We start from the raw sequence: 72,089 nt of genomic DNA, 5'->3' as shown, positions 1-72,089 counted from the left end.
TGTTTTGAAAGTAGTCTTCTACCAAGACCTAACTGTTTTGAAAGTAGTCATCTACCAAGACCCTACTGTTTTGAAAGTAGTCTTGTACCAAGACCCTACTCTTTTGAAAGTAGCCTTCTACCAAGACCCTATTGTTTTGAAAGTAGCCTTCTACCAAGACCCAACTGATTTGAAAGTAGCCTTCTACCAAGACCCGACTGTACTTACTATTATTATTAATATAAGAAATTGTATCCTTAGGTACTAGGATACTCAAATATAATCCACCTCATCGGTTATGTGAATGTGTCACAAGATAAAGGTAATAACATAAATAACATAAGTATTATCCTTTTGTACTAGGATAACTAACAGTGTTAACTGAAGACATCTGTAGATGTACATTTACCTCATTTGCTAACAGCTGGGTATAGGAATAGTTAGTCCCTTAAAGTATACCTGTAATGGTATCAACTGTAGACATCCGAGGATGTGCATTTACCTCTGTAGATAACTGAGATTCTAGGAATGGTTAGTCCCGCAAAGTATCCTATGGTACTAGGATATTATGTCCAGTCTATCTCGTCGATTATGTGATTGTATCACAAAATAAAGATAAGAAGTGGAATTATATAACATTATCTATACATATGATATGTAACAGTAACCCATCATATAATATCTACGTAACGGACTCCATGTAAAAGTATCCAACTAAGGATATATGAACGTATACCTTTGCTACCCAAAGGTACTGAACTGACTGAAAGGAACTATTATGTCCATATATGTATACATGATATATAACTAAGTATCTAGACGACCTTCGGACGGATACCCGACACCCACCAGACCACATCCCAACGGGGAAAAGGAAATAGAGTGGGTTAGCCTTCCTAAGTCCTTTAAACATTACTTATATAACTATACATATATAGGCATGCTTTTAACAGGGTATCTATGTAAACGTATCTATGTAAATGTACTCATGTAAATGTATCCATGTAAATGTACTCATGTAAATGTACTCATGCAAATGTACTCATGAAAATGTATCCATGTAAATGTACTCATGTAAGCGTATCTATGTAAACGTACTCATGTAATCGTATCTATGTAAACGTACTCATGTAACATGTAATGTATTAGTATAGACTCATGAATGAACTGACTCTTGTGCGATTCCTTGTACTTGGAATGGTAAGTAGTATCTCCTAACTATACCTATAATAGTTACTAATGGTGTACATGTATAAGTGAAGTATGTCTTTGCTACACAAAGGTATTGAACTGACTGAGGAAAACTTTTATGTCTCTATATGTATACATGATATATATAACTGATAGTTAAACGACCTTCGGACGGATACCCGATACCCACCAGACCACATCCCAACGGGGAAAAGGAAATAGAGCGGGTTAGCCTTCCTAAGTCCTTTAAACATTACTTATATAACTATACATATACAGGCATGCATTTGATAATATAAAAGCATAAAAGAAATTTTGTAAAACCTTTGAAAAAGATTAATATCTAAGAAAAGATCGACTTGATGTTAGTTTATAAAACGGTTTGAAAGTATTTGTTTGATAAAACAGTTTAAGTATAAAGAAACCTTTGTTTGAAACACAATTGTAAAAGAGTTTGAAATGAAACATACAGTGTATAATGAACAGTTTAATAAAGAGTTTTAAACATATAAAACGTTTATGAAAATCATTTGAAGAAATCCGTTTGGTAAAACGGTTAACGTATAGTAAATCCATTTGCATGTTAGTTATTAATCACATGTGATTGATATAATAACTAACATGATTCAACTTGTATTCCCCCCACCCATAAAGCATTTAAAAACATGTAGAAACATTTAAAAGGTTAATTCAAGGGGTATGAACTCACCTGCAGTGAGCGGATCGGAAGGACGTGTCGGATAAGTGCTTGGTGTCAAGTGAAGACTTAGACACACACAATGATCCTAATTACATATGAAGACATATGTATATAAACAATTAGTGATTTTAACACTAATTAATCATGTAAAAACATCCTATTGCGAGGAAAACACTTTGGTCAAGCGCTAGGAGGCTATCGGGTTGCAACAAATGAGTGCAAAGCCTCATACGGGAGTTTATGGTCCAAAGACCATGTGTGTTGGAGTTTACGGCCTAGGGGAGTAAACTCCTGGCTGTAAACTCTCAATTGGTCACCAAAAGTGGCTTAAAACTCTAAGGGCTTAAGTGGTTAAGTGTTCTAAAGCTTTAACCAAGTGTTTGGGTGGGTTTAAGGTCCTAAAATGACCTAGTATGGTGTTCACGGTCCTGGGATGTCACACCCCAAAACCAAGAACGACGGAAACGTTCTGGGGCAGAGGACGTCATGTAAAGTATCACAACACAGTATAACAGTAAATAAGCAAACAACATCATCCATTACATTAAATATACAATTTTAATACAAGTGTTCTATACAGTTATAGACACCAAGGCGAGAAACTTGGTCTTATAAAGCCCTTGCTGAGCAGTTCGTTAAGTTGACAGGATAGTTCCTGCATCTCTGCTGGAGCTAATCGGTAGGGCGACTTGGCTATTGGGGTAGCTCCTGGGACTAAGTCGATTCTAAACTCGACCTGTCGTTGCGGAGGTAATCCTGGTAGCTCTTCTGGGAAGATGTTGGGAAAGTCGCTCACTACTGGAATGTTCTTTACTTCTTTCGTTTTGAGGCTCGTATCGACGACGTGAGCAAGAAATGCATGGTATTCTTTACGTAGATACTTCTGTTCTTGAATACTTTATATAATACGAAGGCTCGCACCGGGTTTGTCGCCGTAGACAATAAGAGTTTCGTTAGACGGAGGTTTAGACGGACTGCTTTCTCGTAGCACATGATGTCGGCGCGATGACGACTTAACCAATCCATACCGACGATAACGTCGAAGCTTTTAATTGAGACCGGCATAAGGTCGATTTGAAATGAATGGTTATCTAGAGTTAGGGTACAACCTAAGTATATGCTATTCGTGCTTTCTGTTTTTCCATTAGCCATTTCTACTGTGAATTGTTCTTTAAGTGTGTGAGGTTGTTGTTTAAGCATGCGAGCAAATTTATGGTTCACGAAGCTTCGCTCCGCTCCATTATCGAACAAAATGCATGCATAAGAGTTATCAAGGAGGAACATACCAGTCACCACTGTCGGGTCAGCAACTGCTTCCCCATGGCCTATTGCTAGTACCCTCCCTGCTCCGCCAGCATTCTTCTCTTTAGGGCAGTCCCTCTTAAAGTGGCCTGCTTCACCACATCTATAGCAGGTCGGGCTCGCGCCAGAGCCGGGGACTTGAGTGATTGGCCTCGTCGGGGATTTACAAAAACGGACGGTGTGTCCTTTCCTTTTGCAGTTAGAGCACTACATTTCACGGCAGGGGTCGTTGTGGTAGTAATTGCATTTGCCGCACTTAGGCAAATTTCCAGCATACTGCCCCACCGGAGCAGTAGCAGCAGCAGGGGTTATTGCGGCATGGACTGCCACAATTTGCTGCTTTTTGGCAGCTCGCTGCTTCTTCTTCTTTTCGTCCCAGAGCTTCCACTTAGCATCATCGGGTTTGGAGGGTTTCGGGATGGATAGGGTGGTTGTTGTTGTAGGGGTTTTGACTCCATGGTCAATGAGTCGCTGTGCCAGTCGCTTGGCACTATCGAAGGTAACGGGGTTTGATGATAGGACATTCCCCTAATACGAAGGCACTAGCCCTCATATGTACCTTTCGATCTTTTTCTCTTCAGTGGGAACCATATTGGGGCAGAGGGCCACCAGTTCGCTGAATCTGGCGGTATAAGCGACTACGTTGGTGCCTTTCATGGTTAGGCTCCAAAGTTCCTGTTCCAATTTCTGGATTTCTCCCCTCGGGCAGTATTCCTCAATCATGAGGTCCTTTAGGGTTTCCCAACTCATGTCATTCGCCACTACTAGAGTTAGCGCTTTAACGTGGTCGTTCCACCACGTCAGAGCTTTTCCTTCAAAGGTGCATGCGACATATTTGACTTTGCTCACAGCAGGGCATGAACAAATTTTGAAGACTGATTCAGTCTTCTCGAACCATTGCGAGAGGGCAATGACTCCGCCGGTTCCATGGAAGGACTTCGGCTTACAGTTAGTGAAATCCTTGTAGGAGCACTCCCTCGATCGCACAGGGGTTTCAACAGGAATCGAGTTAACAGGGGTTCCGCCTTTGCTGGCATCAGTAGAGTGATACTGTGCCATGGCAGTTGCCACTACTGCAGCTACGGCAGCATTCAGGGCTGCAGTATCGATAACCGGAGGAGGAGGTGGTGGAGGTGTAGGGTTTCGCCTTGTTGACTTACGCAGAGGCATCTTTCAGCTATTAGGTTATAAAGATAAACAAAGTGGTAAGAATCGATTGTAAGTGAGGTGAGAGTGACACATGGACTAACTAACCATAGCCTAACAGTTGAATGAGTGTACGAATTGAGATCACAATAGGAAAAAATATTAGGAAAACACAAGTGTATAGATTTTTCCCACAGATTAGGTAGTTGTCATTAATACTGGTATTACTGATGCAATCAGTTCAGAGAAAATCGACCTAACAGTAGGTCTTACATCATACCATACGGAAAAGTTTGACAATTCCTAGATTCCTAATTAGAGTACTGAAAGTTAGGAATATTTTACAAACAAGTGCTACTTAGAGCACAGATATTAAAGGCTATTCCTTAACCAAAAGACAAAGATGTACTAGGCATCTTCTATCGGCGATGGGAATTCCTCAGGCAAACTCTGAGGTTTGCCACTTGACGAACCACCTCTTGAAGGTGTCGCTCATGAGCCCTCTGACGGGCTCGAAGTTCCATGACTTCAGCTCGGGAGGCAGCCAGCTGTTGCTGTAGGGTTTCATTGGTTCTCCTGGTCCGTTCCATGTCTTCTTCAAGACGGCGGATGCGGACTGTGTTGACACCAGAGTTGGCATCAATCTCCATGACCCGGTCGATGGCTGCTCGACCTTGCTCAACATTACGAGTTATCCTGCGGATAATGACGGGCAGAGCTTGGTCAACAGAACCACCTTTGCTGACGTTGTAAAAGCTTCGGTCCCCAAAGTATGGTAAGGGTTGACCATGTTCAACGCTCCAGCGATTCAAGTTGGTTGCCCACAAGGGAGTGGGACCTGGGAAAGCTAGTCGAGGGTTGTTGTTCGGGGCTTGACCTACTGGCGGTAGGTTGTTGACTTCAGGCTCAGAGTCAGATCCATCAGAAAAGCCTTCTGCGAGGTGATCATCCAAAGGGATTGGATGCTCATCTTCGGGCTCTTCTTCGATCCACCCAGCATTGCCTTCGTTGGGAAAGTACGGGTCGCCATGATGGAATCCAGCCATTTAGTCTACGCAAGAAGAGAGGTATAAGAATCTAGTGTATAAATAGCTTGTAGTAGCACAAAATACTCCTATATTATTTTAAGTTTAAGATCTACGGTTCTCCTTGTGGTATTGTTGGTAAGTTTTTAGACTTGTTAACATATCACAACCATTCTAGGGCATATGCTAATCACTCCTTGGACCAGCATAGTTGATCAGGCTATGCCATTCCCAGGACTGACCATACATCCCCGAGCTCACTTGTGATATTTAACAATCGCAATACTTTTGTTCTTGTCATTGTGACACTGATTTTAGTATGAATGCAGACTAGTATACTTAACTAAATATTTTAATATTTAAAGTATAGACTCTTGGTCAGAGTGTTTTAATCCCAAATGGGTTTATAGTTAGTATATCTTTTATGGATTGATATACTCCATTCACTATAAACAATGCTCTGATACCAATCTGTCACACCCCAAAACCAAGAACGGCGGAAACGTTCTGGGGCGGAGGACGTCATGTAAAGTATCACAACACAGTATAACAGTAAATAAGCAAACAACATCATCCATTGCATTAAATATATAATTTTAATACAAGTGTTCTGTACAGTTATAGAAACCAAAAAGTAAATCAAAATAATTAGATGAGTCTTGTATGCGCTCCATCTTCTCAAAAGCTGGCCTCGGTACCTGTCTACTGTCGACCTGAGAATACAAGTTATTTTGAAAGAGTTTATCAGCATTAAGCTGGTGAGTTCATAAGTATTTTAGTGTCAGTGTTTGTTATCAAAATGTTTGAACATGGTTTTAAGTATGAGGTTGTAAAAGGTATGTAAATGTTTGTAAGTGTTTGTAAAAGTTTGAATCTCCTAGAAAAACCTATATTTTCTATTAAAGTAGCCTTCTACCAAGGTTTAACTGTTCAGAATGTTTGTTTGTTGTAAAAGTGTGTAATTTCCCAGGTGTAACTATCATTAACAAAATATAGTTTGTACATTAATGTTAAGTGAAATAATCACTAAATATATGTAAATGGTAAATTACTGTAGTACTGTAGTGTTGTATTATAGGAACTATTGTTGTACTAACTACCTTAAACCGGATTTATATTAAGGTATCATGTGATTTATTGCACCATACTATTGACTGGTAACAATGACATATGAATGGTCGTAAAAAGAAATGACGTTTGGCACCCGCAAACCTGCAGGTCCGGCTGTAGCTAGCAGCAAGGTGTAGGATACTCAATCCAGTATAGATCTATACGCAAACTCACGCTCTCCCTTCAAGAGACTCTGACTACAACACGGGCCATGACATTGAAGTCATGCTCCGATTCAGATCACAATGGTTAACGTATTCATGTATATGTAATGTAATATTACTCGTTCTAGTATAGTTGTATATGTTCTTTTTCTAGTATAGTTGTATATGTTCTCTTTCTAGTATAGTTGTATATGTTCTCTTTCTAGTATAGTTGTATATGTTCTCTTTCTAGTATAGTTGTATATGTTCTTCCTCTAGTATAGTTGTATATGTTCTCATAGTAATGTAATGTATATGTTCTCATAGTAATATAATGTATATGTTCTCATAGTAATAAGTATTGACTCATGAATGAACTGACTCATTGATCTAGCAATAGTATAAGTATGATCCTATGCTACCCCGATGGTAGCCTACTAATGATGTAACTAGTACGCATGAATATGGAAGCACTTTTATGTCTATATATGTACACATGATATATAATCAATATTTAAATGACCTTCGGACGAGTACCCGATATCCTATCAGACCACATCCAAATCGAGGAAAAGGAAACAAGGTGTATAGCCTTCCTAAGTCTTTTAAACATTACTTATATAACTATACATATACGGGCATGCAATTTATAATAAGTGTAACAAAGTTTAAGTAAAAGTATTTGATAAGTAAAAGAGTTTGTAAAACAGTTTGAAGTAAAATAGTTTGATGAACAGTTTGAAGAGTAATAAAATCATTGGTTTTGTAGTTATTAATCACATGTGATTGATGTAATAACCATAAATATTCAACTTGTATTCCCCCCCCCCCCCCCATAAAAGCATATAAAACATTTAAAAGTATTTCAAAGGTTAATTAAAGGGGTATGAACTCACTTGTGGTGAGTGGATTGGATCGAAGTGTCAGGTACGGTGCTAGGTGACAAATAAAGACTTATACACACGCACAAGCCTAGTTATCATGTAATGAACATATATATAACTAATTAGTCAATTTATAACTAGAAAATTAAGTTGGGACACTCTAGAACATGAAAACACTTTGTTTCAAGTGTTAAAGATCACAAGGATTGCATCCAAGTGTTAGCAAAGCAAGGCTAGGGTGTTTAGGGTTCAAGGGTAAACTCCTTTGGAATTTACGGTTTTGGTGGTCAAGACCTAGGGAGTTTATGGAAGTAAACTCTAGAGTTTACGATCGTAAACTCTAGTCTTAATGTCCAAGTGGTGTTTTGTGGTTTAGCAAGCCTTTTGAAGCAATTCTACTAAGTGGTTTGGCCTTTGGAAGGGACTAGGGCAACAAAACACCTCCTTTGAGGAGTTTACGGCCTAATGGCATTTTCCCTTTAGGTTTACTACCGTAAACCCTTATGGAGGAGTGCATAGCCATGTTTTCAAGTCCCTAACATAATTAAACAAGTGTATGTGCTAGTTTCTAAGCCTAAGGAAGGAAAATGACCAACTTGTACATACTTTAGGGTGTTTACGGTTTTGGGAGATCCCCAAACCGTAAACACCTATATTTGTTGGTTTTTGATGTTTTTCAAAGCTTATACACATCCAAGGAAGGTTTAATCAATTCAAGGAATGCTTAAACATCAAACTAGAGCTTAGATAAAGACTTAGGCACACTTTGGTGCACTTTATGGTGTTTACGGCCCAAGCATCACCTTGGACCGTGAACACCTCTAGCCTTGTGTTCTTGACATATTTTCTTGATGTTTAAATGTAATACTAGCTTACAATCACTCAAGGATGGAAGTACTTACTATAATGAAGCTTGATTTGAGCTAAAAATGCCAAGAACACTTAGTATGTGTTCTTGGTATTTTGGAAATCTAGTCAAAATACAAATATGGTTGGATGATTAGATGTATAAACACTAGATTAAGTGTTTTACTAACTTGAAATGGTTAGAACACTTACAAGATTGAAGATTCGGAATTAAATCTTGGATGATACTTGAAAGCGTTTTTAGAGTTTACTATTTTTAACTTTTGGGGAGTAAACACAAATGGCTAGACTATTGGGGAGTAAACTCATACATAGGTATGAGTTTACGGTTTTGGGTGAATTTTCAACCCAAACATAAAAGTTTGGTCGGGAATTTCTAAGACGCGAGGTGTTTGCGGTTTTTGAAATTTAAAACCCGAGACGGCACTTTCTTTCACCCGTTCGTTTAAAAATAATATTAAAATAATCAAACGAACTTTATATTTCTTAAAAATAAGAAATAATTACATTAACTTATGATACGAAGTGGTTGACTTTTAGGGTTTGACTGAATGGAAATTTCGGGTTGTCACATGGGACCACTCCCCCATGAGTTTACGGCTATAAACTCATGGTAAGGAGTACCATTTCGTGTATTGAAGTCCCTAGTTCAATGGTGTAAGGTTCTATGCTAATATCCAAGGCTTACTAGGGTGTTAAGGTGTCATTTGCACCCTTAAAAGGGGTTTACGGCCCAAGAACATGCATTGGCCGTAAACTCCTTGAATCCCTTGATTTCTTATGTTTTCTAAGCTCTAAACATGATAAACCTAGTGTATAATGAGTTAGATCAAGAGTACTTACAATCTCAGAGCTTGAATGGTCGGTTTTGGCCAAGAACACTAGTGTGTGTTCTTGGTGTTCTTGGTGGATCTTGAAAATCTACAAAATGGAATGATTTCACAGATGAAATCATGTAAGATTACTAGATCATCTAAGATATCAACTAGTTAGGGCAAGAAACTTACGAGTTTTGAAGATCGGGGACGAAGATCGGGATGGTACTTGAGAGGATTTGGGCCAAGGAAATGAAAGAAATGGACAAATGGCCTTCATCTTCACCATATAAGGTGAGTTTACGGCCCACATGGAGTTTACGGCCGTAAACTCCCATGTGGTGGCCGTGAACTCATGGTTAATGTGCTTAAGGCTCGGTCTTTGTGCTATAAATTCAGCAGATAAACCCCGACACTTCTTCCTTAAGTATACAAGGCTCATAACTCTCAAACGGACTCTAAATTGTGTTGAATGATAGCAGGAATGAGTTTGACTTTCTATTGACTTGGTATGTTGTACAGAATGGAAATTTTGGGTTGTCACACTAGAATCCAAAGGTCCCTGCTTTATTCAGCGTTAATAGAGCTCTTGAGTGAAAAACCCTTATTGGAGCATGTTCTTGGCATTTCAAGCCCAAAGTGCCATGCATAGACGTAAAGCTCGTGACTTTACGTGATTAACGAGCCTTAAGAGTCCAGATCTAGAGTTTGGGAAGGTTCTCTGCCTTGAAATCATCTGAATGAGAATTGAGTCTGAATGGACTCGCCGAGTCGATGAGCCGGCTCGACGAGTAAATTAGGGTTTGTCCCGATGAGCTGGCCATGCTATAGCTCGGTGAGTTAGGGGTTAAATCGACAAGCTGTACCTTCACGCGACATCTGAGGAACGAGTGGAATCGACGAGTCACACGAGTGCACTCGGCGAGTCAGGTCAAATTTGGACTGTTGACTCGAATTTGAATTCTGTTGACTTTAGGGTTTGGTCAGCATGAGTCAAGGTGACCATTGAGGGGTAAAAAGGTCTTTTAACCATTCCAAGAGTTAGAGAGAAAGAAAGAACAACCTGTGGTGTATATGAGTATGAGTAGAGTATTAATTAGAGATAATTATCCTGTGTGTTAGGCGGAGGATAGTTCGAGATTTCCGAGTACGATACTTTTACTTTCCAGCTTATGAGGTGAGTCTTCTCACTATACTTACCATGAGTGGTACCTTTGTGTGATTAAGATGTTTATTGTGCTTACCTGTGTGTTTTAATATTCTGCATTATGTCTTTGTGATTTATGCTGAATATTGTTATTCTAAGTTCACTGAGTTGGGACCGGAGGGTCCCACTGAGACATATTGACCGGAGGGTCTTGTTGAGTTTTGGCCTAGAGTGGCTAATGAGCTATGTGTGGTATTTTGGGGAACTTACTAAGCTTTGTGCTTACCGTGCTATATGTTATGTGTTTCCAGGTACTTCTAAGGATCATGGGAAGGCGCCGACTTGATTGTACACACATATCAGCGCTTGAGTTATGATTTGGCGGATCCTGGAGTTTTGATATATGAACAACTTTTGATATGAGATTTGATAATTCGACATCGTGACATTTTGTGATTTTATTATTGAGATAAATGTGTTTTTAAATTGAAAACTTTGGTTTGAAAATTTACGTTGTTACACCAACAACCCCTTATAACCCATTAAGACCTTTCCAAGGGTCTTAGCTCATGCATGAGGTCAAAACACCCATCAAGATTGCATTTTTATGGTATGAATGAACCAAGAGACCTCATATATACTCTCCCTAAGCTCTGGAGTTGCTCCAACTCTCAAGAGATGATCCATTAACACAAAAAGGGACTATATGGAAAACCCTAGCTCTAGAAATGACAATGATGGCCAAGAAGAAAGCTTTTTACCTCCTCAAGCTTCCTAAGTTGCTCTAAATGCAAGATCCAAAAGCCCTTCTTTGTTTAAGATTGTTTCCTCCTCTTCTTTGTAGCTAACACACCGAGAAGATGGTGTTAAAGCACTCACGAGCTCAAGAACACACACACACACACTAATGATTTTAGGGTTTTAGGGATATTTGAGGGTGAAGGAAGCTGATTAGGGTGATGCTCAAATGAGATAAGGATGCTTATATAGGTCTTAAGTCCAAAAATTAGGATTTGAACATTCGTCACGTACGGCCCTCGTACCCTTTGGTACGCCCAATGTACGTGCTGACCCTCCGCGATCATCTATGCATGGTACGCTAAGTGTACTCCTAAAGTACTGTCACACCCCGAAACCGATGGCAGAAACGTTCCGGGGCGGAGGACGTCATGTAAAGTATCACAACCAATGTACATAGCAAGCATAGTAAACACAACCATTACATTACATAAGAACATTTACATTTGTTTGAAAGCGAAGTAATACATGTTTATATATACATCAGTATAGCAAAAGTAAAGACGAGACTTCTATATGCTCCATCTTCTCCAAAAGGAAGCGGGATACCTGTCTAACGTGAACCTGAGAATACAAGCAGTTTTAGAAATATCAGCATAAAGTTGGTGAGTTCATAAGCGGGTTATTTCTGGTGAAAGAAAATGTTCCTTTATGTTTACGAAAAGTTGTTTCCCAAGAAAAGCCCATATTTTCTTATAAAAGAAGTTTGGTTATCCATGTGTTAAACAGCCTGTTTATGAAAAGTTATGTTATCCCAGGAAAAACCCTTATTTTCCTTAAAAGTTGGTGTTTGGTTATCGATCCGGAATGAAGTGTACAAGTATTTACCATACTTGTTTCGTTAAGTAAAGTTTCCCTGAAAGTTTGGTTGTCCTTAAAAGGTACATTAGTTTTAACACGTATATAAAACTAATCAGTAGGTTGTGAACTAATACCTAAGGGTGTTACTAATACCCTCTAGTAATCAAAACAGTTATTACTTTGAGGTTAATTCACTAGGTTCATGTGACAACCCGAAATTTCCAATTGTATGAACATCATCTATTCATTAGAAGCTAGTTCAGTTTCTGTGATTTTCAAGCTTTTCCAAACAAGTTTGTGTACATTAGGGTTTATGTTTTAGATGATATCAGGAGAGTGGATACTCCTGGTTTTGTGAAACTTGGGCATTTCAAGTTTCATACTGTTACAGTCCAACATCAGGAATGAAAATATTTTCTGCCAAAATATTCCAGGACTATAAATAGTTTTCTGAATTAAATTAATTCATTATTCACAATTCCAAATAGAGAAAAGCCATATTCTCTCTGACGGATCTTCGGGTTTTCATCCCAGATTGTGAGTCTACTTTTCTATATGTGTTTCAATACTTGTTTAATGCATATTAGCAACAATAACATGTTTAGATTTCAAGATCCGGGAGTTTACCGCCCAAGATCGTTCTTGGGGAGTAAACTCCAAAATGGAACATTATGGCTTCCTAGTCCCAATTCCTTGTTATAAGACTTGTTTAGGAGATAGGCTATTACATTTATGGATCAAAAAGCAACCAAGAACCATAAGTTCTAGGAGTTTACGGCCAAGGAACTCCCTTGGGCCGTAAACCCCTTTTCAAGGGCTTAAATGCCCTAAAACTCTCCCCAAATGCTTAAGGACCTTAACCACTTGTACTTGTGCTTGTTTAGAACACCAAAAGCCCATAAAAACCATAAGTTTTTAGGAGTTTACGGCCAAGAACCCTTCTTGGGCCGTAAACCCCATTTAGTGGGACAAAAATCATTCCAAGCACACCTAAGGCCTTTAGACAATTTACCTTGCACCTTTGGGACTAGAATGGAGAGAAGAACACATAGAAACAACTCCTTGGAAGGAGTTTACGGCCAAGGAACATGACTTGGGCCGTAAACTCCAAGTGAAGGCACCAAAGTGTGCCTCTTGCCCCCATTAGCCTTAGATAAAATCATGGATGCCATTCTTGATGTTTAAGTGCCTCAAATCAATTAATTTCCTAGAGTTTACGGCCGTAAACTCCCTTATGGAGTGTTCTAAAGCCTTAAAACTACTTCATGCATTATTCCAATAAAGATAGGAGTGTTCTAGATGCAAGATAACACCACAAAACACCCAAAAACACCATTTGAGGAGTTCACGGCCATAAACCTATGAGTTTACGGCCGTAAACTCCAAGGTGAGGGGTTTGTTGGTTGGTGAACTCCTATACAAGGCTATTTGATGTTTCAAACCCTTTTGCCTTGTCCCGTAGCAACTTAGATGCAACCATTTGAACCCTAAACACTCATAAAAGTGTTTAAATGTCTGCTAAGTGTCTTAACTGATTTATTTAAGTTATTATATGTCTAATTAGTTATATATATGTTTATTATATGATAACTAGGCTCGTGCGTGTAAACCAGTCTCCGTTTGTCACCTAGCACGGTAGCCGACACTGCAATTCAAACGACTCACCACAAGTGAGTTCATACCCCTTGAATCAACCTTTGAAATGATTTTAAGTGTTTTAAATACTTTATGGGGGGGAATACAAGTCAAATACTTATAGTTATTGCTTCAATCACATGTGATTGCATTTAATCACATGTGATTAATAACTAGGAAAACAACGATTTTCACCACTGTTCAAACTGTTTTTCAAACTGCTTTACTATTGAAATGTTTTACAAACTGTTTTACTATCCAAACTTATTTATAGACTGTGATTCAACAAATGCTTCTTATACTTAAACTGTTTTATCAATTTATGCCTTCAAAATGTTTTATAGATCGACATCAAGTCGATCTTCTCTTGAAATTATATTACTGCTTCAAATGTTTTATGAAAACTTATTTATGCTTTTATATATCCAATTGCATGCCCATATATGTATAGATATATAAATAATGTTTAAAGGACTTAGGAAGGCCATCCGCCCTATTTCCTTTTCGCGCCTTGAGATGTGGTCTGGTGGGATTTCGGGTGACCATCCGAAGGTCGTTTCAATATTACTTATATATCATATATACATATATAGACATAAAAGTACTTCCATATTCATACTCTTCAGTACATCATTAGCTGGTTACCATCGGGGTAACGCAGGAACAATACATATACAGATATACTAGAAACAATACATATACAGATATACTAGAAACAATACATATACAGATATACTAGAAACAATACATATACAGATATACTAGAAACAATACATATACAGATATACTAGAAACAATACATATACAGATATACTAGAAACAATACATATACAGAGATACGAGAAACAATACATATACAGATATACGAGAAATAATACATATACATAAATACATAATAATTGTGATCCACTGTATCGGGCATGCCTTAAATGTCATGGCCCGAGTTGTAGCCAGAATTCTCTTGGAGGGAGAGCGTGAGTTTGCGTATAGATCTATACTGGATTGACTATCCTACACCTTGCTGCTAGCTACAGCCGGACCTGCAGGTCTGCGGGTGCCAAACGTCATTTCTTATTACGACCGTTCATTATGTCGTTGATTTTCAGTCGATAGCATGGTGCAATTTATCACATTATGCCTTAATATAAATCCGGTTTAAGGTAGTAGTATTTAGTACAGCAGTAGTCTTATTATACAAAGCTACAGTACTACAATGATTTACCCATTACATATTTTAGTGATAATCTCACTTAAGCATTAGTGTACAAACTATATTTTTGACAAATGATAGTTATACTTGGGTAATTACACACTTTTACAACAGAAAAGTTTACAAAACAGCCTAGCCTTGGTAGAAGGTTACTTTTATAGAAAATATAGGATTTTCTGAGTGATTCAAACTTTTACAAACACTTTCAAACATTTACCTACATTTTTACAAACTTATACATTGAGACAGGTTCAAACGTTTTTACAAGAAACATTGACACTAAAATACTTATGAACTCACCAGCTTAATGCTGATAAACTCTTTCAAAATAACTTGTATTCTCAGGTCATCAGTAGACAGGTACCGAGGCCAGCTTTTGAGAAGATGGAGTGCATTCAAGACTCATCTCATATTATTTTGTGTTTCATTATTTTTGGTGTCTATAACTGTACAGAACACACTTGTATTAAAATTATATATTTAATGCAATGGATGATGTTGTTTGCTTATTTACACTTACTGTGTTGTGATACTATACATGACGTCCTCCGCCCCAGAACGTTTCCGCCGTTCTTGGTTTTGGGGTGTGACAGTTCATTATTACTTAAAAGTAAATCTCCATTATCTAAGTTGCGAGGTCTATAACCATACGATAAACTAGATATGGCTCGTAACAGGGCCAGTATCATTTTATGACTTTGTCACCCGTAGACCTATCGGTCCCACTGTAGCTAGCAGCAAGGTGCGGGGTAGTCAGCCCTATATAGATCTATACACACAAGTCACGTTCTCCATCCGAGAGATTCTGGTTACAGGGGTAGTCCTACACTCTCGTACCCGTGGAGTGTTACCAAGGACGTGTCTCCAATCTTAAGAATAACGAATTTACAAGTAATAATATGGAAAATACCGTTTTATAAATGGCATGAAATCCTTTGTGAAATATAAACTATATCATTTTATAATGAGTTTCACAAGTTTTCCTTGTTTTAGATTCGAAAACAAACTCTACAAGTTAAACGGTTGGTAATACGGTTTCTTGTGTTAAAAGCATGCTAAACATGTAAACATTTCATATGAAATAATAAGTTTTGAGTACAATTTCCCTTGTACTTGTGCTTGTATTCCCCCCTGAAAACATGAAAAACACGGAAAAAGGTGTAGGGTATGAACTCACCAGACGAGAATGTGCCGGGTAGGATGCTAAGTGTCAATTTAGGGCTTGAACACACACGAGGGTCCTATGTAACATGAAGTGATGCATAATTGTATCTAATTAGCTATTGAACGACTAATTAAGCAAGTAAATACACTCATATGCGCAGAAACACTTTATTTCAAGCGTTAGGAATGATATGGGTTGCATCTAAGGGGTGTATGGCCTCGACAAGGAGTTTACTCTTCAAGAGTAAACCCCTACGGAAGATTACGGCCCAAAGACCATATCCCCATAAGTTTAAGGCCGTAAACTCATGGTTGGGATGTTTTTGGTTGTTTAAAGTGTTGGATTAATGTCTAAGTCCATAACTATATCTGGTATGTACTTGACCCGACCCGGCATGGTCCATTTGGGTTGCACTTCACCGACACAATTTATATGGATAATCTTTTGAGAATAGTATGTTTACGATTAATATTAATATATTATAAGTTCTAATATATTAATATGGAATCGTATTATTTAATTAGTATTGATCAAGAATTAATTTATAATTAATTAAGTGATCAAAAGGAACTAATTAAATATGGACTCTTATATATATGGAATGGGCCAAGTTCATTTAGGTTGGGCTAAGCTTTCATGGATAGTCCATGGAGTGTTTAACTCATGGATCCTAGGAAATGAAAGGTCATGGGTATTAGGGTTTAACCCTAATCCTCCATACTATATAAAGATGTCTTTGGTTGGTGAAATTGGCACTAGTGTGGATACACTAAAGAAGGGCTAGCCAATTTCACTAGAGAGAACCAAGTAATCATATTCTCTAAAGTATTCCAAGGTGTCTTGGTGATTTGTGATTCCACTTGAGGCTTCCACACTATTGGGGCTAAGCTCTTAAAGCTTGAAGACATCAAGCTACATCAAGAGGTATGTATTCTATCTTGTTACATTCATAGTTTTTTGTATGCTAGATTAGGATAATACCTTGGATGTTCTTATTTGCATGTATAATAGAGAAAACATAGATCCAAGGTATTTAGGGTTGCATGTACACTTAGGAAGTGTTAATATGCTCAAAATCCAACAGTGGTATCAGAGCCACGGGTTGTTTTCTGTTATATTGATGCAAATATTTTATTTTCAAAGTTGGAAAAAAAAACATGAAGTTTGTCAAATTTTAAAATAATTACTTGTTCTTGTGAAAAACTAATTATTTGTAAAATTTGAATAATTTGCTTTATGAGTTGAATTAGGTCAAATTTAATAAAAGATAAAATAATATGATTATTTTATTAGTTTTAAAAGTTTGATCTAAAAAGTTTTATTTTTTTTTTTTTTGAAACCTCCATAAGTTATGGATTTGAAAAGGTTTTTAAAAAAAATTGATTCAATGTTTTATGGAGTTACAAAAAATTTGGTGTTAATGTTTTAAAGGATTCCATAACTTAAGAATAAGTTATGGATCACCAAAAGTTTTTTTGTGTTACCTTATTTTATGAGTGAATTTAGATTAATGAATAAAATTATGTGATAGTTGGTTTTAATCCAAATTAATCTAAGAATTGATTCTAAAATGTGTTTTTGTAACTTGTCCTCAAGTTATATGAAAAGTCACATTTAAGAATCATAAAACTCATAAAAATTGGCAAAGGTTACAAAAATGAAGAGTCTAGTTCTAATTAAATGGTTTTATGACTCCATAACTTGTCCTCAAGTTATGGAGGACCAAGAGTCTCTTCATTTAATAAAATATATAAATAAAAGGTGTAACCTTAATTAATTCCATAAGTTATAAAATAAAGAAAAGTTAATTCTTTTATTAGTTTAAAGTCTTCCATAACTTGTCCTCAAGTTATGGAACTTGAAGAGTTTTTGGATTAAAACTACTTTAAACACATAAGTTATGGAATTAATTAGTTTTGAATAGTTTCAAAACTTACCCTCAAGTTTTGGAATTTGTAAAGTTTTCTCTTATGAATACTTTAATTCCAAGTTAGCCCTTAGAATTTTAAAAGTTAAAATTCAACCCTTATACTTTATAATATTATAAGTTAATAATATATATATGTATAAGAGTAAAGTCAGTCTTACCGCTAGTACGCCTCATTCACGAAGCCGGTCTATAAGGTGGGTATAAGGTTGTTGCCTATAAAATGGCAACTTAATGGGTGTCCACTCTCACCCACCGCTTGCTTGACTGGTGGAGGGTCGTTAGCCGAACGGGTTTGACAGGACTAGAATTCTCCCTTCATTAAAAGTATTAATGATAATACTAAGTAACTAAACTCTTAATAATACCCAATCTTAGTTACTTAGGAAAAATGTGAATAAGGTGCTAACCCATGAAATTACACTTTACACTTTGTCTAAGTCGTTAGTGGAGCGTGTGTGGTTAACCGGCACACTAACTTGGACTTAACAAGGTAGGTAAAGGGTGACTTAATATTTATCATAGTATCGATGGAGCGTGTGTGGTTAACCGGCACATCGATTGAGGGGTAATTTATTAAGGATACCAAGTGATTTGCATGGTTACTTCACACCTTGTTTTGTGATCCTCGGCATCCCAGTCACAAAACCTGAAGGGCACACTCGAGATTGAAACATGCCTTTGAAAAGTTCAATGAATCTCAAAGATCTAGGAGTTTCAAAACCAATTAAAACCTAATAATTCATTTCGTTTATCTTGGTGGAAATTGGTGAATCGTCATTCACCTACCTTCAAATATTTTATAGCTTGGATTACGGCATACCTCTTCTAAGTTATAAAATAGTTTGTTGGGTCCTTGCCTTAATATTTCATATTGGGTGTCATATTAAGGACTTTAAATCAACTATCTTGAATATCTCCCAAAAGATGTCTGGTTTAGACACCTATGATCTTCCCAAATCTCTTGAAACAAGGTTTCCTAATGAAGATGATGTCCCATGGATATCATACTTCTTTCTCCTCCTCCAATTATTCTCCCTAACCCACAAGTTCTTGAAAAGTTTAAGGTCACTCAAGCCCTATTAGGCAATGCAAGGTCTAGGTGTGGTCACATCTTGGAGATGTAGTCACATATTGACAAGCCGGGAGAGTTGGGTGTCAAAGTCTTGAGAAAGTTGGTGGTTCAACTACTTTCTAAGTCACATAGTGAGTTCTTTTGGAACACCTATGAAAAAGACTATGACAAGACCCTTAATGATCTTATCTATTTGTTAAGATCAACTTCCTAAAACTTTATGGACATTGACAATGATGACATTGGATATCCAGTAAAGCATTCTCTTCCCAATGGAAAGGGATCGGCTATAGTCAACTCGGTTGACCAAATGGTAAAGAGAAAAGCTAAGTCTGTGATAGTCCTGTGTACCATTATCAAAGGGTCCATATGTTTGTATTGCCAAAGAAAGGGCATTGGTTGCGAAGCTGCCAAATTTACCTAAGGATGTTAAAGTCAATAAGTTTGACTCTACTTCAGGTAAAATCCACTATCTAACTCTGTTAAGTTTCTATTCTGAGATTCTTGATACATGATGTGACCGGGTCGCATGGTGATGGTTTAAGAATCAAAGGAAAGTGAAGAAACTTAAAGGAAGAATATGTTGAATCTGATCGCATAGATGGATTTCTATCGCATAGTTTGAAAAATCGGATTCTTGAGCTACTTCTTAGGAGTTATGAGATATTGCTTAGGAATAGATAACAACAAGTTTTCATATGGATTGTAAGGATAGTTTTTCCGCAAAGTTTTAAAATAAAAGGAAATTTCTGATTTTATTTATTTTAAAATATCCTTACAATGGCATCTGTGGAAATTTTTGTTGCTTATAAGATTCCATTAGTAGCAAGAGTGGAAGTATGAAATTGATTCTTTCATTTATGGTAATGTCTAAATTTACCAAATAAGGAAAGATTCTCATCACCCAAGTTTCAATTGGACCGGAACTTGGAATCATGCAACTTGTATAGCATGATGAATGAGAACTTTCAAGTTTTGGAAAATTAAGACTAATTACTTGTTCACATGGATGTGTGAGTCAAGTAAAGGACTTAGGGATCGAGTACACATTCTTGTGCACTGATTAAGTCCACCACTAAAGATCGATAAAAAGAATCAAATAAGGCAGAAGGATAAAAGTTTCTCAAATCTGAAAAGATGGGAGAGTACTTTAGTATCAGTTTTGTGATCATCTTAATGATTAAGAAACCATATCAAAATTAGTTCTCTAAGGAAATCTTAGTGCATTCTTATGACTAAGAAGAGGAACTTGAATTGTTGAAATGGTTAAATCAAGAAGATGAGTCATACTTCGTTCCAATACAAGTCTTAGAGTCATACTCCAAGATTGTCATTTGAGTGACATGTCTTAAAGAAGGTTTAAAACACTTGTCAAATGTAAGAGTAAAAGTTTTCTACTCTTGTACATTTGAAATTGGTAAGTTGTGATGTTTTGGATAAAACAAAGACCAACTTAGGCCAATTGGGTAAAGTGTTTTTCTTGATTAGAATCCGCACTATCTCTTGGATGTTTGACAAGGGAGTCTTATATGTCAAGAGGACAGTGGGAGTCTTAAAGGTCTTGAAAGTCTCAAGAACTAATCAAGAATAAAACCTAAAGTTCTTCTCTAGCACACAATTTGAGGTTTATAATCTATTGTGTTGACATATCTGTGCCCATTCCAGTTAAAGTTGGCTTTGCATATGAGTTCTTAGAGTTCTCAGTTTGTTGCATAACAACTTGGAAGCAATGGCAGGCCCTTGAGCTGCCAGGTGGCAAGAAGTTAAGATTGAGTTCAATCCATATGGTTTTGGATTTGTCAGTATCTTTGTCTTGTGATTATGGTTTGACAAATTCATATGGGTAGGAACTCATACACCATAAAAATCTAAGTGTCATAAGGTTTCTCTCCGATTCATGAAAATGATGGTGAGGAAACACTTTCACTAAGTAGATTTTATCTAGATAGCAATTGTGATATTTGCATTTTCAAAGTCGTTAGTGGAGCGCGTGTGGTTAACCGGCACACTAATATGGACTTGTGAGAAGTCGCAAAAAGGTCTAACCATTATGATTACGGCATACCTCTTCATAATTGTTTAGACACACAAGTGTGTTATCTAAGGAAATGTGTATGTTTTTGATAAAGTTTTATCAAAGCAATCTAGTATCAGAAATCTGAACTTTGGTAAGAAATTCAATGAAGTATTGATTTCTAGAAGTCCAGGTGATTTCTGAGAACATGTCAAAGCTAGTGGGAGCATAAGTGTTATGCTAATAATCATCATGTTAGTGGGATCATGATAATTAAGATAAGTATTGCAAGCTAGCAATGTTAATTATAGAAAACAAAAGTTTCAACTGGGAAAGAGTTGTTTTGCTATAATTAAGGGAGAGGAAATTATACTTCATCTCAAATCTATAAGCTTAGATCGTGAGGTTTTAATCATTTAGTCAAGGATATATATATGAATTTCATGTTGGAATGGCTCAACATAAGGAAATTCTGTATATGGGTCCATTATTTGCGTTCTAAAATTCGATTATGATTACGGCATCCCTTTTCATAATCTGAATTATGAGAACTTGGCAAATTGAAATGGAAATATTATAGCAAAAGACTGGTTTAGTCTTTATGTAAGACATCATGAATCGCGTCCCATATGCTTCGGATATAGGATCGATTACATGTGCTATATTCATCCTTTCTAAAATTTTCCAAATGCCTGGGGCATTAAGAAGGGAAAAGGTTTAGAACTGGATATGACTAAAAGGATTAAACAATTGTCGAGGACAATCTAAGGTTTACCAAAGATTGGTTGCTCAAGGACAATTGGAAGTATAGTGATAATTCTGGAAGGACCATATTGACATAGTCTGTAAGGAGGCAACTCTTGTTCAGAAGTGATAGTCAAAATGGAATCTGGAAATGTTTCAAAGTTAGAATTTTCAATCTGTTTAAGATTAGGAAACTTAATGCAAGAAGGATGTTTCCAAGGAGCTGATCTCCTTTGGAATACTCTGTAATGATTGTTGTCAAGTCTTTCTGACTTTGTGCATAATCATTACAAGAGGATCAATGCATATAAGTTTAGAATCTAACAGATTTCAGTAAATGGCATGAATTTGGAATTCTTGCATTTGCAGTAAGGATTTGGGGGTGTGAAAAGAGAATCATTGAAGTTATGTTCAATTGATCTAGTTCACAAAGTAAAGATCATAGAAAAACATAGTATGCATACTTGGTGTGTGGCATGACTAGTGTTTTGAAAAAAAAAACATAGTGTACATGCTTGGAGCATGGGACAACTATTGTTTTAAATTCAAGAATAAAGTTGATAGCTGAAACAGTGTACAACGAATAATGTGTAATCATATGGTGATAAATAAAAGGTGTTTTATTTATGTTCAAAGGGTTGATACCATATTGGATTCAATTATTATTGTGTTTCACTTTGCATGTTTTGACTTCCCGAATAAACTAGGTTATTCTTCCGGAATGACTAAGTTATTCAAACCATCCACAGTCGGTCATATGTTGGAAGTAGATATGAATTAAGACTGTCATGGGTTGGCTTGTAGAGGTCTAAGGTGTTGGACAAAGGGCTACAACACTCATGAGTGCTCATAAGTTCTGAGTATTGGATTCAACCCGCGCTCATTGGAATCACTTCATGGATTGTATCACGAGTGATCATGAGACGATAATATCTTATATTCTTCAAACCTAGAGATATGAGTTGTTACTATGAGTTGGTTGTACATTGATTGCACGAAAACGCATTTGGTAACTCGGTGCTATAAAACGTGCCTTTGTGTATGATTCAACAAGTAGTAGAACAAGCCATATGAGTCGAAGTTTATCCGTTCCTTTTACCTTCGGGATAAAAGCGATATCTGTGGGCCCCTCGATGATTTGATGATGACAAATGGAAGTGCTCGGCCGGGCCAGGACTGATTTGATTTGTTCAATTAGTCAGTTGTCATAAATCGGAAATCGGGAAACAACAAATGGACAGAGAGAATGATTATAATCCATGTCTCAGTCCATATGATATCTAGAATGGAGGAATATATGATCCCTTATCTGATGGACAAGTTCGTTGACAAGATCAGAGTTCGACAGCAGCTTTAAGAGCTACAATTGCCTGTTAGGTTTGAAGTCATACGCAATAATAGTTTTAGACTTATCCAAGTGGGAGACTGTTGGATTAATGTCTAAGTCCATAACTATATCTGGTATGTACTTGACCCGACCCGGCATGGTCCATTTGGGTTGCACTTCACCGACACAATTTATATGGATAATCTTTTGAGAATAGTATGTTTACGATTAATATTAATATATTATAAGTTCTAATATATTAATATGGAATCGTATTATTTAATTAGTATTGATCAAGAATTAATTTATAATTAATTAAGTGATCAAAAGGAACTAATTAAATATGGACTCTTATATATATGGAATGGGCCAAGTTCATTTAGGTTGGGCTAAGCTTTCATGGATAGTCCATGGAGTGTTTAACCCATGGATCCTAGGAAATGAAAGGTCATGGGTATTAGGGTTTAACCCTAATCCTCCATACTATATAAAGATGTCTTTGGTTGGTGAAATTGGCACTAGTGTGGATACACTAAAGAAGGGCTAGCCAATTTCACTAGAGAGAACCAAGTAATCATATTCTCTAAAGTATTCCAAGGTGTCTTGGTGATTTGTGATTCCACTTGAGGCTTCCACACTATTGGGGCTAAGCTCTTAAAGCTTGAAGACATCAAGCTACATCAAGAGGTATGTATTCTATCTTGTTACATTCATAGTTTTTTGTATGCTAGATTAGGATAATACCTTGGATGTTCTTATTTGCATGTATAATAGAGAAAACATAGATCCAAGGTATTTAGGGTTGCATGTACACTTAGGAAGTGTTAATATGCTCAAAATCCAACATAAAGGTCTTATATCACGTGGGGAAATAAGTTAGGTTCAATTCTAGGGCATAGGAAGTGACTAAGGCTTCAAATGGACTATTTAGGGGAGTTCACGGTTGTAAACATAGAGTTTACGGCCGTAAACTCATACTTTCCTCCTCATTTCGTGCTTTGATGGTTCTAGCTTAAGCATACATGTTTCTAGTCCTTTATACAAGCCATGGAGGGAAGTTAAGGCACCATTTGACCTCCTTAAGGGAGTTTACGGCCAAGGGACCAATTCCTTGGAGGTTTACGGCCATAATCTCTTAAGTTTTGGGTTTCTTTGATGTTTAAGGTCCCTACTTCGATGGTGGTTGATTCTAGACATTAATCCAAGCCATAGGAGGTGTTTAAGGGCAATTTAACACCTTAAAAAGTTGTTTACGGCCTATGAAGAGGTGTTTACGGTCCAAGAATGTTCTAGGGCCGTAAATTCATGTTTACTCAGCTAATGATATGATTTTGGGGTTCTAAGCTCATACATGCAAGTCCCTAAGCCATAGCTAAGCACTAGAAAGGATTTGGAAGGGTTTTGGGGCTTCAATACCCCACTTATGGGTGTTTATGGTTTGAGGGTGTTCCTTGGCCGTAAACACATGACTTTGAGGCCTTTAAATGATTTAAACATGAATTTGCATGAATAACAAGCTAAACAACAAGCTAGGATGGATTACTTACGATTTTGGAGCTCGGAAGGGGCGTTTTTGGATCAAAATCGACTTTTAGAGAGAGAGTAGAGAAAGAGCTATGAGGGGTGTGAAAAACCTTCAAATGGTGACTACTCAATCTCTTATATAGGGTTTGAGTTTGTGGCCAGGTGGGGATCTACCCAATACTGACGTTATACGGAGCTTATGGTTGTACCCGATCAAATGTTCGCAACCCTACTTGGTCGTAACTAAAAACTTTTCAATGGATATCGAGGGTGATTTACGTGTTTCTAATTCGTTTGGACACTCATGAAGTCATAATAAAAGTCTCAATTTAAATATCCTAATCCAAATGCTAAAATAAAATTTTGATAAAGACGAGTTTTATTTAATGGAAATGGGTTACAGTGACAGAATAAATTTTGGGTTGTCACATCATTCCCCCGTTAGAGGAAATTTCATCCCGAAATTTAGAATGAAGGTACAAATCATGAAATTGGAAAGAGATGCAGATATTTCTGTTTCATCGAATCTTCGCGCTCCTAAGTGAATCCGGTCCCCGCTTGGCATTCCAGCGAACCTTCACTATCGGGATGCAGCTCTGCTTCGTACGTTTGATCTCTCGATCCATGATTTCGATTGGTTCTTCCACAAAGTTCAGACTTTCGTTGATCTCGATCTCATCAAGACGGATCACGAGGTTTTCATCGGATAGACACTTTTTAAGATTAGAGACGTGGAATACAGGATGGATTTTGCTAAGCTCTTGAGGTAGTCGGAGTTTGTAGGCTACGGGACCGATCCTAGCAAGGATCTCGAAAGGTCCTATGTACCTCGGGTTAAGTTTTCCGCGCTTTCCAAAACGTATCATGCCTTTCCAAGGCGAGACCTTCAACAGGACACGATCTCCAACCTGGAATTCTAGAGGTTTTCGTCGCTTATCAGCGTAACTCTTTTGTCTATCTCTGGAAGCTTTCAGTCGTTCTCGGATTTGGATGATCTTTTCGGTGGTTTCACGGATGATTTCAGGGCCCGTTAGAGCACTATCGGGGACTCAACCCTTAGCTAGCTGCGTGTCCCCTACTTCGGCCCAGCACAGAGGGGATCTGCACTTTCGACCGTAGAGGGCTTCGAACGGAGCAGCCGTGATACTGGTGTGGTAACTGTTGTTATACGAGAACTCGATCAAGGGTAAATGTGTGTCCCACGACTTTCTGAAATCGATGACACATGCTCTCAACATGTCTTCTAGGATTTGGATAGTTCTCTTACTCTGCCCATCTGTCTGAGGATGATAAGTTGTACTCATATCCAACTTAGTTCCAAGAGCCTTCTGAAGGGACTGCCAAAATCTTGAGGTAAACCTGCTATCTCGATCAGAGATAATGGACACAGGCACACCGTGCAGTCGAACTATCTCTTGAATGTAGATTCGCGCGAGTCTTTCCATCTTGAACGTTTCTTTGATCGGAAGGAAGTGAGCGGATTTTGTCAAACGATCGACAATTACCCAAATGGTATCGTACCCACTCATAGATTTGGGTAATTTGGTGATGAAATACATAGTAATCATCTCCCATTTCCACTTCGGTATCTCGGGTTGCTGGAGCAGACCCGAGGGTTTCTAATATTCGACTTTCACCTTGGCGCAAGTCAGACACTTGCCCACGAAGGTAGCGATTTCGGCCTTCATGTTTGGCCACCAGTATAGCTTCTTTAGATCCAGGTACATCTTATCCGAACCTGGGTGAACGGAGTATTTGGTCTTGTGAGCTTCGTTCATGACAACCTCCCTGTAACTGCCGAACTTTGGGGTCCAGATCCGGTCCATGAAACAATAAACTCCATCACCTCTGATATCAAGACTCTTATCCATTCCCCTCAAGGCTTCGTTCAATATGTTCTTTGGTTTTAGGGCTTCCAACTGAGCATCTCGGATTTGCACGGATAAGTGGGAATGGATGGTCATTGTTAGTGTCTTCACCTTGCGGCTTGAACTTTCCTTTCGGCTAAGGGCATCTGCCACCACATTGGCCTTGCCGGGATGGTAGCGAATTTCGCACTCATAGTCGCTGAGCAGCTCTACCCATCGCCGTTGTCTCATGTTTAAGTCTTTCTGATCGAAGATGTGCTGCAGGCTTTTATGGTCAGTGAAGATTGTACACTTGGTTCTGTAAATATAATGTCTCCAAATCTTCAGTGCGAAGATCATTGTTCCTAACTCCAGGTCGTGACGTATATAGTTGACTTCATGTGTTTTCAGCTGTCTCGAGGCATAAGCTATAACCTTTCCCCGCTGCATAATCACACAGCCTAAGCCCTGGTTGGACGCATCGCAATAGACAACGAAATCCGTTGTCCCTTCGGGCAGGGACAGGATAGGTGCGCTGCACAAGGCTCGCTTCAACGTTTGGAATGCAGTGTCTTACTTTTCACTACAACAAAAGCGTACACCTTTCTGTGTCAGAGTAGTTAGGGGTTTGGCGATTATGGAAAAATTTTGGATGAATCTCCGATAATAGCCAGCGAGACCCAAGAATTGACGGATTTCTATGGGTGTCTTCGGTGCCAACCAATTCTCTATCGCCTTGATTTTGGAAGGGTCCATGTGTATGCCTTCCTCGCTTACCACGTGACCTAGGAAAGCTACCTTTTGAATCCATAATTCACACTTGGAGAATTTCGCGTATAGCTTCTCTGTTCTAAGTGTTTCCAACACTAACCTCAAGTGTTGTTTGTGATCTTCTTCGCTTCTGAAATATACAAGTATGTCGTCAATGAACACGATAACAAACATGTCCAGAAAGGGGCAACACACCCGGTTCATCAGATCCATGAACATTGCCGGTGCGTTGGTTAGACCAAAGGGCATTACTACGAACTCGTAGTGACCATATCGAGTCCTGAATGATGTCTTGGAAACATCACTCTCATGTACTCGAAGCTGATGGTACCCTGATCTAAGGTCTATCTTTGAGAAGCAACTGGCTCCCTGAAATTGATCGAAAAGGTCGTCTATTCGAGGAAGAGGATAACGGTTTTTGACAGTTAGCTTGTTCAATTCGCGGTAATCTATACACATCCGAAAGGATCCATCTTTCTTCTTCACAAATAATACCGGGGATCCCCAGGGTGAGGAACTCAATCTGATGAACCCTTTGCTGAGTAGCTCATTAAGCTGACTGGATAACTCTTGCATTTCTGCTAGCGCCAAGCGATACGGAGACTTGGCTATGGGGGTAGCTCCAGGAATTAGGTCGATACGAAACTCAACTTGACGTTCGGAAGGAATTCCTGGGAGCTCTTCGGGAAAGATATCAGGAAAGTTGCAAATTTTGGGGATGCTCTCGAGGTCTTTAACTTCCTGTTTCTCGTTTATCACATGGGCTAGGAATGCATGGCACTCCTTTCGCAGAAGCTTTTGGGCTTTGATGCATGAAATCATGCGAAGATTAGAACGAAGCTTATCGCCGTAAATCATGAGGATTTGACCAGAAGGAAGATTGAGGCGGATAGCTTTTTCATAACAAAGGATATCAGCATGATTGGGGCTCAACCAATCCATGCCAATGATAACATCGAAACTTTTTATGAAAACTGGCATAAGGTCGATAGGAAAAAGAATGATCGTTCGGTGTAAGGGTGCAACCTATGAATATATTGTTAGCGTTCTCTTTCTCACCGTTAGCCATCTCGACGGTAAATGTTTCAGTTAATGGTTGGGATTTATGTCTAAGAAAACGGTTAAATGCATGACTAACAAAACTTATTTCAGCACCAGAATCGAAAAGGATGCATGCATAGGAGTTGTCGAGAAGGAACGTACATGTGACAACTATGGGGTCGGTGACTGCCTCTTCTTGCCCCATCGTTACAACTCTCCCGATGTTGTTGGTTGTTGTTGCTTTGGGGCAGTTTCGCTTGAAATGCCCGACTTCACCACAACCGTAGTAGGCCTGACCGACACCTGCTCCAGAAACTTGATTGGTTGGTTGGGCTGGTGTTTTGCAAAGTCGAATCGTACGCCTCTTTTTACCACAGTTGGAGCATGACAGTTCACGGCATGGGCCAGAAGTGAGATAATGGTAGTTGCACTTGTCGCACCGAGGAAGGGTACCAACATATCTACTGGTAGGTGCTTGAGTGGCAGGAGTAGCAACCGGGGTAGTAGCAGCGTGGACTGCCACAGTTTGCTGCTTCTTTGAGGGCTCTTGCGAAGACTGACCTTTCTTCTATTTCTAGAATTTTCTTTTCTCACCACTCCTTTTTTCTGGTTCAGGAGCGGTGGTCGCTTCAGCGAGATCGTCTCCATGATCAATCAGAGTTTGCGCCAGGCATTTAGCGTTGTCGAAGGTGTTTGGCTTCGCAGCCAAAACATTTCCCTTAGTTGGCTGGGTCAGCCCCCAGATGAATCTTTCAATCTTTTTGCTCTCCGGGGTAACCATTCCCGGACAGAGGAGCGCTAGGTCTTCAAACCTAGAAGTGTAGGCGACAACATCGGAACCCTTCATCTTTAGGTTCCAAAGTTCGTGCTCCAGTTTTTGTAATTCGCCCCGAGGGCAGTACTCAGCAAGTAGAAGCTCCTTCAAACTCTCCCAACCCATAGCGTTTGCCACTGGTAGGGTTAGAGATTTGACCCGACCATTCCACCAGGTCAATGCCCTGTTGGCGAAAAGCGCAAGCGGCGAATTTACTTTATTGGCTTCGGAACAGGAACAAATTTTGAAAATGGACTCAATTTTCTCAATCCATTTAGTTAGGGCAATAACACCTCTAGTGCCTTCGAAGGATGTGGGTTTTGCGTTCATGAATTCCTTATAGGAACACTCCTTCTGGTGTCCATGACCACCTTACTGGTTTTGGGGCTGAGTACCACCTCCTGGCCCGCCAGGACCACCAGGGTTCATTTGTGACATAGCAGCAGCCACAACAGCAGTAACGACTACTTAGAACATGGCGGGATCAAATGGAGAGGGAGGTGGTGGAGGAGGATTGTTGTTCTTTGAGCTAGGTCTTTTCTTTGGAGGCATCTTGATCTAAAATGATCAGGAGAGAGAGGATGATAAGTCCTCTAGATAGAATCAAGAGATATGAAACAAGAGATATCTCATTATGGCAGTTAGGGTGTTATAGTAAGCGATAGAACAGGAAAAAGTCACTAAAGCAAGTAGACTATCGCTAATGAAAGAAAGAGTAGCAACACTTGGAATGAATTTCTACAACGTATTCGGCTTCGGCTAAAATACTCCTATAGTACTTTAAGGTTTGTTGCAATGAGGATTAGTTGTTTGGATATTTGGTAAGTTTTAGGCTTGTTGTACACCACAGTCACTCCCAAGCACATGTTGGTCGTGTCTCGAATGAATATAGTTGATCAGGCTATATTGACCCTAGACACGACTACATAACTGCCCAGGTTTAACCGCAGTGCCCAACACCCAATTACTTATGTTTTGTTCTACTCATGGTTACGGTTTCTGGCATTTAGGTATTCTTGTATACTTTTAGTTCAGAGCACTTCGGCCCCTTAGTGTTTATAGTTATATACCATGTAAGGTTCGGTATACTTAGTTCACTAAAAACAAGGGCTCTGGTACCAATCTGTCACACCCCGAAACCGATGGCGGAAACGTTCCGGGGCGGAGGACGTCATGCAAAGTATCACAACCAATGTACATAGCAAGCATAGTAAACACAACCATTACATTACATAAGAACATTTACATTTGTTTGAAAGCGAAGTAATACATGTTTATATATACATCAGTATAGCAAAAGTAAAGACGAGACTTCTATACGCTCCATCTTCTCCAAAAGGAAGCGGGATACCTGTCTAACGTGAACCTGAGAATACAAGCAGTTTTAGAAATATCAGCATAAAGCTGGTGAGTTCATAAGCGGGTTATTTCTGGTGAAAGAAAATGTTCCTTTATGCTTACGAAAAGTTGTTTCCCAAGAAAAGCCCATATTTTCTTATAAAAGAAGTTTGGTTATCCATGTGTTAAACAACCTGTTTATGAAAAGTTATGTTATCCCAGGAAAAACCTTTATTTTCCTTACAAGTTGGTGTTTGGTTATCGATCCGGAATGAAGTGTACAAGTATTTACCATACTTGTTTCGTTAAGTAAAGTTTCCCTGAAAGTTTGGTTATCCTTAAAAGGTACATTAGTTTTAACATGTATATAAAACTAATCAGTAGGTTGTGAACTAATACCCTCTAGTAATCAAAACAATTATTACTTTGAGGTTAATTCACTAGGTTCATTATTACATAAAAGTAAATCTCCATTATCTAAGTTGCGAGGTCTATAACCATACGATAAACTAGATATGGCTCGTAACAGGGCCAGTATCATTTTATGACTTTGTCACCCGTAGACCTATCGGTCCCACTGTAGCTAGCAGCAAGGTGCGGGGTAGTCAGCCCTATATAGATCTATACACACAAGTCACGTTCTCCATCCGAGAGATTCTGGTTACAGGGGTAGTCCTACACTCTCGTACCCGTGGAGTGTTACCAAGGACGTGTCTCCAATCTTAAGAATAACGAATTTACAAGTAATAATATGGAAAATACCGTTTTATAAATGGCATGAAATCCTTTGTGAAATATAAACTATATCATTTTATAATGAGTTTCACAAGTTTTCCTTGTTTTAGATTCGAAAACAAACTCTACAAGTTAAACGGTTGGTAATACGGTTTCTTGTGTTAAAAGCATGCTAAACATGTAAACATTTCATATGAAATAATAAGTTTTGAGTACAATTTCCCTTGTACTTGTGCTTGTATTCCCCCCTGAAAACATGAAAAACACGGAAAAAGGTGTAGGGTATGAACTCACCAGACGAGAATGTGCCGGGTAGGATGCTAAGTGTCAATTTAGGGCTTGAACACACACGAGGGTCCTATGTAACATGAAGTGATGCATAATTGTATCTAATTAGCTATTGAACGACTAATTAAGCAAGTAAATACACTCATATGCGCAGAAACACTTTATTTCAAGCGTTAGGAATGATATGGGTTGCATCTAAGGGGTGTATGGCCTCGACAAGGAGTTTACTCTTCAAGAGTAAACCCCTACGGAAGATTACGGCCCAAAGACCATATCCCCATAAGTTTAAGGCCGTAAACTCATGGTTGGGATGTTTTTGGTTGTTTAAAGGTCTTATATCACGTGGGGAAATAAGTTAGGTTCAATTCTAGGGCATAGGAAGTGACTAAGGCTTCAAATGGACTATTTAGGGGAGTTCACGGTTGTAAACATAGAGTTTACGGCCGTAAACTCATACTTTCCTCCTCATTTCGTGCTTTGATGGTTCTAGGTTAAGCATACATGTTTCTAGTCCTTTATACAAGCGATGGAGGGAAGTTAAGGCACCATTTGACCTCCTTAAGGGAGTTTACGGCCAAGGGACCAATTCCTTGGAGGTTTACGGCCATAATCTCTTAAGTTTTGGGTTTCTTTGATGTTTAAGGTCCCTACTTCGATGGTGGTTGATTCTAGACATTAATCCAAGCCATAGGAGGTGTTTAAGGGCAATTTAACACCTTAAAAAGTTGTTTACGGCCTATGAAGAGGTGTTTACGGTCCAAGAATGTTCTAGGGCCGTAAATTCATGTTTACTCACCTAATGATATGATTTTGGGGTTCTAAGCTCATACATGCAAGTCCCTAAGCCATAGCTAAGCACTAGAAAGGATTTGGAAGGGTTTTGGGGCTTCAATACCCCACTTATGGGTGTTTATGGTTTGTGTGACAACCGTCATTTTCGGTCAAGTCAAAGTCAACAAAAGTCAACAAGTCAAACCGGTCAACCCAATTTGCCGTGAGTACTAGAGTTTACGTTAAGTAACTTCTAAACAACTCTCTATTCTAATGAGAGATCATAAATTGAAAAGTGCGTTCACCTAAATCTCCTTAACCTGAAACAGTGGTACGTAGAGAGCCAAACCGATAAAACAATGTTACATACTCATCGGGAGTATGCAAGATCCCTAATCAAGGCTTAACTGGGTTTAAGGACCTTGCAGTGCGTGGCCGGACACTCAAAAAGGTCACCAGTGAAATTCTTAATATATATCAAGTAATTTTAGAAAGGGATTAGGCGAAACAAATCACTAGTTGCATTTGAGTCACCACCACTAAAATTCATTCATGAGGACTTTGTTGCGAAATACATACAAAATACTTTTAAAACAGAACATGATACAGACAAGTCTGGCTTGATAACTTCTGACTTGTCTCTATTATTAAAAACTTATCGTTTGTACGTCTCTACCAACTTATGACAGGACTATGCCGCCAAAGAAAAAGTCCAGACCCTCCGGGAGCACAGCACCGCCCCCTCCGCAGTTTGATCCCATAATGTTTCAAGCTGCCGTAACAGCAGCAGTGGCGGCAGCAATGTCGCAAATGGGTACAAATGGATCCGGCGGATTCGGATCCGGGAATACTAACTCGAATCAGGGGGACAGCACAGGACGCACTAAGGAGTGTTCTTACAAAGACTTCACAAATGGCAAACCCGATTCTTTCGACGGAAGCGGGGGCGTCATCGCGCTGATGCAATGGTTTGAAAGGACCGAAGCAGTCTTTGAAATCTGCGCTTGTCCCGAAGCGAGCAAAGTCAAGTATGCGGCATTCACTTTTACAAGAAAAGCTCTTACTTGGTGGAATAGCCGAGTTAAGTCACTTACTCCTGCAGTGGCTAACTCTATAAGCTAGGAGGATCTAAAAGCTTTAATGCTAAAAGAGTATTGCCCAAGAGGCGAAGTGCAAAAACTAGAAGAGGAACTCTGGAACCTCAAAATGTCGGGAACGGATCTCGAAGCTTATACTGCCCGATTCAATGACCTAGCACTCCTCTGTCCTGCAATGGTCACCCCAGAGGAGAAGAAGATAGAACGATACCTTTGGGGGCTATCATCCCAGATTCATGATAATGTATTGGCCTCAAGACCAACTACCTTCGACAGCGCCAAGGAGTTGGCACAACAACTCATCGACCATCGAGCCAGCCGTGACACTTCGACAACCACGCCAATTGTCGCGATTCATGCTGCCACAACCCTCACCACACCCACTCCCATAAAGCAATATGCTGGAACCCTCCCGAAATGTAACAAGTGTAGCTTCCATCACACTGGGGCTTGTAGAGAATTGCATTGCATGAACTGCAATAGAAAAGGGCACACTACCCGTTTCTGTAAGGCACCGGTACGACCCATCAACCGGTTCCCCGGCTCTAGAGTAAGCCCAGCCTGTTACAAATGTGGAGAAACAGGCCACTTTAAAAGGAACTGCCCAAGAGCAAGGGATGCCAGTGGTGGTGGAAGGGTACTTGCGATCACCGAAGGAGAGACCACCCCGGAACTGCCTGCAAATATTAGTACGTGTTTCTAACACCGACGTTTAAATTCCAAATTTCTTTATTTAATTAAGTCTAACATTGATTTAAGCATGCATAGTAGTAATGCCAAGGATTAAACTGAGAGCATAAACAATAGGAAATTCCAAGGTCGTCATAAGACCATTCTATGAATTTGCTTCGACTCCGCAATGGGACTGCATCATAAGGATGTAGGTCAAACTTTCGAGAACATACTTCTACTTTATAGGTGAGCGGTTAAAACACATCTAGGTTCAATGTTAGCCCTGACTAGGAACTCTAATTCATTAAGGAGAATTACTAAGTTATTTGTTATGATTTCCTCGCTTATACATTCCCCAGTTATATATAACAAATACCTGGTAGATAATAAAATGTGGGAATTCTGACTTAGTTTCTTTTCCTCGTTGGGATGTGAAACTGAAAAAGAATCACACATTTTACTATCCGCCCAGTATTGGTTATATCATAATGTGTATAAGCTAAGTTTCATGTATGATAACTCGTCTCTTAGTCAGAATCAAAATAATGTAGAGCCGACCTTAGTCATTTTCAAACTCCTTGCCTAAATTCGAATTTCGGGACGAAATTCCCTCTAACGGGGGGATGATGTGACAACCGTCAATTTTCGGTCAAGTCAAAGTCAACAAAAGTCAACAAGTCAAACCGGTCAACCCAATTTGCCGTGAGTACTAGAGTTTACGTTAAGTAACTTCTAAACAACTCTCTATTCTAATGAGAGATCATAAATTGAAAAGTGCGTTCACCTAAATCTCCTTAACCTGAAACAGTGGTACGTAGAGAGCCAAACCGATAAAACAATGTTACATACTCATCGGGAGTATGCAAGATCCCTAATCAAGGCTTAACTGGGTTTAAGGACCTTGCAGTGCGTGGCCGGACACTCAAAAAGGTCACCAGTGAAACCTCTCCCACATATCTCTAAGCATGTGAAACCTCTCCCACATGTCTCTAAGTATGTGAAACCTCTCCCACATATCTCTAAGCATGTGAAACCTCTCCCACATGTCTCTAAGTATGTGAAACCTCTCCCACATATCTCTAAGTATGTGAAACCTCTCCCACATATCTCTAAGTATGTGAAATCTCTCCAAGTATGTCAACTCTCTCCCAAATCTCTCTAAGTATGTGAAATCTCTCTCACATATCTCTTTGTATGCGAAATCTCTCCAAGTATGCCAAATCTCTCCCAAATCTCTCCAAGTATGTCAAATCTCTCCCAAATCTCTCTAAGTATGTGAAATCTCTCTCACGTATCTCTTCGTATGCGAAATCTCTCCAAGTACGTCGAATCTCTCCCAAATCTCTCTAAGTATGTGAAATCTCTCTCACATATCTCTTTGTATGTGAAATCTCTCCAAGTATGTCAAATCTCTCCCAAATCTCTCTAAGTATGTGAAATCTCTCTCACATATCTCTTTGTATGCGAAATCTCTCCAAGTATGCCAAATCTCTCCCAAATCTCTCCAAGAATGTCAAATCTCTCCCAAATCTCTCTAAGTATGTGAAATCTCTCTCACATATCTCTTTGTATGCGAAATCTCTCCAAGTATGCCAAATCTCTCCCGAATCTCTCCAAGTATGTCAAATCTCTCCCAAATCTCTCTAAGTATGTGAAATCTCTCTCACGTATCTCTTCGTATGCGAAATCTCTCCAAGTACGTCGAATCTCTCCCAAATCTCTCTAAGTATGTGAAATCTCTCTCACGTATCTCTTCGTATGCGAAATCTCTCCAAGTACGTCAAATCTCTCCCAAATCTCTCTGAGAACGAGGAATCTCTCCCAAATCTCCCTCGAAATCTCTCCCAACTTTCCATAATCACTCGGGGCATCCTGACCCTCGAATTTGGCGAAAATAGCCCAAGAACGGAAGTCTACGCGAAAAACGGACTTAAGGAAACGAACCCTCTGAACCGAAAGTACTATTCATGAACCGAACCGAAAGCACTATTCATGAGGGTCCGAACCGAAAGTACTGTTCATGAGCTGAACCGAAAGTACTGTTCATGAGCTGAACCGAAAGTACTGTTCATCCGAACCGAACCATGCAAGGAAGAAGATCCGAACCGAACCATGCAAGGAAGAAAATCCGAACCGAACCCAACTTGGAAGGAAGGTCCGAACCGAAGCTACTGTTCATTACTGTTCACTACAGTACCTTCGGTTCTGGCCTCCCTTCGGACCGAACCTGCCTTTGTTTCCCACTTCGCTTCGGACTGCATCACATCGGACCGAGCTCGCTTCGCCTTTCGCCTCCCCGCCTCAACCACCCGCGTCCGAGCCGAGCCCCCATCTGACCGAACTTCGGCCCAGAGACCGAGCCTCGGCCGAGATCCGAAGGGTCTCGCTGGGGCAGCTCGGATTTCGCACATTTTTGCGTATTTTTGCGTTTTAAACCCATTTTTAATTGTTTTAACATGGGGTTTTCACCCAAAACTTTATTTTTAATTATAAGACCCCTAAATTAATGATTTAATCACATTTTAAGGGTAAAACCTTATTTAAAAAGGAGTTGGTAAAGTACAAAAAGAAGAAGTGTTGACCTTACCTTAGTTATGACGCAAGCAACCCCCTCACCCACTCCATGACAACCCACACTCCTCCTCACCATACCTTGTACTTTTTACCTCCCTCACAAGCCACCTCCATGCTTGGAGGGCTGGATAATCATCCTCTCTCCTCATTTTCTTTCATTGTTCTCATTTCACAAGAAGATCAAACTCCTTTCTCTCTCACTTTCTCTCTCTAGAAATCCAAGATTCAAGGGCTGATCTTGAGAGTTTCCTCCACCTTTGGTAAGCATAATCCATTTCCTTTATGATTACCTCTATTATTTCCACTCAAATCATGGATATCTTACACAAACTCCATTATATTTGTGTTAGAGCTTCGAATCTTCAAACGGTTCTTCTAGTGTTCTTGGGTTGAACACTTCTCTTCTTCATCACTTATCTACTGAAATCACACAAGGTGAGTTCATACCCCTACATTTTCACGTTTTCTCAAGTTTTTAGGGGGGGAATACAAGTTAAAATGCTTAGAACATAACTACATTCTTCTAACAGCTTTCATCAGAAAAGTTTCACTCCATTCACGGACTGTTTTGGACATCTTAAATATTTTTGTTTTCAAAACTGTTTTAGGTGCATGTAGTTCCACTTCTTAGCTTTAAAATGACTACTTGCACATCTCCATACGATTTTTCTACAATTTATGGTGATTTTTACAAAACCGCCTATCATTTCAAACATCAATCCGGACCAGTCTGTGATTATGGACTTTTTCACCCAAGTTAGAGATCATTAAAAATTATAATAAAAATTATGAACAAACTAGACTCATTTTCCAAACTCTCAGAAGTTACAGAACCTGATTTGGACATTTTATGATTTTTCTACAATTTTTCCAATATCAGTTACAGAAAAGGTTATTAACAGAAAAACACAATAAATTTCATTTCACCTTGTAACATGTCGAGCAAGGTATACATCGTTAGTTGATTATGTGTAGTTGCAATATATGACAAATTTTGTATTCCTACATAGACATACATCAGAAAACACATGGATTTACATCTTCACAAGTATGACAAATATATATATATATATATATATATATATATATATATATATATATATATATATATATATATATACACGATACTACGAGGCTATATCCATTAAAATATAAATATTGATAAATTATGACAAGTAAGGCCTATGCTCATTTCCCACGAAATCAATCGATAAACTATAATAGGTATAGTTTAGGGTCATTCATATAACAAACACAATATTAAAGGTCTTACACTTACATAAGAGTTATTGCCGCTATGGACGATTAAGATAATCTATAATAAGTATAGTTAAGCGATTATACCCCCACAAACGAACTCGTTAGTTATAATTGGTATAGTTATGGTAAATACATATTACAAACAATGTAATAAACTATAATAGGTATAGTTTATGTTTCATCTACTCTAGGAACTTAATTACAAGAAAGGAATTCACCATCACTTTCGATAAGCTATTCATATGCATAGTTCAGGTTCACTAATCTCTATTATTCCCCGGTGAACTATGATATGTATAGGTTATATTCACATTAACACATCATATAGGTTATATTCACATCACTTTCGATAAGCTATTCATATGCATAGTTCAGGTTCACTAATCTCTATTATTCCCCGGTGAACTATGATATGTATAGGTTATATTCACATTAACACATCATATAGGTTATATTCACATCACTTTCGATAAGCTATTCATATGCATAGTTCAGGTTCACTAATCTCTATTATTCCCCGGTGAACTATGATATGTATAGGTTATATTCACATTAACACATTGTATAGGTTACACTCACCATCACCATCACTTTTGATAAGCTATTCATATGCATAGTTCAGGTTCCCTAATCCCTATTACTCCCCGGTGAACTATGATATGTATAGGTTATAATCGCAATAGATTTTCATATGGTTAGACTTCAACTATAATCGTTGAGCGTATATGCTTGAGTCATACAAGAATTTAGTCTGGATTGGCTTGGAATTGGTGGTGCCCGCCTTATCTCCTGTTCCTTGTTTGGTTGTGGACCTAGGGCGGACCCATTACATTCGACGTTTTATCTAACCTAAATCTTATATAACTTATATAGGCTGGACAATTATAGGGGAAATCTACGGGTAAATCTAGAATACATCAACGTATCATTTAGGATTATTCTGTTTACACTTAACTAAGAAAATATTGGATTTTCTGGAAATCAAACTTCATCGATTTTAAGAAGGAAAACAGTTTCTACTCCAAACAAAACTCTTATGAACTCACCAACTTAATTGTTGACACTCTTTTTCAAAACTACTTGTATTCTCAGGAAATCAGTGAAACAGGAAAACTTCAGCGCTTTGAGGATGGGACGTTAAACCGTCAACAATTTATTTTTGTCATCATATTGTAATTGATTTTGAAACATGTAAACATATACTTTGATGTAACTTTTTCAATTATATTTATGATGGTTGTATTTACTTTGAGCACTATTATACACGTTGTTGTGATACTGTACATGAAGTCCTCCACCCCTGGACGTTTCCGCCATCCTTGGTTTGGGGGTGTGACAGATTGGTATCAGAGCATTGTTTATAGTGAACTCAGTATATCGAACCACATAAGATATACAAACTATAAATACATTGGGACCGAAAGTCTCCGATTTAAAAGTTTTCAAAACAACTATACTTTTAGAAACAAATAATTCTTCGGTAAAAGTAAGAGCATGTGCACACACACACTAGGGTCAGTATCACGATGGGATGGGACAAAAGTAGTAATTGTTGAACAATACGAGTAGGCTTGGGGATGTATAGTCAGGACTGGGAATGACATAGCCTGATCAACTATGTCTCACCCAGAAATGATTACCATATGCCCAGGAATGGTCGTAGGAGTTGCAACAAGTCTAAAAACTTACCAACACTACCACAATGAAATACCATAGGGGTATTTGGAATTATTATAATTACTTATTTGAGAACAAAATAGATTTTATCAATAGGTCAATAACTGCCTAGAGGATACAATAAAACTATATGTATCCAGGACGTCATAGGCTTAGAATCTGTGAATCTTTGCTTTACTTCCTGTTCTCGTTGGATTGGGGATTTAGAGTTAGGATCGCTTATTCGAAGGTCTATCCTGTCCCAAATACATGTGACTAGTATACCCTAAATAATATATTGAAGTACCTGATAAAGATCATCTTATAATTATCTAATTAGTACGTCTACTTAGTTATTTCTTATATCCCCATTTCTCGCAAATATATTATGGTTGAATTCCTTCTCCACGACGACTCGTACTACACTAACCACGACAATACTGAATGGCTCGGAGAGGAGCCATAGAGTGAGTACCAAATCCCTTTGGATGATCACCAAGCTGAAGGCTTTGCTGATGGCCCTGACCCCAACCCTGAGGTGGAGAACCTACCCTGATAGCCCTTGTTCCAAATCCTAACCCTCGTCCGGTTATTCAAGGCCCAACGCCTCCTTAGGTAGAGTGCTTGGAAACCTGGAAAGAAGACCACGACCGACCTAGGTTGTTAAGTGGAGACATTCGAATCCTTCAGAATCCGGAGACTACACTATTCAAGGGAATCGTAGCATTGCCCAAAATCTTCCTTACGTTAATGAGATGTAAACCTATTATCCTCGAACCCTATACTACAAACAATATACATATGGTAACTCTAAGAAATTCTTAATATATATCAAGTAATTTTAGAAAGGGATTAGGCGAAACAAATCACTAGTTGCATTTGAGTCACCACCACTAAAATTCATTCATGAGGACTTTGTTGCGAAATACATACAAAATACTTTTAAAACAGAACATGATACAGACAAGTCTGGCTTGATAACTTCTGACTTGTCTCTATTATTAAAAACTTATCGTTTGTACGTCTCTACCAACTTATGACAGGACTATGCCGCCAAAGAAAAAGTCCAGACCCTCCGGGAGCACAGCACCGCCCCCTCCGCAGTTTGATCCCATAATGTTTCAAGCTGCCGTAACAGCAGCAGTGGCGGCAGCAATGTCGCAAATGGGTACAAATGGATCCGGCGGATTCGGATCCGGGAATACTAACTCGAATCAGGGGGACAGCACAGGACGCACTAAGGAGTGTTCTTACAAAGACTTCACAAATGGCAAACCCGATTCTTTCGACGGAAGCGGGGGCGTCATCGCGCTGATGCAATGGTTTGAAAGGACCGAAGCAGTCTTTGAAATCTGCGCTTGTCCCGAAGCGAGCAAAGTCAAGTATGCGGCATTCACTTTTACAAGAAAAGCTCTTACTTGGTGGAATAGCCGAGTTAAGTCACTTACTCCTGCAGTGGCTAACTCTATAAGCTAGGAGGATCTAAAAGCTTTAATGCTAAAAGAGTATTGCCCAAGAGGCGAAGTGCAAAAACTAGAAGAGGAACTCTGGAACCTCAAAATGTCGGGAACGGATCTCGAAGCTTATACTGCCCGATTCAATGACCTAGCACTCCTCTGTCCTGCAATGGTCACCCCAGAGGAGAAGAAGATAGAACGATACCTTTGGGGGCTATCATCCCAGATTCATGATAATGTATTGGCCTCAAGACCAACTACCTTCGACAGCGCCAAGGAGTTGGCACAACAACTCATCGACCATCGAGCCAGCCGTGACACTTCGACAACCACGCCAATTGTCGCGATTCATGCTGCCACAACCCTCACCACACCCACTCCCATAAAGCAATATGCTGGAACCCTCCCGAAATGTAACAAGTGTAGCTTCCATCACACTGGGGCTTGTAGAGAATTGCATTGCATGAACTGCAATAGAAAAGGGCACACTACCCGTTTCTGTAAGGCACCGGTACGACCCATCAACCGGTTCCCCGGCTCTAGAGTAAGCCCAGCCTGTTACAAATGTGGAGAAACAGGCCACTTTAAAAGGAACTGCCCAAGAGCAAGGGATGCCAGTGGTGGTGGAAGGGTACTTGCGATCACCGAAGGAGAGACCACCCCGGAACTGCCTGCAAATATTAGTACGTGTTTCTAACACCGACGTTTAAATTCCAAATTTCTTTATTTAATTAAGTCTAACATTGATTTAAGCATGCATAGTAGTAATGCCAAGGATTAAACTGAGAGCATAAACAATAGGAAATTCCAAGGTCGTCATAAGACCATTCTATGAATTTGCTTCGACTCCGCAATGGGACTGCATCATAAGGATGTAGGTCAAACTTTCGAGAACATACTTCTACTTTATAGGTGAGCGGTTAAAACACATCTAGGTTCAATGTTAGCCCTGACTAGGAACTCTAATTCATTAAGGAGAATTACTAAGTTATTTGTTATGATTTCCTCGCTTATACATTCCCCAGTTATATATAACAAATACCTGGTAGATAATAAAATGTGGGAATTCTGACTTAGTTTCTTTTCCTCGTTGGGATGTGAAACTGAAAAAGAATCACACATTTTACTATCCGCCCAGTATTGGTTATATCATAATGTGTATAAGCTAAGTTTCATGTATGATAACTCGTCTCTTAGTCAGAATCAAAATAATGTAGAGCCGACCTTAGTCATTTTCAAACTCCTTGCCTAAATTCGAATTTCGGGACGAAATTCCCTCTAACGGGGGGATGATGTGACAACCGTCAATTTTCGGTCAAGTCAAAGTCAACAAAAGTCAACAAGTCAAACCGGTCAACCCAATTTGCCGTGAGTACTAGAGTTTACGTTAAGTAACTTCTAAACAACTCTCTATTCTAATGAGAGATCATAAATTGAAAAGTGCGTTCACCTAAATCTCCTTAACCTGAAACAGTGGTACGTAGAGAGCCAAACCGATAAAACAATGTTACATACTCATCGGGAGTATGCAAGATCCCTAATCAAGGCTTAACTGGGTTTAAGGACCTTGCAGTGCGTGGCCGGACACTCAAAAAGGTCACCAGTGAAACCTCTCCCACATATCTCTAAGCATGTGAAACCTCTCCCACATGTCTCTAAGTATGTGAAACCTCTCCCACATATCTCTAAGCATGTGAAACCTCTCCCACATGTCTCTAAGTATGTGAAACCTCTCCCACATATCTCTAAGTATGTGAAACCTCTCCCACATATCTCTAAGTATGTGAAATCTCTCCAAGTATGTCAACTCTCTCCCAAATCTCTCTAAGTATGTGAAATCTCTCTCACATATCTCTTTGTATGCGAAATCTCTCCAAGTATGCCAAATCTCTCCCAAATCTCTCCAAGTATGTCAAATCTCTCCCAAATCTCTCTAAGTATGTGAAATCTCTCTCACGTATCTCTTCGTATGCGAAATCTCTCCAAGTACGTCGAATCTCTCCCAAATCTCTCTAAGTATGTGAAATCTCTCTCACATATCTCTTTGTATGTGAAATCTCTCCAAGTATGTCAAATCTCTCCCAAATCTCTCTAAGTATGTGAAATCTCTCTCACATATCTCTTTGTATGCGAAATCTCTCCAAGTATGCCAAATCTCTCCCAAATCTCTCCAAGAATGTCAAATCTCTCCCAAATCTCTCTAAGTATGTGAAATCTCTCTCACATATCTCTTTGTATGCGAAATCTCTCCAAGTATGCCAAATCTCTCCCGAATCTCTCCAAGTATGTCAAATCTCTCCCAAATCTCTCTAAGTATGTGAAATCTCTCTCACGTATCTCTTCGTATGCGAAATCTCTCCAAGTACGTCGAATCTCTCCCAAATCTCTCTAAATATGTGAAATCTCTCTCACGTATCTCTTCGTATGCGAAATCTCTCCAAGTACGTCAAATCTCTCCCAAATCTCTCTGAGAACGAGGAATCTCTCCCAAATCTCCCTCGAAATCTCTCCCAACTTTCCATAATCACTCGGGGCATCCTGACCCTCGAATTTGGCGAAAATAGCCCAAGAACGGAAGTCTACGCGAAAAACGGACTTAAGGAAACGAACCCTCTGAACCGAAAGTACTATTCATGAACCGAACCGAAAGCACTATTCATGAGGGTCCGAACCGAAAGTACTGTTAATGAGCTGAACCGAAAGTACTGTTCATGAGCTGAACCGAAAGTACTGTTCATCCGAACCGAACCATGCAAGGAAGAAGATCCGAACCGAACCATGCAAGGAAGAAAATCCGAACCGAACCCAACTTGGAAGGAAGGTCCGAACCGAAGCTACTGTTCATTACTGTTCACTACAGTACCTTCGGTTCTGGCCTCCCTTCGGACCGAACCTGCCTTTGTTTCCCACTTCGCTTCGGACTGCATCACATCGGACCGAGCTCGCTTCGCCTTTCGCCTCCCCGCCTCAACCACCCGCGTCCGAGCCGAGCCCCCATCTGACCGAACTTCGGCCCAGAGACCGAGCCTCGGCCGAGATCCGAAGGGTCTCGCTGGGGCAGCTCGGATTTCGCACATTTTTGCGTATTTTTGCGTTTTAAACCCATTTTTAATTGTTTTAACATGGGGTTTTCACCCAAAACTTTATTTTTAATTATAAGACCCCTAAATTAATGATTTAATCACATTTTAAGGGTAAAACCTTATTTAAAAAGGAGTTGGTAAAGTACAAAAAGAAGAAGTGTTGACCTTACCTTAGTTATGACGCAAGCAACCCCCTCACCCACTCCATGACAACCCACACTCCTCCTCACCATACCTTGTACTTTTTACCTCCCTCACAAGCCACCTCCATGCTTGGAGGGCTGGATAATCATCCTCTCTCCTCATTTTCTTTCATTGTTCTCATTTCACAAGAAGATCAAACTCCTTTCTCTCTCACTTTCTCTCTCTAGAAATCCAAGATTCAAGGGCTGATCTTGAGAGTTTCCTCCACCTTTGGTAAGCATAATCCATTTCCTTTATGATTACCTCTATTATTTCCACTCAAATCATGGATATCTTACACAAACTCCATTATATTTGTGTTAGAGCTTCGAATCTTCAAACGGTTCTTCTAGTGTTCTTGGGTTGAACACTTCTCTTCTTCATCACTTATCTACTGAAATCACACAAGGTGAGTTCATACCCCTACATTTTCACGTTTTCTCAAGTTTTTAGGGGGGGAATACAAGTTAAAATGCTTAGAACATAACTACATTCTTCTAACAGCTTTCATCAGAAAAGTTTCACTCCATTCACGGACTGTTTTGGACATCTTAAATATTTTTGTTTTCAAAACTGTTTTAGGTGCATGTAGTTCCACTTCTTAGCTTTAAAATGACTACTTGCACATCTCCATACGATTTTTCTACAATTTATGGTGATTTTTACAAAACCGCCTATCATTTCAAACATCAATCCGGACCAGTCTGTGATTATGGACTTTTTCACCCAAGTTAGAGATCATTAAAAATTATAATAAAAATTATGAACAAACTAGACTCATTTTCCAAACTCTCAGAAGTTACAGAACCTGATTTGGACATTTTATGATTTTTCTACAATTTTTCCAATATCAGTTACAGAAAAGGTTATTAACAGAAAAACACAATAAATTTCATTTCACCTTGTAACATGTCGAGCAAGGTATACATCGTTAGTTGATTATGTGTAGTTGCAATATATGACAAATTTTGTATTCCTACATAGACATACATCAGAAAACACATGGATTTACATCTTCACAAGTATGACAAATATATATATATATATATATATATATATATATATATATATATATATATATATATATATATATATACACGATACTACGAGGCTATATCCATTAAAATATAAATATTGATAAATTATGACAAGTAAGGCCTATGCTCATTTCCCACGAAATCAATCGATAAACTATAATAGGTATAGTTTAGGGTCATTCATATAACAAACACAATATTAAAGGTCTTACACTTACATAAGAGTTATTGCCGCTATGAACGATTAAGATAATCTATAATAAGTATAGTTAAGCGATTATACCCCCACAAACGAACTCGTTAGTTATAATTGGTATAGTTATGGTAAATACATATTACAAACAATGTAATAAACTATAATAGGTATAGTTTATGTTTCATCTACTCTAGGAACTTAATTACAAGAAAGGAATTCACCATCACTTTCGATAAGCTATTCATATGCATAGTTCAGGTTCACTAATCTCTATTATTCCCCGGTGAACTATGATATGTATAGGTTATATTCACATTAACACATCATATAGGTTATATTCACATCACTTTCGATAAGCTATTCATATGCATAGTTCAGGTTCACTAATCTCTATTATTCCCCGGTGAACTATGATATGTATAGGTTATATTCACATTAACACATCATATAGGTTATATTCACATCACTTTCGATAAGCTATTCATATGCATAGTTCAGGTTCACTAATCTCTATTATTCCCCGGTGAACTATGATATGTATAGGTTATATTCACATTAACACATTGTATAGGTTACACTCACCATCACCATCACTTTTGATAAGCTATTCATATGCATAGTTCAGGTTCCCTAATCCCTATTACTCCCCGGTGAACTATGATATGTATAGGTTATAATCGCAATAGATTTTCATATGGTTAGACTTCAACTATAATCGTTGAGCGTATATGCTTGAGTCATACAAGAATTTAGTCTGGATTGGCTTGGAATTGGTGGTGCCCGCCTTATCTCCTGTTCCTTGTTTGGTTGTGGACCTAGGGCGGACCCATTACATTCGACGTTTTATCTAACCTAAATCTTATATAACTTATATAGGCTGGACAATTATAGGGGAAATCTACGGGTAAATCTAGAATACATCAACGTATCATTTAGGATTATTCTGTTTACACTTAACTAAGAAAATATTGGATTTTCTGGAAATCAAACTTCATCGATTTTAAGAAGGAAAACAGTTTCTACTCCAAACAAAACTCTTATGAACTCACCAACTTAATTGTTGACACTCTTTTTCAAAACTACTTGTATTCTCAGGAAATCAGTGAAACAGGAAAACTTCAGCGCTTTGAGGATGGGACGTTAAACCGTCAACAATTTATTTTTGTCATCATATTGTAATTGATTTTGAAACATGTAAACATATACTTTGATGTAACTTTTTCAATTATATTTATGATGGTTGTATTTACTTTGAGCACTATTATACACGTTGTTGTGATACTGTACATGAAGTCCTCCACCCCTGGACGTTTCCGCCATCCTTGGTTTGGGGGTGTGACAGTTTGAGGGTGTTCCTTGGCCGTAAACACATGATTTTGAGGCCTTTGAATGATTTAAACATGAATTTGCATGAATAACAAGCTATACAACAAGCTAGGATGGATTACTTACGATTTTGGAGCTCGAAAGGGGTGTTTTTGGATCAAAATTGACTTGTAGAGAGAGAGATATGAGGGGTGTGAAAAAGCTTCAAATGGTGACTATTCAATCTCTTATATAGGGTTTGAGTTTGTGGCCAGGTGGGGATCTACCCAATACCGACGTTATACGGAGCTTATGGTCGTACCCGATTAAATGTTCGCAACCCTACTTGGTCGTAACTAAAAACTTTTCAATGGATATCGAGGGTGATTCACATGTTTCTAATTCGTTTGGAAACTCATGAAGCCATAATAAAAGTCTCAATTTAAATATCCTAATCCAAATGCTAACGGAAAAGTTTGATAAAGACGAGTTTTATTTAATGGAAATGGGTTACAGTGACGGAATAAATTCTGGGTTGTCACAAGTACACCCAACGTACTTAAGGGAGCATTATGCATTACTTATAATTTCAAGGGTTCCAAGGGTAATACCTGATTTGTAGTGTTACAGAAATGGGTTTTGTGGAACAAGGCGAAACAGGTGGGGATCGGTGGTGTTTGCTCGACGGGAAGAGGAAGAAACTGCGAGAGATGAGGCTACTGTTCTTGTTGGCTCACCGAAATACCACCACAACCGGTCTTTTCAAGACAGAGGACGAAGGAGTAGTCCGAAAATCAAGAAAGAAAGGAGCAGGCCAAAAATCAAGAAAGAAAGGTAAGAACAATTTTTCCAACTTTGATTTTATTTTGGTAGAATCGAATGTGTTTTTGGTTGGATCATTTTACTGGAAATGAAGAAGAATGATATTGATGAGGCTGTGGTTCTTCATGGTTGCAGGTAGACATAATTTTAAGAACCAAGTGTTCTTATTGGAAATAAGATGCAGTAAGAAAAGAATATGGATTGGGTTTGTTTCATTTGATTGAATTCATTAGTTAAATAGATAAGAAAAATCAAATCTCTTGATCTTATTGTACAAGTTGTGTTTGAGTATTAAGTTGTGTGTTGTTTTTGATGTTTGACAGGAGAAGAGAGAAGGAAGAACAAGATGGAAGATGTTATTCTTCTAGTTTGCTGGAAACATAGGAGAACAGGGAAGAACTCTGAAGTGGTTTTCCCCTTCCTTTTGTGTGTGGTTTTGTATAAAATTGGTTTTGTTTGTGCTAAATAGATATATTGGACAATAATTATGTATTTTGTATATGTGGTGTATTTGTGTATGAATGTATGCATTAAAAAATACATGATTAAATTTTTGGGTTAAACTGTATAGATTATGGTACCAAATGGTTAGTGTCACGCATCCTATGCTATAGTTAATTTATGTTTATTAGACACATAAATTAATGTATATATTATAAAATATAAAATAATCTATATATAGCTTACCACATGTTAGTTATGCTTCAATATAAATGGTTATACCCGTAAATGAAAATATAAGGTTACCTCTATCATTAAAACCCACGTTTGTTGGATTGGATAATAATATATTATTTCAAAAATGTATTGTCAATAACTGAAATCAGGTTGAAATCAATAGTTTAAGGTTTCGCGATTAATAAATCTGAAAACATCTGATTTTTCTACTTTTATAAATATTTTTACCAAAAATCTTTCAAATATGAAATCAAATGTTAGGATATAGCCTAAGTCCAAAAATGTTTTCAGAATTTCCATTTGATATGTGTAAGTCCCTCAACAGATATAAGTGGATTTAGTGGTTTTAAAAATATTAGTATTTTACTGGTTTCGAATTCTCAAAACGGTTGTATCTTTTGCATACGACCTCCGTTTTGGACGTTCATTATATTTTCGGAATCAAGGGAACATGTACTATAATATTTCAATGTTTGTTTTGCTCAAAACTACTTAATACAAAATTTTAGTTTTTCGGACGCATTTATTAGCATTGTCGTTTAAGCGGTTTGATTCGATTTACAGTTTACACATTTGGAAGTATGGTATCATCTGACATCATATAATAATTGAAATAAAATTATTTATTTTACTTTAGATACACTAAAACTCAATAAGTCAGATTATCACGAGATTCTTGGTTAAATGGCCGGTTATAATTTTTGCCCTAAATTCCGAGATGTCACAAATGTTACGACCCTAGATTTATGGATGTGTTTTTTTAAAAGTATTAGTTTCTCTATCCAAAAATAGGTTGTGGCCTAGCTTGTTTCTCGTTTATGTGCTATATTGTGACACCCTGTTTTTCATAACATGTGTTATTTTGTGAAATATAGATATTATGAAAGGGGTTGGTGAGATAAAGCCTAGAAAGGGGTTAATTTTTAGAAATGTTAATTATTAAAATATTATTGAAGAATATCGTAGTTCGTGTGATGAGGATTATGTGTATATAAAGTTTGCTGAAAACGGAGGTCGTATGAGAAAGTTATGGCTATTTGAAGTTGAGATGAAAGTAGGATGCTATTATGAGAAAATCAGCGGAAGTCAGGTCAAAGGTCAACCTTTAACCACCATGATGTGAATCATGATTGTCACGACGTGAGATGCGACGAATTGACGAGACACGTGGCGAGAGAGTGGGATGCGTGGCAGGACCATGACTGGACACTGCTCACGGCGTGAGAGCTTGCAGAGTATAAAAACGAGTGTTTTGGTGTCATTTGGAGGATTTTAACACATTTAAGCGGAGATGTTGTCCGCGATTCATATATGTGATATTATACTAGTGGAGTTATACCGATATATGTGTGATACGAGCAGAGTTATGAGACCGTGGATGTATAATTTACCCCGTTATTATGTAATTGTTTTGTAACGACGTAAATTTTCAAACCAAAATTTTCAATTTAAAAACACATTTATCTCAATAATAAATTCACAAAATTTCACAATGTCAAATTATCAAATTTTATATCAAAAATTGTTCATATGTCAAAACTCCAGAATCCTCCAAATCATAACTCAATCGTTGATGTGTGTGTACAATCAAGCCGGTGTCTTCCCGTGATCCTTAGAAGTACCTAAAACACATAACACAGTAAGCACAAAGTTTAGTGAGTTCCCCAGAATACCACACATAGTTCATTAGCCACTCTAAGCTATAACTCAAATAGACCCTCCGGTCAATGCGTCTCAGTGGGACCCTCCGGTCCCAAACTCGGTAAACTCATAATAACAATATTCAACATAATGCATAATATTAAGATACATAGGTAAGCACATTAAACATCTCAATCACACGAAGGTACCACTCATGGTAAGTATAGTGAGAAGACTCACCTCGTAAGCTGGCAAGTAAAAGTATCGTACTCGGAAATCTCGAACTATCCTCCGCCTAACACACAGGATAATTATTTCTAATTAATAACCTACTCATACTCAAATACACCATACATTGTTCTCTCTTTCTCTCTAACTCTTGTAATGGGTGAAAGAACTTTTTACCCCTCCATGGTATCCTTGACTCATGCTGACCAAACCCTAAAGTCAACAGAAGTCAAACTCGAGTCAACAGTCCAAGTTTGACATGACTCGCCGAGTGCACTCTTGTGACTCGTCCATTTATGGCACTTTGGTCTTGAAATGCCAAGATCATGCTCTAATAAGGGTTTTTCACTCAAGAGCTCTATTAGGGCTGAATAAAGCAGGGACTTTTGGATTCTAGGGACCTCACAAGTTCCAGATATGAAGTCCAAACCTCCATATGACTCAATACCCTCAAAGTCCTAATAATATATAGAAAGGAAGCCCTAATATGAGATCTACCCAAACAAATGAGAAAGGTATAAACTTTATACCTTTAACAGGAGCTATTGGATTAATAACAACAGATCTAACAGCCTCCTCTTGCTCCTTGATTGAAATCCTTCTCTTCCCTTCCAAAGTTGCACCAAAATACTCAATATTAGTTCACACACTCTTTCTATTAGCTCAAAGGCGATTAGGGTTTCTCGTCGAGTAGATCATTAATCCCATGTGGAACATCGCGACTCTACTCGACAAGTTGTAACACCGACTCGTCGAGTAGATCAACAGTCCTCAAACTAAATAAATAAACAATATACCTGGAAGTATGGATGTTACATGTTTTATACAACATTATTGTTGGGATTGGATAGATTTAAGTATATGTTATGTACATATACTTGTATCCGTGATATGGTGCTGTTACGGACCTGTTGGTGAGATTTGTAAGTAAATCTCATGGTAAGATAGTTAGTTGAGACTGTCAAGATTATAAACCCTAATCTACTGAAATGTCCCGATATGGTAGATTTGGTTATTGGCTTATGGGGTTAAGCCTAGTGTTGATATATTATTGCATTTCAAGCCCCATATGGTACTTGAATAGTTAAATTGGCTATAATAAAATATTTCTATCATGGTTTATATTTATCTCGGATTAGACATGATATATATATATATATATATATATGGGTTATATTTTTCTCGGATTGGAGATAGTATCATTTGATAGGTTTGGGCTTAGTGTTTTTACTAAGCATGATGGGACTATTATGCAAAAAGGTTTATGTTAGATCTCTTAGGAGATATTGTGAATATATATGCCTGATGGATTATGTGTTTGTGTTATTGTAGTTGTAATTCACTAAACTATGAGGCTTACATTGTTTGTTTGTAAATGTTTTGCAAGTTAAAGATTGTAGCGTCCGACTCGATCCTGCGCTTGCTGCCAACACGATCCTTGTGATAGCTTCTTGTGCTCCAGTGTGCCAGTGTATACCAAAATGTTTTGTAAACATTACCTGGTGTGAAAAAAATCTGGGCGTTACATACATCTATGTATTTTTTTTATTAATCTAATTAATGATAATATCATTTACCATTTAAAAAAAAACCCTCTTTTGATTAAAAAAGGAGTAAATTACTTGAATCGTCCATTGTACAGGTGCCAAAAGACATGTTCAATCCATATTTTAAAAAATTAACTTGGACCATCCTTTATATCGTAAAAAAGTGTATGTTTCGTTCTTACAAACATGAAATGACTATACTACCCTTTTTTATTTATTTTTCATTTAATTTCCAGCTTTATTCTTAGTTGTTATTTATTTTTTATTCTTTTATTAAAATAAATGTAATATATTGCCCTAAAAGAGCACTCCAACAACCCTTTATCTCCTACGAACTTCCCGACCACCCTAAATGTGAAATCCCCATTTTCACGGCCAGAAAAGACCGATTTTGTTTATGCTTTGTTTAAAAATCAGAGTAATATTTTAAATAAAAGTGTTGCGGAATTTGTCCAAAAACAATATATGATAAAGATTTATCAAAAGCATTTCCGTAGAAATGTATTTCATTAAAAAGACTCGGAATGTCATGTTCGATACATATCATAAGCATAAACAATACAATATAGGCCTTACTACATTATTCCGTATTTACAGGCCTAAAATCCATTAATCTCTCATCCCAAGACATCACATCTATGCTCATGCGCCACTACTTGTAATACAAGAAACTGAGTGGGTCAGGCTTAGGAGTCTGGTGAGCACATAGGGTTTTCAACCCACAATAAATAAGTTTATTAACTTTATCAAACCAAACAAACCTGATTACCCCTTCTTGTTATCCTCACTTTATGTCCTTAAAACATCTAACACAAGGGACCTAGTCTAAGGACTATCATCGGGATGGACACTACTACTAAGGGGATTCCTCAGCAATAAATGTCCTTAAAGCAACCATGTGGGGGATGGAGTACATCTGGTGAGCACACAGTTCAAATAAACACATACAGGTTGTGAGCCTGCAAGCGTTCCACTGGACTGTCTAGAATAGTCCGTGGTTGTCATCTATACCCCGCTAGATGACTGGATCATCAATAACATCTATAACGGGGCCTCTCATTATTTTATTTTGTCACACAACAACTATTACATCTACCCATGTTTTACCCAACACATTTTGTAGATATAAAACACATATACAATTTATATCATAAAAAAATTTATAAAATCGTTCATCCAGCATAGATAGCAAGTATACAGATAATATGCACACACAACACGTAATTTATATAAAATACTTCATATCTATGTGTAAGATGAAAATAACTATGCATTCACCTGAAAAAGGTGGTGATTCTGCCTTCGAGCAACGTTTTGTTATCTCAAAACAATTATCCCTCGATAAAACCTAGTATCAATACCACTAGGGTTTAGTCTAATGTTAACCGTGACTAATTAATAGTCTGACTATTATTAATATTATATAAGCGTTAAATAACACTCAACATAACCCATAATAATTATTTTAAGGACCTAATAACATTACTATAATTAATTTGAAAGCTATATTAAAAATTGTGTAAGCGTAGCTCACTTACAACGGATTTTAAAGAAAACCGGGCTTTGCTCGGAGCAGCGTTTCCGAACCAAAAGACTCTTTTCTCGGGACTTCGGGAGCCTCGGGGCTTCTTCGGATGCTAGGGGGTTTACCTAGGCTTCTAGGAGGGGCTTAGGGAGCTGAGAGAGAGAGTGTCGAGAGAGAAAGAGAAGTTGGAAGGTGTGAGAAATGAGGGTGCCCCGACTCCCTTTTTATAGGCTGGAAAAGCCAAAAACTCATCGAGTTCCAGTCCAGGTGTCACCATCTGGTGGCTAGCCTTGGGGAGGAAGTAACGGTCAGGATTGCGCCACGTCACCCGATTTCGCACAACAACCTCTCGACTTAGAAAAATCATAACTCTCGCATACGAGCTTCGTTTTTGACGTTATTTTTTTCCACGCGTAGTTAAAAACAAGATCTACAACTTTCATTTAGACTCCGTCGGCTAATTCTCGACCGATCTTAAACTTAACAGTAGGAGGAGATTAGACTGTTAGATGACTGCGAAAAATTCGTAACTTCTTCATACGAACTCCGTTTTCGTCTGTCTTTTTACCGTTGAGTTCTTATTAATGAGATATTAAACTCTCATTTAGGTCACGTAAGCCAAAAACCGCTCGAACTAAAATTCGAGTTTCGGGCCGTGCACTGCTAAGTCGAATCTTAGAAAAATCATAACTTCTTCATACGAAGTCAGATTTGGGTGTTCTTTTTATGGATTTTCTCGGTTTAACATATTCTACGAATTTCATTTAGATCACTAAGGCTAAAAAGTCCTCCATCGTAAATTCACTATTTACGTCTCCCGGTGCTGTGCCGGTTTTGCCGTAAAACTTCGACGTGCCATAACTTATTCGTTATAACTCGGATTTCGGCGTTCTTTATATGTACGGAAACCTTGAGACATATTATACAACTTGGTTAAGACTATTTATTATAAATAATCTTTTGCCGAAAAGACATTTTCGACACTTATTGTCTCTAAATTGACTAGCCCGGATCTGCGGGCGTTACACTAAACATCTCACCACCACCGAAAACAACCGCCCACCATCGTTGACTACCACTGCCCCCTTTGACTACCACCAAGAAATCACCATTTCTCTCTCCACCAAATTTGTTTAAACCACCAGCTCCACCATCGATATCCCCTTTTACATCCGAAAATCATCTTTGTCTGAATCTATCGACCTGTTTAGGTGTTTGTATACTAACGAATACCGGTTCATGCAGAGAAGAAGAATCCACTTCATATATCCTCTTTCTCAGCTCCAACAAGCACTACTCCAACTCTACCACCGATATCCCCTTTCACTTCTAACAACCACCACCTGTAGTGTAAATCTACGAACGAGTGGTGATATCGACATATTAGTAAGTGGCAATGACAACTCCATCTCCGACAACCCACACAACCTCGAAACCCTAGCTGATAACTAGATCTCAAAACTCTAATCCCGATAAACTGATCTTCGTCTCTCTTGCCATTTTCCCTTGTATGACATCATCATACACATAGGTGTGTGTGTATGTGTGTGTTTCTATATTATGGCTGGTGTTTGTACATGAGGGTTACGATAGTTGAGGAGGTGGTGGTTTGTGGTTATTTTCGAGAAACAAGTGGTTCATTAGTGGCTTAAGGACCATTGAGAAGAAGAACGAGGGAATAAAGGGTCATCGACGATGTTTCTGAGAAAAATAGGTGGTGGTCGACAATGGTAGGAGGTGGTGATGATTTTGCTTTAGGTTTCTCTGTCAAATAATTTAGAGGGAAAGAGGGTTTAAAAAGGAAGGTGTTAGGATAAAATGGGTGAGATGGGATTTTTTTTTCATTTTATTTTGTATATTATAAATAATTGTAAGAAAAATAAAATAAATAAATAAAATAGTCATTTTATTTTATGTCTAGCTAATAATAAACCATGCAAATTTAAGCTAACAAAAGAAATAACATATGCAACTTTTAAAGTAATAAAGACGATCCAAATCAATGTTTTAAAAAACGGTTTTTTTTTGGTTGAACCGATATGGTGACTGATTTTCGAATCGATTTAACCGGCTCGACCATCGGGTTTAACCGGTTTCTATAATTTTCACATTTTTTTTCTATGTTTCTACACATACATACATATATAAATCATGAATTTGACATTTACAAGTTCAAACATTAAAAATATTCATAAAAATAAGTTGTAGATCAATCTAAATACATTAAAATAACACATAACCATAAGTTTTATTGTTTTATATCAACCCATATATATCAAAAAGAAAATAAAGTATAATATTGAAATAAAATATAGTTTCAGATGATTAACAAACACAACAAAAAACTTTATAACATTTACAATATATTTTTATTTAGAGAAAACTAAATAAATTTGAAAAAAAAATCATAAAAATTTATCATGCTAGTTGAACCTTCCTCAGCCGGTTTACGGTCAAACCCGTTTTTATAATATTGGTCCAAATCATTTTTTTGAAAACAAATATTAAACATGACACATATTTTGTTGTTCAGAAAAAGAGTAACTCGAAAATCTTCCCCTCACTGTATGAAAAGTGAAAACCTCCTCCGTTACTCCGCCACATTCAAACCCTATACAACCTGTGCAGTGTGCACCGATTCTATCCTGTATCTACAACCCTCGCTCTCCAAACAACTTCATGACATCGATTGTTGACGATGCAGAGTAATCAGAATATTTTTTTCAAACAGCATCAATTCGATTACCAGTTCTACCCAACCTCACATTCACTGTTTCGATACAAAGCGATCTTCACATCATCATGTATTTCAACAGAATTCAATTCCGTTGAATTCTCAACCAAACACGCCACAAAAAGAATTTTAGTTTTGTGCTCTCAACTCACCCAAAATCACCACCAATGTCGGACCTGAGATCCGGCGGCCGTAAGCTCTCCTTCGACGTTCTCACGACCTCCGACTCCTTTTTCGATGATGAAACTTTCTTACTCAGATCCGTTTCCGCTCCTCCTATTAACCAAGGGGAGGGCGTTGCTATCACCAAGTCTAATCGACGGAAACGCAAACACAAGGGCTCAAAAAAGAAGAAGAAAAAGGATGGCGATGAACTTGATTTGAATAACGATGGTAGGTCTAATGGTTTTCTTATTAATAGTAACTGCCATAGTGGTGAAACGATGACGACGGTGGTGTACGAGGAAGCTTTTTTGCCGGCGGAGGAGAAGAGTGTTTACCCAGTGACTAGTTCAGTTAGGGAAACACCTGAGTTGAGGCAAAGGAGTAGCGTTTGCGGTGTTGGTGTTGGTACTTCCGGGGAGGAGGCAATGTCAATGTATCGGATTGAGGAGAATGTCAAGGAGGTAGATGATAGTAGTAGGACTGGTAGTCTCTCCGGCAAGGAATTCGATACTGAATTAATGATGAAACAAACGGCTGAGATGAACGTGAATGGGCATCATGTAGGTAGGAAACTGGAAAAGGATCAATCATTGGATTGGAAACGACTGATGGCAGAAAAAGATCCAAATCGTAAGCTTCTTTGCAATCTCTCCCCCTTTTTAATGATTTTGAGTTATTTTGCTGATCATTTATATATTTGATATTTCTTGATATTCACGGCCTAAAGGAGCACACCTCACATTAGCAAAGTGAAAATCTATATAATGGATATATCCCTAGAACTTATGAAATGGTGGAGCTCGAGTTTCAGCAGAATACTTGACCTGCTGGGTTATTTATTTATTTATTTAGTCCAGTACACAGAATTTGTTACATAGGAACGTATTGTTTTGTCTTCCGTGGAGTTAGAAATCACCTTAAAAGAACAGATGATGTTGGCCTTATAAGTTAGGATTTAGAACTACTATGCAAAAGGGAACCAGCCGTTTTGACATGATTAGGAAATGGACGAAGCTGTTCAAAAAGTTTCTTCAGCCTTTGAATGGTGTACCAAGTATATGATAAAATAATGGATACATGAAGGAACAGGTAGCTGGATGAACCAAGAGTGTAATTTGCTGCATGGGAGCTCTGTAGTCTGTACTAATTTTATTATAATATTGAGTACTTTCTGCTAGTTCACTGGAGGATCATCGACATTAATTTCTGAAGAGTTGGTATCGGAGTCTGCAACATGTTTGTTCATTTTCCACTTATAAGCTTTTCATAAAATTTGACCTGCTTGTTTGACATTCTAGGATTTTGTTTTGTTAATGATATGTAAACTCAACAGGATTTTTGTTTTTGAATTATCACTATTGTGAAGATGTATATGTTTTGTGCCACTTGAATTGTAAAATGTAGTTTCAAGAATACGAAACAATGGTACCCTTGCTTTCTACATCTCACGAATTGTGTTGCTGCATTTATGTCAGACAAGTTTTTGTTGGAGAGGTCACCAGTTAAATACTTGTTGGAAGAAATGAATGGTGGAAATTCGTTACGGATGACCACAACCCTTGCCAATGAGAAGGATCGGGAAAGAGTATATGACACTATTTTTCGCATGCCATGGCGTTGTGAGTTGGTAATACAGCTTGTTTTTTTTTTTTTGATCATTTTAATCCCCATATGAAGACATGAATATATATATATATATATATATATATATATATATATATATATATATATATATATATATATATATATATATATATATATCATGTCAAGCATTGACCCATGTCGGCTGTGGGGCCGGTTGGTGGGAGTGGCTCTCTGTCTAGATTTCTTTTAGTGGGCCCTCACTGCAACTGCAATTGCAATCGTGGAGATAGGGAACTAGAGGAGTTTAAAACTCTAATGGATCGTTTTGCTTCTAGTTTCCATCAAGACAGCTGCTTCTAACCATGAGGATCACCAAAATAATATTTCCCATAGCATCTTAAAGCTTACATATACACATATATATTGTATGTCAACACATGTAAATACAAATGTGTACGCGTGTATATGAATCTGCCAGGCATAGCTTCTTTCTCTGTGATCCTCTGTTACTGTTATATCACATATGGTCAGGATGCAGCTGATGTTGATCTTGCTACACATTCCTCCTGCAAATGCAATGACTTTATTTCTGGATTTGTGCATGCCATTTGGGATCATTGACATCTTAAACTTGAGTTATATTATTGCAAAATGTATGTTTAGAGTTATACCTAGAACCTAGTTTGTTTCTGAATTTTGTTAATGGACTTTTATTTCAGCTCATAGATGTAGGCTTCTTTGTGTGCTTGGATTCATTCCTGTCACTGTTAACGATCATGCCAATTAGGCTTCTCACAAGCTCTTGGAGGCTTTTGAAAACAAGGTATATTTACTTTACAAACTTGCAGATGCTAAATTTCTAGATAATTCAACTTTGGATTTTTTTGACTTGGGCTTGGTTTGGTTTTCAATGTTATTCATTGCAATGCATGCATGGTAAATAGTTTGATAATCTAGAAAACAACCAACCTTTTATTGTTTTGAATTGACAGGCAGTTGAAGTCGCTTTCAGCAGCGGATCTTTCTGACTTTGGATGTTTTCTTATGCTGGCTTCTGGAATTATTCTATTACAACAAACAGGTTTAGTAAGGGAATCTAGTCCTTAATCAATTGTTTCTGTTTTTAGGTTTGTTTGTGGTTCATTCTCCTAATTTTGTTTTCTGTCTTGTGTAGATATCAGCCTGATCTATCACATGATTAGAGGTCAAGGAACGATCAAACTCTACGTGGTGTATAATGTATTGGAGGTGAGAAGAGAATATGATTAAACACTTTTTTCCAATGGTAACTAGGCAAAAAAGAATTTCCTGGCTAGTAGGGTCGTGATGATTAGAATGTTACAAAAGATGGGATGGGACCCAAGTTGAAGTTGTGATGTCAATGTGAAATTATAAAGGTAGGAATGTGAAGAAAGGGTATGGAATTATGCAGGTAGGAAATAGTGATAATCATTGTTTCTCCTAGAGAGCAGAGTTTCAAGTGATAATCTATCTCATGAAATGTTGAATGTTACATTGCCAGAAGCTGATTATTAGCTTAGTTTAGTTATTATTATTATCAGTAGTTTGTTTATAACCTAAATTTTGTGATTGCCGACAGATATTTGATAAATTATGCCAAAATTTTGGTGGAGATGTGTTGCAAACACTATTCAATACTGCTGATGGTTTTGCAAATTGCTCACCAGAAAACATGAGATACTGGCTTTGGAGATTCATCTCTGATGAAGCTTTAGCTGTGATGTCGTCAAATATCCTTTTTTGATTTATGAATTATTTTTTGTTAATAAAGATAAATAAGTAGTTGTTGCCTTAACGCATTCTGTACTCGTTCATTCTTTCATCCTATTAGCCCAGGCAATCACCCTGTCGACCTGTATAGTTGCACACAACAATGCGTTGTTTGCTTTGCTGGTCTCAAACAATTTTTCAGAGATAAAGAGCAATGTTTTTAAACGTTTCAACAAGGATAACATACAGAGTCTCGTATATTTTGGTAATTCCTTTTCCTTTTCCTTTCCCCCTCCACTTGGCTTATTGTTTTCTTCGCCTTCCTTACCTATGCCTGTACCTCCCATGGGAATTGGGAAATACTATTTTTATAGTCATGGATGATTTATATCCAAAACTATGGCACCATATCAGGTCCTAATTTGGGGGAACTGTTTTTTTTTTTCAAACTTAATATATATATATTCATTCTTTATGCCTTTGTGGATAATTTGGTTGCAGATTCAGTGGAGAGGTTCCATATTGCATCATTTCTCATTTTTGTCTTGGCTCAGAATATTTTGGAAGCTGAAGGTCCTTGGTTTGAGAATTTTCTTTATGTAAGTTCTTTTTCCCTTTAATTACATACCTCATTTCTTCTTGGTCAAACAAGTTCAGCATCTTATCATGTTAACCCATGTTCAGAAAGTTATAAAAACCCATATCACAAATTTATTTAAGAATTAATTAACAAGAATGAGAAATAATGTTAATGGCAAGTTTCACCACCCAAATCCAATATTGTCTCTCTTAAAGTCCATTTTTGTTTTGATGTTGCAGAATGCCTTTGTGGTTTACATATGTGAATTAATGATTGATATAATCAAACATTGTTTTATTGCTAAATTCAATGAAGTAAAGCCCATTGTATATTCTGAATTTCTTGAAGACCTTTGCAAACAGGTACTTTCATTTACTTTTCATTCTTGTACTTGTATTGTATTTACTGTTTAGACCTAGGGAATAATGATGGATGCTTTTAATTCTCAGGCTGTTATGAATGAACATAGTCCATACATGTGTACTCTCTACTGTTTAATCAATCTGATATTCTAATTCTTTTTCCTTTTCCTTTACATTATCATTATCATTATCATTATCCTAAATACTAATAATAATACATCACTTGTGGAACAGACTCTAAATATCCAGCCTGACAATCCAAAGAAAACCCTTACGTTTGTCCCTCTGGCACCGGCTTCTGTGGTAAGCCTGATATATATATATATATATATATATATATATATATATATATATATATATATATATATATATATATATATATATATATATATATTCATTATAAGTTCTTTGAAATAAGTGGTTTAAAAGCAACCTTGTTTTTTTGTTCAAAGCATTATACATTTTTTTTTTCTTTCTGTATTTGTTTGTTAGATGGGGATATGATAGAGATGATTTAGGGGAGATAATATTCAAGGGATTACATGATAGTTCAAAGGAATCATATATATATATATATATATATATATATATATATATATATATATTATAGAGGGTCAAATGCAAGAAATAACAACTTGCTTTCATTGATTTGTTTATCATAGTATTCTACTTCCATTTCTTCCTTTCTCTCTCTCTCTCTCTCTCTCTCTCTCTCTCTATATATATATATATATATATATATATATATATATATATATATATTACTTTGGAAAATCTACCCAATTATAACAATGCCATTGAAATACTGAACAATTTTCACACTAAAGTTGAGTAGTTTTTACAAAGTATAATGTCCTAATAATAATAATAAAAATTTGAAAGTATGTGCTTATATTTCTTGCATTTAATCCTTGTATCTATCTAATCACATGACAGTAAAAGTGAAAAGGAATGAAAGTAGTATAGATTTAAATAAAAGTAGGATTGCTAGTTGTTGCATTTAGTCCTTTTAAGCTGAAAGAGAAAAAGAAAAAAGAAATGATAGTTTGTTTGTTTGAGTTTCAGGTGATACGAGTGTTGAGTCCAGTTTACGCAGCCCATATTCCATGTGGGCCGATGGTATGGAGAGTTGTGTGGATATTTTTGTTGTCAGTGATGACGTTTGTGATGCTGACAAGCCTCAAACTCATCATAGGAATGGGTCTTCGTAAACATGCTACTTGGTATATTAAAAGGTGCCAAGGGAGGAAACTCCACTCCGATTAAATAATCTTAATAATAATAATCATATATAGATGGGTACATATTTTTTTTCTAGAGGAAAAGTATAATTATTATCGACATCATCAGTTTTGATTATTTAAGGCAAAGGAATTGGTAGATTTTGTGAAATGTTTGGACCATCAACTATTTTGTTTAAAAAAGACAACGTTACAGACGTGAATAACACTAGGATTTTAAAACTCGGAACAAATCAAGAAACATACTGGCACTACAAATTGTCTTCTTTTGGATTATCTTTGCTAACAACATATAGTATACAAATACAGATAAGGTTACCCCTCAAGTTTGTTTTATGCTTTTAACTATATGATGCAACCCATGTTTAGAAAGTAAAAAAGAAAGTCACTGGAATTCATTTTTATTTAATTGTAAATTCAAATTTAGATATTCCTAACTGTAGTGAAATACATAACTCATGGATATTGTTCTAAAACCTAAATATTAGTAAAGCTCATTTTCGGGTAAACTACTAAGTATCGAATTCATTCGATCAAACCATCATCATTGAACTTTTTTTTAGGACTTTTAACTATTGAAGTTACAGAAACATAACCATATAGCGGTCTGTGTTTAAATCTTGCCTTCTGAGTAAATAAAATGGATGGTCATTTCTCTCTCTCTCTCTCTCTCTCTCTCTCTCTCTCTCTCTCTATATATATATATATATATATATATATATATATATATATATATATATATATATATATATATATATATATATATATATATATATACTAGTTTATAACTCGTGGAAACCACGGGTATAAAAATTAATTAATTTTTTATAATAAAACTTCAAAATTATTAATTACTTATTTTAAATAAATTATTAATTATGAGATATTTTTATTAGTTATGTAAAATTATAATCGTTGATTCAATTAATATATAAAATTAATTTTTAATATATATTAGATATTTTTTATTTGTGAATTAATGAAAACAATAATATAAAATTTAAAATTGAAAATGAAGAATAAATACATTAATAAATAACATCACATTAATTAGGAGGTCTAATAAATTTAAAAAGGAGAACTAATAGATTGACAAATGTCATCATATTAATTAAGATGTCTAATATAGTGACACATGGCAAAAAGACTACTTTTTATTAATATAAGGATACGAATATATATATATATATATATATATATATATATATATATATATATATATATATATATATATATATATATAGAGAGAGAGAGAGAGAGAGAGAGAGAGAGAGAGAGACTTAGGTTATTTTGTTTTACTGTTTTTACTAACTATTGTGTGCCAGAATGTACAGATCTGGACAGCGGATAAAATTAATTAATGAACATGATTTAGGGGTATACTGAGGGTATATCATATATGATATCACAATAGGATAACATATACCATATAATCACACAAATTTTAGCAAAAATGTATTTTGGACAATTAACTACATTTATAAAAGGAAATTTTTGGATTTTTAGGGATAATTAATTATCTTAATTTTAAAAATCTGATTTTTTTTTAATTAATTTAATTTTAATTCTAACGTAATTTGTATACATAACCGATTATATTCTGTCAGAATAATTTTTTTGTTAGAATAATGTTCTTTCAGAATTTTATTCTATTAGAATATTATTGAAAAATTACAACATTATTGAATCTGGGGTTGAAAAATAACAACATTCTAATATATTCTTATATATCCGAACTTAAATATAAATTCATACATATTCTCAAGCCTTATACATTTTAATATAATTATACATATTCTAAAATAATATCAACAAAATTGAATAAAATTTTTAAAAAATAACAACATTCTAAAAATTGTAAGTATGATCAAACTTTATTCATTCTTTAATTTATTCTTATTAGGTCTTCAACGCATTCTTCCAGTTATTCTTATCACAAATACAACAAAAACTAATAATGGGTAAAAACATGTTACTTGCAATTAACTATCACTTTATATATTCCGAGAGAATACATAGAATACATTATGACAGAATACATAGATTTTATTCTGGCAAAATAATAGGCAATTCAAGATAAATATTTATTACAAAAAAAAAAAAAAAAAGATTAACAGGTAAACAAAGATTCTAAAACAATCATTAAATATAAATTGTAGTTACCACTTAATTTTGATAGAATATATATGCAATTACCATTTATAGCATCATACAATTACCCATTACTATTGTGTAACCAAAATATATTATAAATTTTTTAACATCCTTAAAAAATCATTAAACCTAAAGTGTAATTATCATTTTAAATTCTAACCAAGTGTATTCTAACATAATACACTATACAAACCATAATGTATTCTTACAAAATCTACTATATTGTGTATTTGATTTTCCTAAAACAATCAGTATTCTGTTAGAATACATTGTATAATAGTTTCTTTTTATTAGTATATGTATGAAACCATGAAAACTTATCATCTATAATCAAGTTGCAGCATAAATTAATAAAATAAATAAAATTACCTAGATGAGTATATTTATGTGTGAAGGTCCAGGAGCAATTCGAGTATTTCTCACAAGTTCGGATGAAATATCAATGTTTTAATCACCCTCTTCTTGATTTTAGTTATATAAACATTATCATCAACCTGGAAGGTGTTAAGAACACATAAAAAAATATTCTAAGCATGAAAAGATCTTCAGGCATAAGGTATTCATGACGTCATTTAAAAACCTTTTGAATTTGCTATTTTATATTGCATTTCTGTATTACCACTAAAAATGCATCACGTAATAAAAAAGGAAAAAGGATGTATTTCCTAAGAAAAAATATTAACCAACCATTTGTATCAATATTTCTATGTCATTACATCTTTTTATACCAAAAATATTATGATAAAAAATAAAATCCACTCACATCTTTTCTACTAGACATTTCATCAAACACCTTTAGGGCACACACAGATCATCACGCTTTGTATAATATTACTAATGAAATGAACAACTAAATGCACCAACATCAAATATATTTAAAAACAAAGACGCCTTGAACACCATTACCTAATTACATATCAAAATTTCACTAAAAAGGATATAAGAATATGATTACCTCTTATTAGAAGTAGAGAGGATGAGTGTATGAGTGTATAAAAATAAACACGCAAAGCTACTGCCTTTACATCCATGCATGGCCCTTTTTGCTCGAAAGGCCATAAAAACCTCTTAAACTTTGCATGGGGAGTTCTAATGGCATAAAGCTTCCACCTTTATGCCTTAACCTCCCTGAATACTCCCAGATCTGAAAGGATCTTTCTTGGGGACGTCCAAACCCCACAAGCAACCATTCTTAGACCAAAATCTTCATAAAACGGGGAAAGAATAGATCTAATGAACTAATGATCAAGTTAGAGACTTGATTACCAGAAAGTGATGAGATTAGGAAGCTACTTATGGATCCACAAGCCTTTCCTTGAGCCTTCAAGTCCCCTCTTCTACTTTGGGATATGTGATTTCTTCTCGACTACAATTAAAGGCAATATATTTATCTTTTTTGTAGTATTTGTCTAAGTTGCATAAATTTAATAAACATTATCTTGTCTGTTTTATGATGGTTGATTTGTTTTGCTTATGTTGTTTATGTCCAATTATGTTTTGTTATAAACATCATAATCCAACAATTATACAAGAGACATATTTTTTCTTTTTGCACATGGAATTGGATGGTCATACAGAAATTTGGATGAGATATGATTTTGTACACATAAAATGCAAATTATGTGTTTAAAATATACCCATTAAGTTTCTTTTTAGGAAAAGAGTCTTACCTTTTAAACATAGGCGGTTGATTGCTGATCTTTGGAGCCGACAGATGAAGGAGGAACAAAAAGTACTTGTTGTATAGGTGTTGGACAAAATACCTTAGTCTCACCCTCATCCTATTTGTGGTCCTTCATTATCGTTTTGTTATGATAATGTAACTTCCCAAATTTCGAGTCCAAAAATTTCTTTTAAAAACCATTACTAATTCATAACGTTAAGTCATTCAAACATACAAAAAGGGTTTATATAACAAATCATAGTTTCATTTCCAAAACACTTGTTTAATTATCAAAGTAAACATCCCAGGCTAACTTGCTATGGTGTGTGCACTGCAACCCTCCCGAGCTCCTCTTCTGAAAACTAAATACCTAAAACCAAAACTGAAAACCGTAAGCACGAAGCTTAGTGAGTTCCCCAACCTACCGCATACCATACATATCTATTGATCCATACATGCCATACATAACACTGAGCACATAACCACATACTCGGCTCCTGCCCGCTGCATTGGGCCTCGCCCGCTATCGGACCCCGTCTGTCACCAGGCTCCGCCTGGCTTCGAGCCCCGCTCGGCATACATATCTGTTTTCCTTAGGCCCCGCCTGTCTCCGGGCCCTGCCCGTTACCATATACTAGCGTACAATCATATCACAACACATAACTAACATACTCTACTGGATTACTATACTAAGGCCTCGCCTATCTTAGCCCTCGCCCCTGTCCTACTATTGATGAATCATGGAACCCCGTCCATGCTCCTACTGACTGTGAGATACGGGCCCAACCCACACTCACTCTTTTCCTAACTTGGGACTCGCCCCTGCTTTACTGCTAATGAGGTATGGAACACCGTCCACACTCTGTTATTAGTGAGATACAGGACCTCGCCCACCCTCACCTCCCTACCAGGAACATACATGTATCACACAGACAACAAGTATAATTATCATACAAACCATTCCTTGGGCACCCACCCGCTAACATTGAACCTTAGTCCCAAATCATACTAGCATATTGTGCCTAGGGCTAACCCCCGGGTCTTCCTACTCATAACTACATGGGCCGACATTGTGGTCGTAGACCCATTCACACAAAGGGAAACTCACATGCACTACTGAACTTTGCTGATAACTCTCTGGCTGCTGTCCGACAACTCTCCGAACCGCTGCTCCACTAGCTCCCCGAGCTACTAATGTCAATATAACAGCTAGTTGCAAACTGAACTCTAGAAGTCAAACTAAGTCAACTTTGGTCAAATTCAAAGTCCTGGTCAAAGTCAACCTTCCAGTTGACTCGACTCGTCGAGTCAACTCATAGACTCGCCGAGTTCCTAAACTCAGAAACTCTCCAAATACGACTCAACTCGTCGAGTTCAACGATCTCTGAGTCCCATCCTGTCCAACTCACTGAGTCACCACTCAACTCAATGATCTGCGTCTTAACCAGAAAAGGTTGAGGTTCTGCGACCAGACTCGCCGAGTCCAAGAACAGACTCGCCAAGTCCAAGGCAATCTTCAACAAACTCGCCGAGTCCATGCTCATGTTCATAAAACTCGCCGAGTACACCCATGTGACTCGCCGAGTCTCTTCATATCTCAATCCATACAGTGGCTTTTCCAGCCATGCAGGGGCTCCAATCCATAGATCCACTCTTCTACAGTCTAACCCCCACATAAAGTTGCAAACTTTACGTGAAACCAAGGAGCTAAAGGCCCAAAACACTCTAGGGCTAGGATTTAAGACAAAGGGGCTTCACCAATAACTCATTGACTGCTGCTTTAAGACATTCTAGACCATCACAACCCTAGATCTGAAGTAGCAATCTCAGATCTAAGCCCCAAACCCGAAATAGATCTCAATCTTACCAAAATAGCCCCAAAATCTCATTCAAGAATAGATCTCATTGCAATAAAGCCAAAGCAACAACTTATTACCTCAAGGATGACCTCCCACTGAAGAATAATCCAACTCACTGCAAAGCCCCTTGCTCCAAGCTTCTTGATCTTCAATATCTCTTCACAAAACCCCCCCTTATCTAAGCTCCAAATTGCTTCCAAGTGTTGGGTTATGAGCATTCTAACACTCCTAAGTGCACATGCAACCCTAAATACCTTGGATCTATGTTTTCTCTATTATACATGCAATTATGAACATCCAAGGTATTATTCTAATCTAGCATACAAAATAATGAATATAACAAGATAGAATACATACCTCTTTGATGTAGAATGTCTTCATGAAGCTTGAGTGCCTAGTGCCTCAAGTGTGACACCTCAAATGGTTCACACAACACCAAATACACTTGGAATAACTTGAGAGAAACTTGAACACTCCTAAAATCGGCTAGCCCTTTCTTATTATTCATAGTGGCCGATTTTTCCCAAAGAATATGATCTTATATAGTTGTTACAATTAAGGTAAACCCTAATTGTCATGACCTTCCATTTCCTTGGATCCATGGGTTCAAATACACCATGGAGCATCCATGGACCATCCTATGGGTTTTAGCCCAACTTGATTATCCATGGAGCATTAGCCCACTATGCAAGTATGGATGATTTACACAATCAACCCATATATTTAATTAGTCTTCTTTTGATCACTTAATTAATTTCTAGATTAATTGTTGATCAATACTAATTAAATAACCCTATTAATATATTAGAACTTATAATATATTAATCAACCTTAAGTGTTATTTCTCTCATTATAGTCTATCCAAGTGCATGATGCCATGCAACCCAAATGGACCATGCCGGGTCGGGTCAAGTCTTACCAATTATAGTTATGGACTTAGACATTAATCCAACAGTCTCCCACTTGGATAAGTCTAAAACTATTATTGCAAGTATGACTTCAAGAACCGACTGGCAATGATTACACATTATGGTATCAAAACCTATGAACATAAATAAAACACCTTTTATTTATCACCATATGATTACACATTATTCATTGTATACTGTTTCAGCGATCAACTTTATTCTTGAATTTAAAACAATAGTTGTCCCATGCTCCAAGCATGTACACTATGTTTTCTAAACACTAGTCATTCCATACACCAAGTATGCATACTATGTTTGTCTATGACCCTTACTTTGTGAAATAAACCAATTGACCAAACTTTCAATGATTCTAATTTCACACTCCTGAATTCTTATGGCAAATGCAGGAATTCCAAATTCATGCCATTTTACCTAAATATGTTAGATTCTCAACATATATGCAATGATTCTCTTGTAATGATTATGCACAAAGTCACAAAGATTTGACAACAAACATTACAGAGCATTCCAAAGAAGATCAACTCCTTGGAAACATCCTTCTTGCATTAAGTTTTCTAATCTTATACAGACATATTGAACAACTTCCACCAATGGGATCATTTCCACATTCCCTTTTTGACTACCACTTCTGAACAAGAGTTGCCTCTTTTCAGAATATGTCAATATGGTCCTTCCAACAATTAACATTATACTTCCAACTGTCCCTGAGCAACCAATCTTTGGTAAACCTTAGATTGTCCTCGACAATTGCTTAATTGTTTTAGTCATATCCAGTTCTAGACCTTTTCCCTTCTTAATGCCCCAGGCATCTGGAAAATTTTAGACAGAATGAATATAGCACATGTAATCGATCCTATATCCGAAGCATATGGGACACGATTCATGATGTCTCACATAAAGACTAAACCAGTCTTTTGCTATAATATTTTCATTTCTATTTGCCAAGTTCTCATAATTCAGATTATGAAAAGGGATGTCGTAATCATAATCGAGATTTAGAACGCAAATAATGAACCCATATATAGAATTTCCTTATGTTGAGCCATTCCAACATGAAATTCATATATATATACTTGACTAAATTTGATTAAAATCTCAATCTCAACTTTTAGAATTGAAATGAAGTATAATTTCCTCTCCCTTAATTATAGCAAAACAACTTTTCAACCACTACAGCCTCACGAATTGAAACTTGCAACCTTTATCATAATTATCATGCTCCCAATAACATGATGATTATTAGAATAACACTTATACTCCCACTAGCTTTGACATGTACTCAGAAATCAGCTGGACTTCTAGAAATCAATACTTTATTGACTTTCTTACCAAAGTTTAGATTTCTGATACTAGATTGCTTTGATAAAACTTTATCAAAATCATACACCTTTCCTTAGATAGCTCACAGGTGTGTCTAAACAATTATGAAAATGGATGTCGTAATCATAATGTTTAGACCTTTTGTCATTCCCACAATTGCTATCTACTCAAAATCTACTTAGTGAAAGAGTTTCCTTACCATCATTTTCATGAATCGAAGATAAACCTTTTGACACTTAGATTTTATGGTGTAAGTGTTCCTATCCATGTGAATTTGTCAAAACCATAATCATAAGACTAGGTTAGTGACAAATCCAAACTCATATGGACTGAACTCAATCTTAATTTCTTGCCACCTGTGTAACAACCCAAAATTTCGTATCATTGCTTGTAACCCTTTTCGTAATCCATTTCAGTTAACCAATCGTCGTTTTCAAATTCGTTTCCGATTTAGCCATTTAATTAAGTCATTAAATTGTAATTATCTAAAATGACTTAATGGGTGTCCTAATTCATTTAGAAATCATTCTAACACCCCATTCTAGTGATCGGAACATTTCTAGAATCAACCATATCGGGTTACGGCAACTTGGCCGGGTGCGACCAAAAGCCCCGTCTAAAGCCGGTATCGGGTAGAATTTCACCGTGTCCAAATCCCGAACACTATTTAAAGTGTTCTAAGCCTTCATTTGAAGCTTTTGCTTCATCTCACTACTCTCTCTCTCTAACCTCTCTCCTCATCCAAGATTTAGGTCCAAAATCAATGAATTAAGGCTCCAAATCATAGAGGTAACCTCCCTAACTTGTTATTCAACCTCTTAAGCCTTCAAATATGTGTTTAATTTATCATTTTGGACCTGGAACATGTGTTTACGGCCAAGGAGCATGTTTGGGCCATAAACACATAAAATCATGGGTTTTTGAGCAATTTAACCCCTCCAAACCAACATTGGGACTTAGATACGACCTTATGGCTTGCAAATCCGGACTTAGAACACCCTAAACATGGATTTTGAGGAGCATATAAGAGTTTACGGCCAAGGAACATGCTTGGGCCGTAAACTCCTCATTCATGGGGAGTAAACCCATTTTAACATGTTAAAAAGCCATCCAACACCACCAAAAGCCTTGGAATAAATCCTAGAATCATCTAAAAATAGTTTGGGGACCTTAAACATGTCAAACACCCTCCAATTAGGTGTTTACGGCCAAGGCACCCCAAGATCATGTTCATGGGCCGTAAACTCCTTTATGCATGTCAAATGATACCCTAAATTCATACCAAGGCTTGGAAAATTAGTTAGAATCACATGTGATTGTCCTAAGCATCACAAAATAAATATGGTTTGAGCTTGGGGGAGTTTACGACCGTAAACTCCAAGTTTACAGCCGTGAACTCCCATAAGTGATGTATATGTTGATTCAATCCATTCCAAGGCATTAGAAAAATCCATTCTAGCATTTCCCATGTCCATATAAGCCATTTAACACTCAAAATCACCCAAACATGAGTTCACGGCCGTGAACTCATGTATGTAGGGAATATATGGCTGCAAAATCCATTAGGAGTTTACTCTTGAAGAGTAAACTCAATTCCCAAGTCCCTCGTATCATTACACGTCCATAGATGTCACCCGGGTCACTCCAAACACTCGTTTTGAAGTGTTTTAGCTCATTGGAGTGTAATGTTCCATCTAATTAGTATTTGTGAATCTAATTAGATATATTTGGACATTATTCCATTTTACATAGGAACCTCGCGAGTAATCAAGCCCCGAACCAACGTTTAGCATCCGAAATCGTCACATTTCCTCGTCTGGTGAGTTCATACCCCTACCCTTTTTCACTGTTTTTCACTGTTTTCAGGGGGGAACACAAGCAAAGTACAAGGGATTACTTGTACTCAAAACTTGTTTTCATGTGTGTGTTTCACATTTTATATGCTTTTAACACTGATTGTTACAACTGATAACCGTTTGAACATGCAGATCACGTAAACATATATTTGTGAAATGGATTTTTAAACTGTTATGTTCTATAGATATTTCACAAATGGTTTTCCACATTTTATCAGTTAAAAGCATGACATTAGAATCATTGAACATAAAACTTGTACATTGTTTTGTCCTCGGTAACACTCCACAAAGATACGTGAGTGGAGGACTATCGTATTATTACTAGTAAATTTGTTAGTCATGTATGATTGGAGACACGTCCTCGGCGAACACTCCACAGAGATACGCGAGTGGAGGACTGCACCCGTAACCAGAATCTCTTGGATAGGGAGTGTGACTTGAGTGTATAGATCTATACGGGGCTGACTACCCTACACCTGGCTGCTAGCTACAGCCGAACCAAAATGGTTCAAGGGTGACGAAAGTCATAAGGTGATGTGGACTACTTATTGCCATATCTAGTCTATCGTATGGTTATGGAACTCGCAATTAGGATAATAGAGATTTACTTAATAGTAATAATGAAAAACGTAATACATTTCACAAGATAACCATGTTTCAGTATACATCTTTCACATTGGTAACCAACAGTCAGGAAAGTATGGGACTTTCCTGGGGAACATTGTACATAATCAGAAAAGTGTAACAAACCGGATAACTTCACATCTTAGAAGGGTAATCATGTTTTTCATAATACATCTTTTACATTTGATAACC

General features: G+C 37.3%; 1 protein-coding gene across 1 annotated transcript; it reads left to right on the top strand.

Moving 5' to 3' along the window:
* Positions 1-55,612: 55,612 nt before the first annotated feature.
* On the top strand, positions 55,613-61,714 carry LOC111918600 (protein POLLEN DEFECTIVE IN GUIDANCE 1). The gene is made up of 11 exons (XM_023914245.3): positions 55,613-56,624; positions 57,470-57,621; positions 58,298-58,401; positions 58,571-58,659; positions 58,753-58,826; positions 59,179-59,329; positions 59,407-59,574; positions 59,811-59,908; positions 60,129-60,251; positions 60,486-60,554; positions 61,317-61,714. The coding sequence occupies exons 1-11, from the start codon at positions 55,997-55,999 to the stop codon at positions 61,515-61,517; spliced, it is 1,857 nt and encodes a 618-aa protein (XP_023770013.1). The 5' UTR covers positions 55,613-55,996; the 3' UTR covers positions 61,518-61,714.
* Positions 61,715-72,089: the final 10,375 nt, after the last annotated feature.

This window comes from Lactuca sativa, chromosome 3 (genome assembly GCF_002870075.4).
Source record: "Lactuca sativa cultivar Salinas chromosome 3, Lsat_Salinas_v11, whole genome shotgun sequence".
NCBI lineage: Eukaryota > Viridiplantae > Streptophyta > Magnoliopsida > Asterales > Asteraceae > Lactuca > Lactuca sativa.
This window is presented reverse-complemented; position numbering and strand designations above follow the sequence as displayed.

What these genes read in the sequence shown, in the direction of transcription:
- LOC111918600 (XM_023914245.3), top strand. Translation starts at nt 55,997, where the DNA reads ATGTCGGACCTGAGATCCGGCGGCCGTAAGCTCTCCTTCGACGTTCTC. An exon ending in TGGTGTATAATGTATTGGAG is followed by an intron (nt 58,827 to 59,178) that starts GTGAGAAGAGAA and finishes GATTGCCGACAG; the next exon opens with ATATTTGATAAATTATGCCA. An exon ending in TTTAGCTGTGATGTCGTCAA is followed by an intron (nt 59,330 to 59,406) that starts ATATCCTTTTTT and finishes CGCATTCTGTAC; the next exon opens with TCGTTCATTCTTTCATCCTA.